Genomic DNA, 72,089 nt, shown 5'->3' with positions numbered 1-72,089 from the left:
GTGTCAAAGCATACTCATCTGCCAACACTGCTGCCTGGGCCAATGTCACCACTTTCTGTTCATTTAAATGAACTACAATTCTATCAGGGAGGTTGCTTTTAAAATCCTCCAACAGCATCAACTCCCGAATATCAGAAAAGGTGTTAGCTTTGCTGGCTGAACACCATCGATTAAACAGAGACTCTTTGTCCCTAGCAAACTCAACAAAAGTACAGTGAGAGGGTTTCTTGTGGTTCCTGAAGCGCTGTCTATAAGCTTCAGGCACCAACTCATAAGCCCGCAACACGGTAGTTTTAACTGTTTCGTAATGTAAACTGTCTTCCATGGAGAGAGCAGCTACTACTTCCTGGGCTTTCCCAGACAATTTACATTGTAACAGGAGCGGCCAAACCTCAAGTGGCCAATGTAGCGCAGCGGCCACACGCTCAAACGCAGAGAAATAGGCATCAACTTCCGACTCTCGGAATGGAGGGACTAAAGCGATATTTTTACTCACATCAAAGTGGGCTTGATGATGAGCAGCTTTTGGAGTCGCACTGGAGCCAGCATCTAGCTCCAGTTGTCGAATCCTCACCTCCTTGTCGATTTCCATTTTCCTAAGTTCAAGTTCAAAATGCATCTGTCTCTCCTTATCTTTTTGCTGCATTTCTAACCGGGCCAGCCTCACCTTCAGCCTTGCGGTACCGTCTGAACGACCTGAAGCAGAAGATAAAGGATCGAATCGAGGCAATGTAAAGGGGGTACGAGCAACCCCTTCCTCCGCCCTGTCCTCCGACTTGGCATCAGAAGGTCTACCCGTCTCCTCTCCTTGCAATGAGAGAATTCTTTCTCTCACTAAACCCTCCCTGACTAGCACCAAAAGCTCAGCCTTTAGGGCTTTCTCAGGGATAACAAATCCATAATGGTCAGCTATAGCTAAAAGATCTACTTTTCGAAACTTCACCAAACAATCAATAGAGGGCGCTTCAATGAACTTGGAGATGGCTGAGGCAGCCATCTTGTACACAACAATCTACTGAATACACAAACTAAACAAGTCATCCAAACTCACAACCTACCATCACACCTCAATCACTAACCACAGAGAGCTCAGTGCAGCAGGGTCCGGTGGGTTTAATGGAATCCCGGATGAGCCCCCATTATGTTACGCACGCCTCTGCGAAGAGGGAACGCAACTCCCTGCTATAACTCAACTCTCTGAAGTGCAAGAGGTATGGACTGTAGGTGCGAGCAAGGATGACACAAAAGCAGATTTTACCGTTTACTTGGATTTATTTTCTTACACGGTAATATGGGGAAAAGGGGCTGGACGGAACCAAAGCAAAGAAAGTAAATATCAAAGTTCCCCCTCTCCTATCTAACCTGCCTACCCACTTAACTTACCTAACTTAGCACCGTCTGGTGCCCTAACCAAAATACAGGGGGTGGTCCGCCCAGGTCTTACCTAGTGTGCCTAGACAGTAAATATACTACGGGTATATGTATGCCCTCGGGCCTCTTGCCTAAGCACTCCCAAAGTGCCTTCTCCTTCCCCCCTGGGAACAAATGAAACAGAGTAAATATTAATGATTTCACAAACACTCACAAACACAGGACATAGAAAAACTGCTACCAACAACAACAGTACATGCCACACTTTCTGATACACAACCCACACTATATCACAATCTAAATTTTCTCTCTCTCAATCTCCAAATCTCTACTCCTTATCTCATCTCTCTCCTCTCCCCTCCCTCAATCTCTAATTTCTCTTGATCTCTCCAAAATATTCAATTCTATCTTTTATCTCCAAATCTCTACTCTCATCTCTCCTCTCTCTCTTGGGCAGAACACTGGCTTTTATCTTCAGGTGGCAATGTTAATTAGTCAGCTGCTTCTTGACGAGGGGGCGGGGTCAGCTCCAATCACCAATTAGCCTGGGGTCGACCAATCAGCTGGTTGGGGAGTATTTCAGGAAGCCATCTCCTGAAACACACACTCAAATACAAAACAGAACACAGAAACTGGGGAACGTAACAGGGGTATAGAGGAAGAGAGAGTAAGAGGGGTATAGAGGAAGAGAGAGTGACGTAGATGGAAAACAACACGAGAGACAGAGAGGGGTATAGAGGAAGAGAGAGTGAGTTGGAGGGTAAGAGTTGGCAGAGTCTTCATTTTGAAAACACTTAGTACTGAAGTCATTTGGCTGTGATCCAAAAGCTTTTTCTGCCAGCCAGACCGTTTCAGTTACATCTCACACAGTGTCCTAATCCCCCCCCCCCCCGACCACTTACTCAATACACCGCTGCCCGAGTGCTCGACGTTACACAGTAAAACAGAGACAACACTGTGTTCATCATTAGGACACACAGCACATTACACACCAACCACAATATAGAGACAGGAAGTGGAAGGAGACACATTAACCTACTGTATCACTCTTCATTTAAACACTTAGGTATTTTTTTTAAATTAACCTTTATTTAACTAGGCAAGTCAGTTAAGAACACATTCTTATTTACAATGACGGCCAAACCCAGACGACGCTGGGCCAACTGTGTGCCGCCCTATGGGACTCCCAATCACAGCCAGTTGTGATACAGCCTGGATTCAAACCAGGGTCTGTAGTGACACCTCTAGCACTGAGATGCAGTGCCTTAGACCGCTGTGCCACTCGGGAGCCTAAATGGTGTTTGAAGTTAACAGCACTGAAATCATCGAACACACAGTCTGAACGACTCCAATAATTGATATAAGTTAGAGAGAATGAACAGCAGTGATGTGGACTGTATTCCCCTGAGGAAGGAGATGGAACAGCAGCGATGTGGACTGTAGTCCCCTGAGGAAGGAGATGGAACAGCAGCGATGTGGACTGTAGTCCCCTGAGGAAGGAGATGGAACAGCAGCGATGTGGACTGTAGTCCCCTGAGGAAGGAGATGGAACAGCAGTGATGTGGACTGTAGTCCCCTGAGGAAGGAGATGGAACAGCAGCGATGTGGACTGTAGTCCCCTGAGGAAGGAGATGGAACAGCAGCGATGTGGATTGTAGTCCCCTGAGGAAGGACATGGAACAGCAGCGATGTGGATTGTAGTCCCCTGAGGAAGGAGATGGAACAGCAGCGATGTGGACTGTAGTCCCCTGAGGAAGGAGATGGAACAGCAGCGATGTGGACTGTAGTCCCCTGAGGAAGGAGATGGAACAGCAGCGATGTGGACTGTAGTCCCCTGAGGAAGGAGATGGAACAGCAGCGATGTGGACTGTAGTCCCCTGAGGAAGGAGATGGAACAGCAGCGATGTGGACTGTAGTCCCCTGAGGAAGGAGATGGAACAGCAGCGATGTGGACTGTAGTCCCCTGAGGAAGGAGATGGAACAGCAGCGATGTGGACTGTAGTCCCCTGAGGAAGGAGATGGAACAGCAGCGATGTGTACTGCAGTCCCCTGAGGAAGGAGATGGAACAGCAGAGCTCAGGGGAACATTGAAGAATGTGTTCCCTCTGAACTCGCGTCCAAAAACAACTGGATGAAACCTTGTGGAAACTGCATTGGCTCTGAGACAAAAGCTATGAAACTCACACACACACACACACACACACACACACACACACACACACACACACACACACACACACACACACACACACACACACACACACACACACACACACACACACACACTCACACACTCACACACACACACACTATTACCCACGTAGATATGTAAATCCCTGTGCCTGCATTACACTGGCTCAAATTAATTTAAGAGGATGCAATAGGATTAGCCGTATGCGATCGATTAGCCAGGCCATGTAATAATTAAAGGAAGTCTGAGCCACTGTGTGTGTGTGTGTGTGTGTGTGTGTGTGTGTGTGTGTGTGTGTGTGTGTGTGTGTGTGTGTGTGTGTGTGTGTGTGTGTGTGTGTGTGTGTGTGTGTGTGTGTGTGTGTGTGTGTGTGTGTGTGTGTGACGAATGCCAAGGTCCCCAAACTCAATCCCGCTCAGCACAATCACAACTACATCTCATTATCAGCTCTAGAAGCCTGTGATCGGACTGTCAAGCAAGGTAGAGTTTGTGTGGACGTGTGACAGCGCGTATGTCAAAATCAAATCAAATAGTCATATGCGCTGAATACAACAGGTGTAGACCTTACAGTGAAATGCTGAATACAACAGGTGTAGACCTTACAGTGAAATGCTGAATACAACAGGTGTAGACCTTACAGTGAAATGCTGAATACAACAGGTGTAGACCTTACAGTGAAATGCTTACTTACTTAATCAATAGTGCAAAAAAGGTATTAGGTGAACAACGGTAAGTAAAGAAATAAAACAACAGTGAAAAGACAGGCTATATACAGCAGCGAGGCTATAAAAGTAGCGAGGCTACATACAGACACCGGTTAGTCAGGCTGATTGAGGTAGTATGTACATGTAGATATGGTTAAAGTGACTATGCATATATGATGAACAGAGAGTAGCAGTAGCGTAAAAGAGGGGTTGGCGGGTGGTGGGACACAATGCAGATAGCCCGGTTAGCCAATGTGCGGGAGCACTGGTTGGTCGGCACAATTGAGGTAGTATGTACATGAATGTATAGGTAAAGTGACTATGCATATATGATAAACAGAGAGTAGCAGCAGCGTAAAAGAGGGGTTGTGACAGCGTGTATGTGAATTTCTGTGTGTGCACGTGTGACAGCGTGTATGTGAGTGTGTGTGTGTGAGTGCATTTGGTCCTCTCTTTCTCCTCAGTGTAATCTCTTGATTTTGCAGGATTGACCCCACTTAATTCAATGGAACAGAATCGCTGTGACAGCAACACTGAATGGAATTGCAATGGACTGCACCTGCTCTAATCAGTTTAGGGATAACCTCCTTCCCACTGGAGAGAGGAGAGAGACGGGGGGTGTGATGCAATGTGCAGATAAAATGTATGTGTACAATGTAAGGACAAAGCACACATGCTCTCTCTCTCTCTCTTTCTCTCTCGCTCTCTCTCTCTTTGTCTCTCTTTCTCTCCCTCTGTGAAGCTGAGACCAGTAGCTGTCTCTATAAATGGATGCTTGCTGTTGTGTTCCAGACCAGTAGCTGTCTCTATAAATGGATGCTTGCTGTTGTGTTCCAGACCAGTAGCTGTCTCTATAAATGGATGCTTGCTGTTGTGTTCCAGACCAGTAGCTGTCTCTATAAATGGTTGCTTGCTGTTGTGTTCCAGACCAGTAGCTGTCTCTATAAATGGTTGCTTGCTGTTGTGTTCCAGACCAGTAGCTGTCTCTATAAATGGTTGCTTGCTGTTGTGTTCCAGACCAGTAGCTGTCTCTATAAATGGTTGCTTGCTGTTGTGTTCCAGACCAGTAGCTGTCTCTATAAATGGTTGCTTGCTGTTGTGTTCCAGACCAGTAGCTGTCTCTATAAATGGTTGCTTGCTGTTGTGTTCCAGACCAGTAGCTGTCTCTATAAATGGTTGCTTGCTGTTGTGTTCCAGACCAGTAGCTGTCTCTATAAATGGTTGCTTGCTGTTGTGTTCCAGACCAGTAGCTGTCTCTATAAATGGCTGCTTGCTGTTGTGTTCCAGACCAGTAGCTGTCTCTATAAATGGTTGCTTGCTGTTGTGTTCCAGACCAGTAGCTGTCTCTATAAATGGTTGCTTGCTGTTGTGTTCCAGACCAGTAGCTGTCTCTATAAATGGTTGCTTGCTGTTGTGTTCCAGACCAGTAGCTGTCTCTATAAATGGATGCTTGCTGTTGTGTTCCAGACCAGTAGCTGTCTCTATAAATGGTTGCTTGCTGTTGTGTTCCAGACCAGTAGCTGTCTCTATAAATGGCTGCTTGCTGTTGTGTTCCAGACCAGTAGCTGTCTCTATAAATGGATGCTTGCTGTTGTGTTCCAGACCAGTAGCTGTCTCTATAAATGGTTGCTTGCTGTTGTGTTCCAGACCAGTAGCTGTCTCTATAAATGGTTGCTTGCTGTTGTGTTCCAGACCAGTAGCTGTCTCTATAAATGGTTGCTTGCTGTTGTGTTCCAGACCAGTAGCTGTCTCTATAAATGGTTGCTTGCTGTTGTGTTCCAGACCAGTAGCTGTCTCTATAAATGGATGCTTGCTGTTGTGTTCCAGACCAGTAGCTGTCTCTATAAATGGCTGCTTGCTGTTGTGTTCCAGACCAGTAGCTGTCTCTATAAATGGATGCTTGCTGTTGTGTTCCAGACCAGTAGCTGTCTCTATAAATGGATGCTTGCTGTTGTGTTCCAGACCAGTAGCTGTCTCTATAAATGGATGCTTGCTGTTGTGTTCCAGACCAGTAGCTGTCTCTATAAATGGTTGCTTGCTGTTGTGTTCCAGATCAGTAGCTGTCTCTATAAATGGTTGCTTGCTGTTGTGTTCCAGACCAGTAGCTGTCTCTATAAATGGTTGCTTGCTGTTGTGTTCCAGACCAGTAGCTGTCTCTATAAATGGTTGCTTGCTGTTGTGTTCCAGACCAGTAGCTGTCTCTATAAATGGTTGCTTGCTGTTGTGTTCCAGACCAGTAGCTGTCTCTATAAATGGATGCTTGCTGTTGTGTTCCAGACCAGTAGCTGTCTCTATAAATGGCTGCTTGCTGTTGTGTTCCAGACCAGTAGCTGTCTCTATAAATGGTTGCTTGCTGTTGTGTTCCAGACCAGTAGCTGTCTCTATAAATGGATGCTTGCTGTTGTGTTCCAGACCAGTAGCTGTCTCTATAAATGGTTGCTTGCTGTTGTGTTCCAGACCAGTAGCTGTCTCTATAAATGGATGCTTGCTGTTGTGTTCCAGACCAGTAGCTGTCTCTATAAATGGTTGCTTGCTGTTGTGTTCAAGACCAGTAGCTGTCTCTATAAATGGTTGCTTGCTGTTGTGTTCCAGACCAGTAGCTGTCTCTATAAATGGTTGCTTGCTGTTGTGTTCCAGACCAGTAGCTGTCTCTATAAATGGATGCTTGCTGTTGTGTTCCAGACCAGTAGCTGTCTCTATAAATGGATGCTTGCTGTTGTGTTCCAGACCAGTAGCTGTCTCTATAAATGGTTGCTTGCTGTTGTGTTCCAGACCAGTAGCTGTCTCTATAAATGGTTGCTTGCTGTTGTGTTCCAGACCAGTAGCTGTCTCTATAAATGGTTGCTTGCTGTTGTGTTCCAGACCAGTAGCTGTCTCTATAAATGGTTGCTTGCTGTTGTGTTCCAGACCAGTAGCTGTCTCTATAAATGGCTGCTTGCTGTTGTGTTCCAGACCAGTAGCTGTCTCTATAAATGGTTGCTTGCTGTTGTGTTCCAGACCAGTAGCTGTCTCTATAAATGGATGCTTGCTGTTGTGTTCCAGACCAGTAGCTGTCTCTATAAATGGTTGCTTGCTGTTGTGTTCCAGACCAGTAGCTGTCTCTATAAATGGTTGCTTGCTGTTGTGTTCCAGACCAGTAGCTGTCTCTATAAATGGTTGCTTGCTGTTGTGTTCCAGACCAGTAGCTGTCTCTATAAATGGCTGCTTGCTGTTGTGTTCCAGACCAGTAGCTGTCTCTATAAATGGTTGCTTGCTGTTGTGTTCCAGACCAGTAGCTGTCTCTATAAATGGTTGCTTGCTGTTGTGTTCCAGACCAGTAGCTGTCTCTATAAATGGATGCTTGCTGTTGTGTTCCAGACCAGTAGCTGTCTCTATAAATGGCTGCTTGCTGTTGTGTTCCAGACCAGTAGCTGTCTCTATAAATGGTTGCTTGCTGTTGTGTTCCAGACCAGTAGCTGTCTCTATAAATGGATGCTTGCTGTTGTGTTCCAGACCAGTAGCTGTCTCTATAAATGGATGCTTGCTGTTGTGTTCCAGTCCAGTAGCTGTCTCTATAAATGGATGCTTGCTGTTGTGTTCCAGACCAGTAGCTGTCTCTATAAATGGTTGCTTGCTGTTGTGTTCCAGACCAGTAGCTGTCTCTATAAATGGATGCTTGCTGTTGTGTTCCAGACCAGTAGCTGTCTCTATAAATGGATGCTTGCTGTTGTGTTCCAGACCAGTAGCTGTCTCTATAAATGGTTGCTTGCTGTTGTGTTCCAGACCAGTAGCTGTCTCTATAAATGGTTGCTTGCTGTTGTGTTCCAGACCAGTAGCTGTCTCTATAAATGGTTGCTTGCTGTTGTGTTCCAAACCAGTAGCTGTCTCTATAAATGGTTGCTTGCTGTTGTGTTCCAGACCAGTAGCTGTCTCTATAAATGGTTGCTTGCTGTTGTGTTCCAGACCAGTAGCTGTCTCTATAAATGGTTGCTTGCTGTTGTGCTCCAGACCAGTAGCTGTCTCTATAAATGGATGCTTGCTGTTGTGTTCCAGACCAGTAGCTGTCTCTATAAATGGTTGCTTGCTGTTGTGTTCCAGACCAGTAGCTGTCTCTATAAATGGTTGCTTGCTGTTGTGTTCCAGACCAGTAGCTGTCTCTATAAATGGATGCTTGCTGTTGTGTTCCAGACCAGTAGCTGTCTCTATAAATGGTTGCTTGCTGTTGTGTTCCAGACCAGTAGCTGTCTCTATAAATGGTTGCTTGCTGTTGTGTTCCAGACCAGTAGCTGTCTCTATAAATGGATGCTTGCTGTTGTGTTCCAGACCAGTAGCTGTCTCTATAAATGGATGCTTGCTGTTGTGTTCCAGACCAGTAGCTGTCTCTATAAATGGATGCTTGCTGTTGTGTTCCAGACCAGTAGCTGTCTCTATAAATGGTTGCTTGCTGTTGTGTTCCAGACCAGTAGCTGTCTCTATAAATGGTTGCTTGCTGTTGTGTTCCAGACCAGTAGCTGTCTCTATAAATGGTTGCTTGCTGTTGTGTTCCAGACCAGTAGCTGTCTCTATAAATGGTTGCTTGCTGTTGTGTTCCAGACCAGTAGCTGTCTCTATAAATGGTTGCTTGCTGTTGTGTTCCAGACCAGTAGCTGTCTCTATAAATGGTTGCTTGCTGTTGTGCTCCAGACCAGTAGCTGTCTCTATAAATGGATGCTTGCTGTTGTGTTCCAGACCAGTAGCTGTCTCTATAAATGGTTGCTTGCTGTTGTGTTCCAGACCAGTAGCTGTCTCTATAAATGGTTGCTTGCTGTTGTGTTCCAGACCAGTAGCTGTCTCTATAAATGGATGCTTGCTGTTGTGTTCCAGACCAGTAGCTGTCTCTATAAATGGTTGCTTGCTGTTGTGTTCCAGACCAGTAGCTGTCTCTATAAATGGTTGCTTGCTGTTGTGTTCCAGACCAGTAGCTGTCTCTATAAATGGATGCTTGCTGTTGTGTTCCAGACCAGTAGCTGTCTCTATAAATGGATGCTTGCTGTTGTGTTCCAGACCAGTAGCTGTCTCTATAAATGGTTGCTTGCTGTTGTGTTCCAGACCAGTAGCTGTCTCTATAAATGGATGCTTGCTGTTGTGTTCCAGACCAGTAGCTGTCTCTATAAATGGCTGCTTGCTGTTGTGCTCCAGACCAGTAGCTGTCTCTATAAATGGATGCTTGCTGTTGTGTTCCAGACCAGTAGCTGTCTCTATAAATGGCTGCTTGCTGTTGTGTTCCAGACCAGTAGCTGTCTCTATAAATGGTTGCTTGCTGTTGTGTTCCAGACCAGTAGCTGTCTCTATAAATGGTTGCTTGCTGTTGTGTTCCAGACCAGTAGCTGTCTCTATAAATGGTTGCTTGCTGTTGTGTTCCAGACCAGTAGCTGTCTCTATAAATGGTTGCTTGCTGTTGTGTTCCAGACCAGTAGCTGTCTCTATAAATGGTTGCTTGCTGTTGTGTTCCAGACCAGTAGCTGTCTCTATAAATGGATGCTTGCTGTTGTGTTCCAGACCAGTAGCTGTCTCTATAAATGGATGCTTGCTGTTGTGTTCCAGACCAGTAGCTGTCTCTATAAATGGATGCTTGCTGTTGTGTTCCAGACCAGTAGCTGTCTCTATAAATGGATGCTTGCTGTTGTGTTCCAGACCAGTAGCTGTCTCTATAAATGGTTGCTTGCTGTTGTGTTCCAGACCAGTAGCTGTCTCTATAAATGGTTGCTTGCTGTTGTGTTCCAGACCAGTAGCTGTCTCTATAAATGGTTGCTTGCTGTTGTGTTCCAGACCAGTAGCTGTCTCTATAAATGGATGCTTGCTGTTGTGTTCCAGACCAGTAGCTGTCTCTATAAATGGATGCTTGCTGTTGTGTTCCAGACCAGTAGCTGTCTCTATAAATGGTTGCTTGCTGTTGTGTTCCAGACCAGTAGCTGTCTCTATAAATGGTTGCTTGCTGTTGTGTTCCAGACCAGTAGCTGTCTCTATAAATGGTTGCTTGCTGTTGTGTTCCAGACCAGTAGCTGTCTCTATAAATGGCTGCTTGCTGTTGTGTTCCAGACCAGTAGCTGTCTCTATAAATGGTTGCTTGCTGTTGTGTTCCAGACCAGTAGCTGTCTCTATAAATGGATGCTTGCTGTTGTGTTCCAGACCAGTAGCTGTCTCTATAAATGGATGCTTGCTGTTGTGTTCCAGACCAGTAGCTGTCTCTATAAATGGATGCTTGCTGTTGTGTTCCAGACCAGTAGCTGTCTCTATAAATGGTTGCTTGCTGTTGTGTTCCAGACCAGTAGCTGTCTCTATAAATGGATGCTTGCTGTTGTGTTCCAGACCAGTAGCTGTCTCTATAAATGGATGCTTGCTGTTGTGTTCCAGACCAGTAGCTGTCTCTATAAATGGTTGCTTGCTGTTGTGTTCCAGACCAGTAGCTGTCTCTATAAATGGTTGCTTGCTGTTGTGTTCCAGACCAGTAGCTGTCTCTATAAATGGTTGCTTGCTGTTGTGTTCCAGACCAGTAGCTGTCTCTATAAATGGTTGCTTGCTGTTGTGTTCCAGACCAGTAGCTGTCTCTATAAATGGTTGCTTGCTGTTGTGTTCCAGACCAGTAGCTGTCTCTATAAATGGTTGCTTGCTGTTGTGCTCCAGACCAGTAGCTGTCTCTATAAATGGATGCTTGCTGTTGTGTTCCAGACCAGTAGCTGTCTCTATAAATAGTTGCTTGCTGTTGTGTTCCAGACCAGTAGCTGTCTCTATAAATGGTTGCTTGCTGTTGTGTTCCAGACCAGTAGCTGTCTCTATAAATGGATGCTTGCTGTTGTGTTCCAGACCAGTAGCTGTCTCTATAAATGGTTGCTTGCTGTTGTGTTCCAGACCAGTAGCTGTCTCTATAAATGGTTGCTTGCTGTTGTGTTCCAGACCAGTAGCTGTCTCTATAAATGGTTGCTTGCTGTTGTGTTCCAGACCAGTAGCTGTCTCTATAAATGGTTGCTTGCTGTTGTGTTCCAGACCAGTAGCTGTCTCTATAAATGGATGCTTGCTGTTGTGTTCCAGACCAGTAGCTGTCTCTATAAATGGATGCTTGCTGTTGTGTTCCAGACCAGTAGCTGTCTCTATAAATGGTTGCTTGCTGTTGTGTTCCAGACCAGTAGCTGTCTCTATAAATGGTTGCTTGCTGTTGTGTTCCAGACCAGTAGCTGTCTCTATAAATGGTTGCTTGCTGTTGTGTTCCAGACCAGTAGCTGTCTCTATAAATGGTTGCTTGCTGTTGTGTTCCAGACCAGTAGCTGTCTCTATAAATGGTTGCTTGCTGTTGTGTTCCAGCCACCCCCCCAAACCACACACACACACACACACACACACACACACACACACACACACACACACACACACACACACACACACACACACACACACACACACACACACACACACACACACACACACACTGTATGATCAAGCTGAAGTTTAAACAGTATATTCATGTAAACTGAACTTCGTATCTTCATTGGATCTGCAGCATGACCTCAACTAATTTACCATTTTTTCAAATCTCCAGTTACTATTGCAGAACAAACAAATCTCTTCCCAAGATCAATGTCGAAGCAATACTTCCCCGAGTTAACGCTAAAGATGTGTGTTTTGCAATGATTCAAATAGCTTTGTAAACAGGCTACACACTGCATCATCCACTGCCTCCTCTGAGAACTGTTCTAATTGCAAAGTACAAAAAAAATCATTAAGTATTTTCAAGGGATCTCAACTAATCTCTCTGTGGAGTGGAACACTGCCAGACAGGCCGGATGCATCTAGTCTAGTGAACCCGATGGTGTAAAGGTGGAATTGCTGCAATGTAGTTTTTTTGTGGGGGGGGGGGGGGTTCACGGCCGCAGTGGACACTTCATCGTGGCCATGAAGATAATATGATGTGTCTGGTGACCGGTCTACAGGGAACCATCCAGTATGTTCTGTTGTTGAGACAAAATTCCCCAATTCAGGAACTAGACTGGATTTTGGTGCTGGTTCTAATAGAGTTGTACCAAAGATGGACCATCATTTGAACCAGAGAAATTCAGTGAGTGGGGTATCTCTCTTCCTCTTCAATCTCTGCTTCTAAGCTGTTTATACAGGCGGAATGTCTGACTTTCACCTTGACCTGGCCAAACCAAATGCCCATTTCGCACACTCTTTAAAGAAATGCACCTGACGCCCAAGGAGATGGGGCTAGGGAGGTGATTGGCCAGTACACAGAAGTAGAGATTGACTGGTTGACTTGTCGATAAACACCCTGGTCAGAGAAGGGAGCAGGACCTTCACTACAGTTGCCTCTATCTACTGTATTTGTAGGATATTTCTGATGGTTCTAATTCATTGTGTTCCCTTCTGTTGCTAGGATTTTTTATTATTTTTTTACTTCAAAAATATTTATTCATGTCAATGCCATCACATTTTAAATCATCATTGCTGTGAAGCAATAACTTGGTCTTGTAATTCCGGGCTCCCCCTGCTGTAATGTGTTCTTGACTCCCCCTGCTGTAATGTGTTCTTGACTCCCCCTGCTGTAATGTGTTCTTGACTCCCCCTGCTGTAATGTGTTCTTGACTCCCCCTGCTGTAATGTGTTCTTGACTCCCCCTGCTGTAATGTGTTCTTGACTCCCCCTGCTGTAATGTGTTCTTGACTCCCCCTGCTGTAATGTCTTCTTGACTCCCCCTGCTGTAATGTGTTATTGACTCCCCCTGCTGTAATGTGTTCTGGACTCCCCCTGCTGTAATGTGTTCTTGACTCCCCCTGCTGTAATGTGTTCTGGACTCCCCCTGCTGTAATGTGTTATTGACTCCCCCTGCTGTAATGTCTTCTTGACTCCCCCTGCTGTAATGTGTTCTTGACTCCCCCTGCTGTAATGTGTTCTTGACTCCCCCTGCTGTAATGTGTTCTTGACTCCCCCTGCTGTAATGTGTTCTGGACTCCCCCTGCTGTAATGTGTTCTTGACTCCCCCTGCTGTAATGTGTCATTGACTCCCCCTGCTGTAATGTGTTCTTGACTCCCCCTGCTGTAATGTGTTCTGGACTCCCCCTGCAGTAATGTGTTCTTGACTCCCCCTGCTGTAATGTCTTCTTGACTCCCCCTGCTGTAATGTGTCATTGACTCCACCTGCTGTTATGTGTCATTGACTCCCCCTGCTGTAATGTGTCATTGACTCCACCTGCTGTTATGTGTCATTGACTCCCCCTGCTGTAATGTGTCATTGACTCCCCCTGCTGTAATGTGTTCTTGACTCCCCCTGCAGTAATGTGTTATTGACTCCCCCTGCTGTAATGTGTTCTGGACTCCCCCTGCTGTAATGTGTTCTTGACTCCCCCTGCTGTAATGTGTTATTGACTCCCCCTGCTGTAATGTGTTCTTGACTCCCCCTGCTGTAATGTGTTCTGGACTCCCCCTGCTGTAATGTGTTCTTGACTCCCCCTGCTGTAATGTGTTCTTGACTCCCCCTGCTGGGAAAAAGCTTATTTAACAATCATTGGAATCCTCATTCATCAAATTCCCGGTTTAAACCTCCAAATAACATGCTAAACAAACAAGTAGGCATAAACACAGAAAGTTGGCCTGGTGGATCTGAAGAGATAAGCTAGAGGTCTTGGTTAATATGATGCTTGAGTGAGTGTTATTTGTCCAGCATTAGATCATCACTGTAAGCAATCCTTCACTTTGAACGCAGGGCCTTTTCCACACCAGGTAATGCATATGAAAGCCCAGGCCCTTATAAACAATGCCTTCATCGCTCCATTTCATTTTTACACCCCTGAAACAATAACCAAAGTGGTTGTCATCGTTCGCATAAATCCTAACCAAGAAAGGCCTGCTTAGGAAGCAACTGTTTTTATGGAAAGGTGTGCTTATGCGTGCCTGCGTCCCTACCTCCAGTGCATAGGCCTATTGTCCTCCAAGTCTTCAGACATTTGTGAGGTTGAGGACAGATCCTGAAGCCTATAGCTGGAAAAATCCAACTCATTAATTCTGCTGCTCAGAAAATCCTTAATTATAGCAGCAAACCTTTAGTAGTGCAGAGAATTGCCTTTCCTTTTAATACATTGATTTATTTTCTGTTCAGCTCGCACTTTCTTTTTGGCCAACCATCACAGCCCAGATAGTTAATACGTATCATCTGATCAGAATATCATAATGCAGCCATGATTAACGCTAACTGGACAGGGACTCCTGCTTTGATTAATGACTACACTATCCTGGTTCGCTATTATAAACCAGGAGCCCTATCACATTGCAAGACCTCAGCTAACTAGTGACGAGACATTAATCACATATAACCAGAGGCATTCTGCAAAACACAAAGCGATATGCCCGGGGACATTTTACACATTTTGTTACATTACAGCCTTATTCTAAAATTGATTAAATTGTCCCCCCCCCCCCCCCTCATCAATCTACACACAATAACCCATAATGACAAAGCAAAAACACATTGATATATTTTTGCAAATGCATAAAAAATTTGACACTGAAATATCACATTTACATTAGTATTCAGACACTTTACTCTGTACTTTGTTCAACCACCTTTGGCAGGGATTACAGGCCCGAGTCTTCTTGGGTATGATGCTACAAGCTTGGCGCACCTGTATTTGAGGAGTTTCACCCATTCTTCTCTGCAGATCCTCTCAAGCTCCGTCAGGTTGGATGGGGAGCGTCGCTGCACAGCTATTTTCAGGTCTCTCCAAAGATGTTCGATTGGGTTCAAGTCCGGGCTCTGGCTGTGCCACTCAAGGACATTCAGAGACTTGTCCCGAAGCCGCTCCTGCGTTGTCTTGGCTGTGTGCTTAGGGTCATTGTCCTGTTGGAAGGGGAACCTTCGCCCTCGGTCTGAGGTCCTGAGCGCTCTGGAGCAGGTTTTCATCAAGGACCTCTTTGTACTTTGCTCCATTCATCTTTTCCTTGATCCTGACTAGTCTCTTAGTCCCTGAAAACATCCCCACAGCATGATACTGCCACCACCATGCTTCACCGTAGGGATAGTGCCAGGTTTCCTCCAGACGTGACCCTTGGCATTCAGGCCAACGAGTTCAATCTTGGTTTCATCAGACTAGTGTATCTTTTTTCTCATTGTCTGAAAATCATTTATGTGCCTTTTGTCAAACTCCAAGAGGGCTGTCATGTTCCTTTTACAGAGGAGTGGCTTCTGTCTGACCACTCTACCATGACGGCCTGATTGGTGGAGTGCTACAGAGATGGTTGTCCTTCTGGAAGGTTCTCCCATCTCCGTAGAGGAACTCTAGAGCTCTGTCAGAGTGACCATCGGGTTCTTGGTCACCTCCCTGACCAAGGCCCTTCTCCCCAGAATGTTCAGTTTGACCGGGTGACCAGCTCTATGAAGAGTTTTGGTCATTCCAAACTTCTTCCATTTAAGAATGATGGAGGCCACTGTGTTCTTGGGGACCTTCAATGCTGCAGAAATGTTTGGTACCCTTCCCCAGATCTGTGCCTCGACACAATCCTGTATCGGAGCTCTACGGACAATTCCTTCGACCTCTTGGCTTGGTTTTTGCACTAACATGCACTGTCAACTGTGTGATCCTATACTGAGAGGTGTGTGTCTTTCCAAATCACGTCCAATCAATTGAGTTTACCACAGATGGACTCCAATCAAGTTGTAGAAACATCTCAAGGATGATCAATGGAAACAGGATGCATCTGAGCTATATTTCGAGTCTCATAGCAAAGGGTCTGAATACTTATGTAAATAAGGTATTTTTGTTTTGTATTTTTAACTGTGCAAAAAATTATAAAAACCTGTTTTCGCTTTGTCATTATGTGGTATTGTGATGTCATTATGGGGTATTGTGATGTCATTGTGTGGTATTGCGATGTCATTATGGGGTATTGTGATGTCATTATGGGATATTGTGTGTAGATTGATGAAGGAAAAAAACAATTTAATACCTTTTAGAATAAGGCTTTAACGTAACAAAATGTGGAAAAAGTCAAGGGGTCTGAATTCTTTCTGAAGGCACTGTGTATATATATATAAGTTATTCATACCCATTGACTTATTCCATATTTTGTTGTGTTACAGCCTGAATAAAAAAAATAAAAAATAACCTTTTTTTTTACCATCTACACACATTATCCCAAAGTGACAAAGTGAATACATGTTTTTAGAAATGTTCGCAAGTATATTGAAAATTATATACATTTTAATTGTCATTTGCAAATAAAGGCATATTCTATGTAAAACATCATTACAAACCTTAACCTTTGCGTCACTTGTATCATTATGCCGTTAACCCATTGAGGTGAGCTGATAACCAACTCCTTAAAAAAAGTTAAGGAGAGGAGAAGAAATCATCTGTTTGTAAATAGTTGAGTATTAAGACAGAAATCAAGCAAGATTCATATTTTAGATTTGTAGCTATAAAAAGGTAAAACACTTTTCCGGTGAGTTACCTTAAAAATGTTTTAAAAGTTTTGTAGATTGGTGACTTGAATGATTGTGGTTATTAATGGAATGACTGGATATTGTGTTACAGATCATGTAAGTGTTTGTCTCTGTAATGGGACCTTATTTGAGTATTTCTTTCCCCTACGGGAAGGGAAGCAGGAGGTGAACATGTATGTTTATGTACCATATTTAATTAAGAAGTTTTGCACCTATCAGTCTGTATTTATCTTTTTTAATTATGTACTGTCTTTAATTATGTGTGTCTTACCTTTGACCTGTTTTTATTTTTGTATTTAACCTTTATTTAACCAGGAAAAGCCCATTGAGACCCAGAGTCTCTTTTTCACGGGAGACCTGGCCAAGAAGACAACAACAATCAATACATTACAACATACAACAATACAACACAATACAACAACATGATCCAGCCTAAAAAAAAGCATGTACACTCTTCTGTGTAAATGTAGACTATTCCATGCCTCTGGTGCAGAACAAGAGAAGGCGGTCTTGCCTAATACTGTAAATGTCCTGGGGACTTCAGTAGCAACCACCTAGCAGACTGGGTATGGTGACTGCTGGTGATGAAGGAGACCAGACTACAGAGATAAAGAGGGAGTTTACCCAAAAGGGCTTTGTAGATGAACACATACAAATGTATCTTTCTGCGCATATAAAGTGAGGTCCAATGTGCAATGGTGGGTGAGTGACTTGGCATTTGTAATAAAGCGCAAGGATGCATGATAAACAGAGTCCAGTCTCTGTAAGACAGAGGAGGTTGCAACAATATACAACAAGTCGCCATAATCAATTACAGAGAGAATAGTGGCCTGAACAAGCTTCTTTCTGGCCATAAGCAGGAAACAAGCCCTATTACAAAAATAAAAACCCAATTTCAAGATTATCCATATGAACTTTAAAGGACAACTTGTCATCCAACCGTATACCTAGGTATTTGTAGGATGACACTTTTTCAATAGGTAAGCCACCAGATGTGACAATGCTAACCTTCTCTGGCTGAGTGCGAGCTCTGGTAAAGGTCATGAATTTTGTTTTTTTGTACATCCAAGACCAGTTTGAGACCATAAAGGGAGGCCTGCAGTGACTGAAAAGCAGTCTGGAGCTTTTCCACAGCCTGAACCAGAGAAGGAGCACATGAATATATAACTGTATCATCTGCATTTAGATGTAACTTTGCTGGTTGCATCCCATTTCCCAAATCATTAATACAACTTGAGAACAACACAGGAGCTAAAATGGAACCCTGAGGCACACCGCTATTAATCTCAAGAAAGCTAGACTTGTGATTGGCAACAAACATATTGTGTTTTGTCAGAAAGATAGTTCCGAAACCAATTTACTGCCCCTTCACTGAGACCAATGTTTCTGAGTCTGGCTAGCAACAATTCGTGGTCAACTGAATCAAAGGCCTTTGATAAATCCACAAACAGAGGAGCACAATGTTGCTTTTTATTAAGTGCATTAATGATGTTGTTTGCCACTGCCATAGCTGCAGTTGTGGTGCTGTGCCCCGCTCTAAAGCCAGACTGAACCCTGCTCAGTATGTTCTACTCAATGAAGACGTTTTTTAAACTGATGTTCCCTAGGGATTCATAGACTTTGTCCAGGATAGGGAGTTCACTAGGGATTCATAGACTTTGGCCAGGATAGGGAGTTCACTAGGGATTCATAGACTTTGGCCAGGATAGGGAGTTCACTAGGGATTCATAGACTTTGGCCAGGATAGGGAGTTCACTAGGGATTCGTAGACTTTGGCCAGGATAGGGAGTTCACTACAGATTCATAGACTTTGGCCAGGATAGGGAGTTTAGAGATAGGATGACAGTTATTAGCATCTGAGGGATCTTCACCCTTTAGCAGCAGGAGGACATAAGCTGATTTCCAAATGCTGGGTATGGAATTGGTCAAGAGACTCAGTTGAAAATGTGAGCCACAGGTTCAGTAATAATACCAGCTGCTATCTTTAAGAGGTAGGGATCCAGGTTGTCTGGACCTGCAGACTTTTTACTGTCTATTGCCTTTAGTGCTTTATAGACCTCAGCCCTAAGTCCACGGGCATACCTACAGGTATGTCCAGCATAAGAAACAGGCTCAAAGTTAAAATGGTCCACATGAGGGCCTATATCATAGTTGACTGTAACAGAGCTGACATTAGAGGCCTGGGCCTCACCATTATGAAAACTGAACCAGCAGATATGAAGTGCTTATTAAAAACCCCTATAATATCAGCTTTATCCTTCACTTCAATAGAATCCATCATTAAATGGTCAGGAAGGCCAGAGGATACATTAGAACCTGACACTGATTTGATTAGCTTCCAGAACTTGGTAGGGTTGTTTAGGTTCTCTGTGACTGCATTTAAATAGTCATCTGATTTGGACTTCCTGATCAATCCTGTGCATTTGTTTCTTAGTGCTCTGAAGGAGGCCCAGTCAACAGGAGCATTTATATGTCTCGCTTGAGCCCAACAGAAATGTCTCTTTCTAATTAATTCTACCAAGTTATCTGAAAACCAGGGATTGTCCCTTCCACTGATTCTAACTGGCAGGTTCACATGTCTTCCAGTGTTGAATGTTCTGGTTAAAGTTTGACGTCAGACTGGATTCGAGGACACACTGACAACGTATCTGTGACACGGTGTGATTCTGTAGCAGCTGATCTTGTGACTTCCTACAAGCCACTCTGGCTGTTGTTCCCAGAACATTTGGTGCTGTGTGATTATTATTGTGTATAAGGGCCTTTTCAGAGAAGGCATTTTACTTTGCTTCTGTTCTGGACGTGCCATCCCCGAATTCTTGTAAATGAACCGGATTGATCTTGATTGACTTTATCAACGACCACTCTCCTTTTTTTAATTCACCTGCAAATTTCCGTTACCATCTGTCACAGTATTTCTCACTAGTGGTCCTAAACTGTTTTACAGACTGCAGTAAACTGGAAGAGAGAATACCACGATGATGGCATCACTCTCTGGCACTCCCCTGGTCCACCTGTGCATGCTGGCCTGGTCTCACCTGGGTCTGTCAGAGGTCTCCAACTGCCGCCAGGGGACCATCCAGGAACCACCCAGGGGACCATCCAGGGGACCACCCAGGGGACCACCCAGGGGACCATCCAAGGGACAACCCAGAGGACCACCCAGGGGACCATCCAGGGGACAACCCAGAGGACCACCCAGGGGACCATCTAGGGGACAACCCAGGGGACCATCCAGGGGACCATCTAGGGGACAACCCAGAGGACCACCCAGGGGACCATCTAGGGGACAACCCAGGGGACCACCCAGGGGACCACCCAGAGACCAACCAGGGGACTACCCAGGGGACCACCCAGGGGACCACCCAGAGACCACTCAGGGGACCACCCAGAGACCACCCAGGGGACCACCCAGGGGACCACCCAGAGACCACCCAGAGACCACCCAGGGGACCACCCAGAGACCACCCAGAGACCACCCAGAGGACCACCCAGGGGACCACCCAGAGACCACCCAGAGACCAACCAGGGGACCACCCAGGGGACCACCCAGGGGACCACCCAGAGACCACCCAGAGACCACCCAGGGGACCACCCAGGGGACCACCCAGAGACCACCCAGAGACCACCCAGGGGACCACCCAGAGACCACCCAGAGACCACCCAGAGGACCACCCAGGGGACCACCCAGAGACCACCCAGAGGACCACCCAGGGGACCACCCAGAGACCACCCAGAGACCACCCAGAGACCACCCAGGGGACCACCCAGAGACCACCCAGTGACCACCCAGGGGACCACCCAGGGGACCACCCAGGGGACCACCCAGAGACCACCCAGAGACCACCCAGGGGACCACCCAGAGACCACCCAGAGACCACCCAGGGGACCACCCAGAGACCACCCAGAGGACCACCCAGGGGACCACCCAGAGACCACCCAGAGACCACCCAGAGACCACCCATAGGACCACCCAGGGGACCACCCAGAGACCACCCAGAGACCACCCAGAGACCACCCAAGGGACCATCCAGGGGTGCAACAACGCTGCCTTTATTCCTGGCCACAGCCTAGTGGTCCAGGGCTTCAACTAACTCACGCTGCGGCTCGAAGAGGCCTACGTGATCCACTCCCAGAGCTACTTGACCACCACATCCAACTACTGTACCCTGTGTGAGAACCAGCTGCAACAGGTTTCAGAAGATGCCCCTCTCTGTGTAGGAGTGGTTGGTCAACAGAATCTGCAGTCTGGAGCACTCCAGCTTTGCCTATACCTCTGTCAGCTCCTTAGTGGGGAGCGTCTCCTCTGTGATAAAGAATGACTGGAGGACGGACGACAGTGGGGCTGGCAGCCTTCAGCCGGAGGGAAGTAAGTCTTCAGTGTCCGGCCAGAGTGGACAAGTCCCTCTTCTCACTGTAACAGCTGCTCCTACTGCAGCAGGATCACATATAATAGTCTGTCACATGAGAGAATAGAGCTGGTGTGGATGTGAGAGCATCCAAGAGAGATACGTGTTTGTTATAAGAATTTGTGACAGAAGTTGATTTAACAGTAGGATTTGTTTTAAATGTGTTTAAAGCATGTTTACAGCATGTTTACAGCCTGTATAAAGCATGTTTACAGCATGTTTACAGCCTGTATAAAGCATGTTTACAGCATGTATAACACATGTTCACAGCATGTTTACAGCCTGTATAAAGCATGTTTACAGCCTGTATAAAGCATGTTTACAGCATGTTTACAGCCTGTATAAAGCATGTTCACAGCATGTTCACAGCATGTATAACACATGTTCACAGCATGTTTACAGCATGTTTACAGCCTGTATAAAGCATGTTTACAGCATGTTTACAGCCTGTATAAAGCATGTTTACAGCCTGTATAAAGCATGTTTACAGCATGTTTACAGCCTGTATAAAGCATGTTTACAGCATGTTTACAGCATGTATAAAGCATGTTCACAGCATGTTTACAGCATGTATAAAGCATGTTTACAGCATGTATAAAGCATGTTTACAGCATGTTTACAGCCTGTATAAAGCATGTTCACAGCATGTTCACAGCATGTATAAAGCATGTTTACAGCCTGTATAAAGCATGTTTACAGCATGTTTACAGCCTGTATAAAGCATGTTCACAGCATGTTCACAGCATGTATAACACATGTTCACAGCATGTTTACAGCATGTTTACAGCCTGTATAAAGCATGTTTACAGCATGTTTACAGCCTGTATAAAGCATGTTTACAGCATGTATAAAGCATGTTCACAGCATGTTTACAGCATGTATAAAGCATGTTTACAGCATGTATAAAGCATGTTAACAGCATGTTTACAGCATGTATAAAGCATGTTCACAGCATGTATAAAGCATGTTTAAAGTGTGTTTACAGCATGTTTAAAGTCATTGATTGTCACGCCTGGTCCCACTCTCCCTCCCTGGCGCTCGAGGGCGCCAGGCTGCTCTGCATTACGCACTCCTGCCACCATCATTACACACACCTGCTTCACTCACGCACATCAGCGATTAATTTCACTCACTTGGACTCAATCACCATGTTATTACCTCCCCTATATCTGTCTGTTCCCCAGCTCTGTTCCCCGCTACTGCATTAATTTTCGATTGTCGTTTTGTTACCCGGTTCTGACGCTGTTCCTGTCCTGTTCCATGTCTGTGCAAAATTAAATGTTCACTCTCCGTACCTGCTTCTCATTTCCAGCGTCAGTTCTTACATTGATCTCACTTTTTCAACCCCCAAAAATTCAGCGACTCTCTTCAGCAACCATCTACACCCTGACTTCCACCAGGGGGCGCTGTCCCTCCCCAGAGGCTCAACAGAACCACTCTAAACATGTACCAGCGTTTCATCCCCACAAAACGCTACAGCCCTCAGGTCGTCACTCCAAGTGAAATACTGGACCATGTTTGACTATGACTGCTTTTATTGTCTCAAAACAATTTGAGTTTTCCACAATATGTTTTTTAAATCTGTTTTTTGGATTGTAAACTATTGTATTATTGTTGAGAGACAATATATATATATTTACTCTTAACTTCTTTAGGCGACCCTGGGAGGAGGGCTGAAGAGTGTGACCTCTGTCCACACCTGCTTGGCCACCCTCAACAAGGTGTCTGTCTGTGAGGTGAGGAACTGTGTGCGTCACAGGAGACTGCTGAGGGGAGGACGGCTTATAATGATGGCCGTGTTGAGTAGCTGGTGCAAGACGTTCCTCAGTAATAGGGGCAGTGTGTCAAGACACTCCTGGGGATTCCTTAATCACATGACCGAGGTGACAGGGGGAAACGGTTGGCAGGGTCAGGTGTCCATGTTTAGAAATGATTCTGTGGGCTTCTTCGACCGGTTGAATAGCCTAGCATCTGGGTCAACCTAGACAATGGCACTTACTCTCTCCTCCCTCTGCACACACTGGTGGCTGACGTCAAGTGTAACCAATGCAGACCCTCTGTTAACTAAGGTGCAAGTCTCATATAGAAAATGAAAGACACACGTTTCTCTGTCTGCCTTAATTTAGCCACTTTCAATGTTTCCTCTTTCAACTCACTCTGGTACTGAATGGGATCATAAAATGATGTACACTTTTACACTGAGTGTACAAAACATTAAGAACACCTTCCTAATATTGAGTTGCCCCCATTTTGCCCTCAGAACGGCCTCAATTCGTCAGGGGTCATGGACTCTACAAGGTGTTGAAAGCGTTCCACAGGGATGCTGGTCCATGTTGACTCCAATGCTTCCACAAGTTGTGTCAAGTTGGCTGGATGTCCTTTGGGTGGTGGACCATTCTTGAAACGCATGGGAAATTGTTGAGTGTGAAAAACCCAGCTGTGTGCAGTTCTTGACACAAACCAGGGCGCCTGGCACCTACTACCATACCCCGTTCAAAGGCACTTAAATATTTTGTCTTGCCCATTCACCCTCTGAATGGTACACATTCACAATCCATGTCTCGATTGTCTCAAGACTTAAAAATCATTATTTAACCTGCCTCCTCCTCTTCCTCTACACTGATTGAAGTGGATTTAACTAATTATATCAATAAGGAATCATACCTTCCACCTGGATTCACCTGGTCAGTCTATGTCATGAACAGAGATGTTCATAATGTTTTGTACACTCAGTTTACTTAAATAAAAACAAAGCTAAATCAATCAGAAGAAGAATAATTTATTATGTAGCAAGTAGGTCCTATTCCCCATCACACGAGAACTACATGCTGCAACATCTGGTACAGCTAAAGGATAACTGAGGACAACATTTCCCTCTAGTGGTTAAAATGCTACATTACAGAAATGCTTTCAATCATTTTCATGAATCATTTTTCATGAATGTTCTCCTACATTGTTATCAGTGTTGTAAAGTACTTTAAGTAAAAAATAATTTTAAAGTACTACTCAAGTATGAGAATTGAATACTTTTTCCACCACTGATTGTTACATACATAAAATACGATGATCTAAAAGACTAAAGAAGAAAAAAACATCAAATGGTTCAAAGGTCAAATTGTATATATTATTATCCCACTGTAATCTGTCACTATTACTCTCTTGTGGACAGAGTACGTAACAATTCAAACAAGATTATACTTCTGGATTAACTGCGATTTGTCACTGATTCCCCCTCTAGTTTGGGGAGGGGTAGTATTGGTCACATTTATCACCAGTCAGGTGTTTGTCACAAGTTAATGTGTAAGAGAATGTGAAACTCCCATTACTGAGTGCACAGCTATGCCCGTGGCTTCCCTGCTCCAGGTTTACAGAACACCCCCCCTGGAGGTCATCGTCACGTTCCCCTGGGTCCTTATCCCACACCTGGAGCTCTAGAGAGGACTGGGTGTTTACATAGTCAAAGTTGAAATGTGTATGCCAAAGTGGATCATAGGTAGTGATCCAGCGGGTCTGCCTGTGCTGACCTGAACACCACAGTTTGACGTAACCCTCCGGTTCGGCCATCCCATCACCCCTAAGACTAAACCCACGGTCCACAAAGACTGTTAGTTTGCCTCTCCCTGCCAACAGGGGGCAGCAATCAGCAGAGAGGTTAGGTGAATCCCTGCATGCTTGATTCTCTGTCTTTTTTCTCTTAATCCCTTTGTCGATCACATACTGACTAATAGCTGTTTGTAAATCAACTCTCGTCTGATTGTCATCAACCAGTTGATATAGAGGCTGCAGGGAGAAGGATACCATTTCCGGAAACTCATTTAGGCTTTTCATCCATTTTAAGAAACTATCTATGTTAGCTTTTCTCATAGAAGCAACTCCATTTAAGGTTTTTCCACCGTTCACCTCCGTGTGGTGACTTAAGAAGCCCATGCTGTACCCTGTTGCACTGTCAGAGTTGGTAGCGACCTTTGAACATTGTCCACCCAAAAGATTTAGCCCTAAGTCCACGGGCAGTCCGACAGGTATGTCCAAATCCAACCCCATACTCAGACATGTTTCCACGTCGGACACAAAGACCTTGTTTAGGGCTGCTAGACAGGTGCGGATGGCAGTCACCCTCTTCATCATCCCTCCAAGGTCTCCGTCACTGATGTAGTGGGTTCCGTAGGTATCAATGATGTCCTTGTACGCCTCACTGTTGGATGTGTAATGGTGTGGCAGAGAAGCTATGCGTCGCTGGAAATCCAGGCTAAGTGGGGGTTTACTGGGCACACTGAAACTGAAAGAGGGTTAGAGTGGCTGTTAACTGGGCAGCTATAAGAAATGTACAGATCTCCTATATATCAGGGGGCACAATTCAGGCTCTACAGTTTCACAGTCCTGATGGTTTTCATTTCTCCCTGGTATGTAATTGATCAATTAATATTACTGATTGGCTGGAGAGCAAGTCTGATCCCTCCCTGGAAAGGATGTCTCTGCTTAATAAAAGGTAATGCTGAAAAATCTGCATGACTGTGACCCTCAGAGCTGTGAACGCCTGCTTAGAATTTGCCAAGTGAATACTAAAAAAGGACAACTTTCAAAAGTATATTGAACTTGTTGATGGGATAAATTAATCCAAGGAGGAACTATATATACATTATTGCTCTCTAGGAAACAGCAAATATACGTGACCTCACAGACATCATGATACATGGCCTGACCTGTAGACAGAGCAGGTCAATTGTTGAAATGAGAAGGAAGACTTGTCTGCATTTGAGTGTGCGGATGCAAAGCCGTGCACCTTGGACTTGCTGCCTGCTAACTGCAGGTCTACATTCTCCAGTTTTAGCCCGGCCTTCCAGTCATTCTCTATAAATAAGGCTATGTCATCCACAAGAGAGCTGACAGAGTAATAGTAGGAACTCAGAGTCGTCCTCTTGCAGTCACTTTCGGCCCTCCAGTTCTTCATATGCAAGGGGAGTTTCTGAAGCTCACCTCCCATAAGTGGGTTCACACATACCATGCAGGAGTTAGCCAAGTAACTATTGACATCAAACACAGAGGCCCGTTTTTGTCTCAGTGTTACAATATCATAGCCCATCCCAGCCAGTTTGTAGCCAGGCACAAAGGAACAATTGGCGCATTCTTCTGGGGTCCCTAGACGACAGGTAAACACTCCATCCAGGCGAGACAGAGCCAGGAAACCCAGGAACACCAGGTGAAACACGGGAGAGAGGACGACTGATGCTGTCATCGTTGTCACTCCTGATTGGTCAGTCTAGAAGAGAGGATTTCAATAACGAAGGTTGTCACTCTCCTTTTTTATTTTTTTATTCTACAAGTGAGAAAAAGGTTCTGCTGAGGAAGGTGATCGTTTTGATTCCACTGTCTTCTACGATACTTCCCACAACACAACTACTATTACTTTAGTCTTTTAGACCAAAACACTTAGTTTATTAAAATAAAAAAAAGTAGTTCATTTTAGACAGTATATTGTTTATAAAATACATTTAGCTCAAACGTTTAGATTTATGACACATCTATTATTAATATGATTTGATCTATGTTCCTTCTTTCCCCAGTTGTCCTATGGCTGTCAATACTTACAAACGCAAAATCCACAGCAGATCTCTCTGTTCTCTCATGTCCAAATGAAATGATCTCTGTACCCACCAGCTCTCAGAGTAAACAAAGACTGGCTCCTTATCGTGTTAAAAACTGCATGATGGGAAACGGGGTTTATGCATTGATTCTACATATCTGGCAAACCAGCAGGAAAAATACAATTAATAATGATTAACCGTAGTGTAGAGTAATGATGTGCATGACAGACATCATAAAGCAAAAAACTGCTATGTTTTCACCAACAAAACTATCAGCAGTCACATACAGAGCTGAATCAGTTTTTGTTGTTGTGTGTAAATCTCCTGTTGAAAATGCATGCTTTCTGTACTTGGCCCAAACTCTATCTACTTGTATCCGGTTTGATTTATTCCCACAGTGGTAAGATCTCATCAAATCTCTTCTTATTGATTCAACAGAGGGTACGATATTATCTGTTTTCATATTGTTTGTGATCTAGGGTCAATGATACACATCTGGTGCTTCAAAATACATATCCAGACGCCTGCTGTAAACAGTGGAATGTTTGTTCAAAATAAATATCCAGACGCCTGCTGTAAACAGTGGAATGTTTGTTCAAAATAAATTAATAATCACAAAAGTGGGACATAGACATTGATGTCTAATTTGCCCCCCCAAAAAAAGAAAGTGCGTTGACTCCCAAAGATGTGGTTATAACTTTAGAGACTTTACTGATCATTTTCTGGACCATCCTCATGTGCATTGTGTTTTTCATGGGCATGGCAAACGTGGTTTTTCAAGATAACATGTTTTTCATGGGCATAGCAAACGTGATTTTTCAAGATAACATGTTTTTCATGGGCATGGCAAACGTGGTTTTTCAACATAACATGTTTTTCATGGGCATGGCAAACGTGGTTTTTCAAGATAATATGTTTTTCATGGGCATGGCAAACGTGGTTTTTCAACATAACATGTTTTTCATGGGCATAGCAAACGTGGTTTTTCAACATAACATGTTTTTCATGGGCATAGCAAATGTGGTTTTTCAAGATAACATGTTTTTCATGGGCATAGCAAACGTGGTTTTTCAAGATAACATGTTTTTCATGGGCATAGCAAACGTGGTTTTTCAAGATAACATGTTTTTCATGGGCATGGCAAACGTGGTTTTTCAAGATAACATGTTTTTCATGGGCATAGCAAATGTGGTTTTTCAAGATAACATGTTTTTCATGGGCATGGCAAACGTGGTTTTTCAAGATAACATGTTTTTCATGGGCATGGCAAACGTAGTTTTTCAAGATAACATGTTTTTCATGGGCATGGCAAATGTGGTTTTTCAACATAACATGTTTTTCATGGGCATGGCAAATGTGGTTTTTCAACATAACATGTTTTTCATGGGCATGGCAAACGTGGTTTTTCAACATAACATGTTTTTCATGGGCATAGCAAACGTGGTTTTTCAAGATAACATGTTTTTCATGGGCATGGCAAATGTGGTTTTTCAACATAACATGTTTTTCATGGGCATAGCAAACGTGGTTTTTCAAGATAACATGTTTTTCATGGGCATGGCAAATGTGGTTTTTCAAGATAACATGTTTTTCATGGGCATGGCAAACGTGGTTTTTCAACATAACATGTTTTTCATGGGCATGGCAAACGTGGTTTTTCAACAGAACATGTTTTTCATGGGCATAGCAAACGTGGTTTTTCAACATAACATGTTTTTCATGGGCATGGCAAACGTGGTTTTTCAAGATAACATGTTTTTCATGGGCATAGCAAACGTGGTTTTTCAACATAACATGTTTTTCATGGGCATGGCAAACGTGGTTTTTCAACATAACATGTTTTTCATGGGCATGGCAAACGTGGTTTTTCAACAGAACATGTTTTTCATGGGCATAGCAAACGTGGTTTTTCAACATAACATGTTTTTCATGGGCATAGCAAACGTGGTTTTTCAAGATAACATGTTTTTCATGGGCATGGCAAACGTGGTTTTTCAAGATAACATGTTTTTCATGGGCATGGCAAACGTGGTTTTTCAACATAACATGTTTTTCATGGGCATAGCAAATGTGGTTTTCAAGATAACATGTTTTTCATGGGCATGGCAAACGTGGTTTTTCAACATAACATGTTTTTCATGGGCATAGCAAACGTGGTTTTTCAAGATAACATGTTTTTCATGGGCATGGCAAACGTGGTTTTTCAAGATAACATGTTTTTCATGGGCATAGCAAATGTGGTTTTCAAGATAACATGTTTTTCATGGGCATAGCAAATGTGGTTTTCAAGATAACATGTTTTTCATGGGCATGGCAAACGTGGTTTTTCAAGATAACATGTTTTTCATGGGCATAGCAAACGTGGTTTTTCAAGATAACATGTTTTTCATGGGCATGGCAAATGTGGTTTTTCAAGATAACATGTTTTTCATGGGCATGGCAAACGTGGTTTTTCAACATAACATGTTTTTCATGGGCATGGCAAATGTGGTTTTTCAACATAACATGTTTTTCATGGGCATGGCAAATGTGGTTTTTCAACATAACATGTTTTTCATGGGCATGGCAAACGTGGTTTTTCAACAGAACATGTTTTTCATGGGCATAGCAAACGTGGTTTTTCAACAGAACATGTTTTTCATGGGCATAGCAAACGTGGTTTTTCAAGATAACATGTTTTTCATGGGCATAGCAAACGTGTTTTTTCAAGATAACATGTTTTTCATGGGCATGGCAAACGTGGTTTTTCAAGATAACATGTTTTTCATGGGCATAGCAAATGTGGTTTTTCAAGATAACATGTTTTTCATGGGCATGGCAAACGTGGTTTTTCAAGATAACATGTTTTTCATGGGCATGGCAAACGTGGTTTTTCAAGATAACATCTTTTTCATGGGCATGGCAAACGTGGTTTTTCAAGATAACATGTTTTTCATGGGCATGGCAAACGTGGTTTTTCAACATAACATGTTTTTCATGGGCATAGCAAACGTGGTTTTTCAAGATAACATGTTTTTCATGGGCATGGCAAACGTGGTTTTTCAACATAACATGTTTTTCATGGGCATGGCAAACGTGGTTTTTCAACATAACATGTTTTTCATGGGCATAGCAAATGTGGTTTTCAAGATAACATGTTTTTCATGGGCATGGCAAACGTGGTTTTTCAAGATAACATGTTTTTCATGGGCATAGCAAACGTGGTTTTTCAACATAACATGTTTTTCATGGGCATAGCAAATGTGGTTTTTCAAGATAACATGTTTTTCATGGGCATGGCAAACGTGGTTTTTCAAGATAACATGTTTTTCATGGGCATGGCAAACGTGGTTTTTCAAGATAACATGTTTTTCATGGGCATGGCAAACGTGGTTTTTCAAGATAACATGTTTTTCATGGGCATGGCAAACGTGGTTTTTCAACATAACATGTTTTTCATGGGCATAGCAAACGTGGTTTTTCAAGATAACATGTTTTTCATGGGCATGGCAAACGTGGTTTTTCAACAGAACATGTTTTTCATGGGCATAGCAAATGTGGTTTTCAAGATAACATGTTTTTCATGGGCATAGCAAATGTGGTTTTCAAGATAACATGTTTTTCATGGGCATGGCAAACGTGGTTTTTCAAGATAACATGTTTTTCATGGGCATAGCAAACGTGGTTTTTCAACATAACATGTTTTTCATGGGCATGGCAAATGTGGTTTTTCAACATAACATGTTTTTCATGGCCATGGCAAATGTGGTTTTTCAACATAACATGTTTTTCATGGGCATGGCAAACGTGGTTTTTCAACATAACATGTTTTTCATGGGCATAGCAAACGTGGTTTTTCAAGATAACATGTTTTTCATGGGCATGGCAAATGTGGTTTTTCAACATAACATGTTTTTCATGGGCATAGCAAACGTGGTTTTTCAAGATAACATGTTTTTCATGGGCATGGCAAATGTGGTTTTTCAACATAACATGTTTTTCATGGGCATAGCAAACGTGGTTTTTCAAGATAACATGTTTTTCATGGGCATGGCAAACGTGGTTTTTCAACATAACATGTTTTTCATGGGCATGGCAAACGTGGTTTTTCAACATAACATGTTTTTCATGGGCATAGCAAATGTGGTTTTCAAGATAACATGTTTTTCATGGGCATGGCAAACGTGGTTTTTCAAGATAACATGTTTTTCATGGGCATAGCAAACGTGGTTTTTCAACATAACATGTTTTTCATGGGCATAGCAAATGTGGTTTTTCAAGATAACATGTTTTTCATGGGCATGGCAAACGTGGTTTTTCAAGATAACATGTTTTTCATGGGCATGGCAAACGTGGTTTTTCAAGATAACATGTTTTTCATGGGCATGGCAAACGTGGTTTTTCAAGATAACATGTTTTTCATGGGCATGGCAAACGTGGTTTTTCAACATAACATGTTTTTCATGGGCATAGCAAACGTGGTTTTTCAAGATAACATGTTTTTCATGGGCATGGCAAACGTGGTTTTTCAACAGAACATGTTTTTCATGGGCATAGCAAATGTGGTTTTCAAGATAACATGTTTTTCATGGGCATAGCAAATGTGGTTTTCAAGATAACATGTTTTTCATGGGCATGGCAAACGTGGTTTTTCAAGATAACATGTTTTTCATGGGCATAGCAAACGTGGTTTTTCAACATAACATGTTTTTCATGGGCATGGCAAATGTGGTTTTTCAACATAACATGTTTTTCATGGGCATGGCAAATGTGGTTTTTCAACATAACATGTTTTTCATGGGCATGGCAAACGTGGTTTTTCAACATAACATGTTTTTCATGGGCATAGCAAACGTGGTTTTTCAAGATAACATGTTTTTCATGGGCATGGCAAATGTGGTTTTTCAACATAACATGTTTTTCATGGGCATAGCAAACGTGGTTTTTCAAGATAACATGTTTTTCATGGGCATGGCAAATGTGGTTTTTCAAGATAACATGTTTTTCATGGGCATGGCAAACGTGGTTTTTCAACATAACATGTTTTTCATGGGCATGGCAAACGTGGTTTTTCAACAGAACATGTTTTTCATGGGCATAGCAAACGTGGTTTTTCAACATAACATGTTTTTCATGGGCATGGCAAACGTGGTTTTTCAAGATAACATGTTTTTCATGGGCATAGCAAACGTGGTTTTTCAACATAACATGTTTTTCATGGGCATGGCAAACGTGGTTTTTCAACATAACATGTTTTTCATGGGCATGGCAAACGTGGTTTTTCAACAGAACATGTTTTTCATGGGCATAGCAAACGTGGTTTTTCAACATAACATGTTTTTCATGGGCATAGCAAACGTGGTTTTTCAAGATAACATGTTTTTCATGGGCATGGCAAACGTGGTTTTTCAAGATAACATGTTTTTCATGGGCATGGCAAACGTGGTTTTTCAAGATAACATGTTTTTCATGGGCATAGCAAATGTGGTTTTCAAGATAACATGTTTTTCATGGGCATGGCAAACGTGGTTTTTCAACATAACATGTTTTTCATGGGCATAGCAAACGTGGTTTTTCAAGATAACATGTTTTTCATGGGCATGGCAAACGTGGTTTTTCAAGATAACATGTTTTTCATGGGCATAGCAAATGTGGTTTTCAAGATAACATGTTTTTCATGGGCATAGCAAATGTGGTTTTCAAGATAACATGTTTTTCATGGGCATGGCAAACGTGGTTTTTCAAGATAACATGTTTTTCATGGGCATAGCAAACGTGGTTTTTCAAGATAACATGTTTTTCATGGGCATGGCAAATGTGGTTTTTCAAGATAACATGTTTTTCATGGGCATGGCAAACGTGGTTTTTCAACATAACATGTTTTTCATGGGCATGGCAAATGTGGTTTTTCAACATAACATGTTTTTCATGGGCATGGCAAATATGGTTTTTCAACATAACATGTTTTTCATGGGCATGGCAAACGTGGTTTTTCAACAGAACATGTTTTTCATGGGCATAGCAAACGTGGTTTTTCAACAGAACATGTTTTTCATGGGCATAGCAAACGTGGTTTTTCAAGATAACATGTTTTTCATGGGCATGGCAAACGTGGTTTTTCAAGATAACATGTTTTTCATGGGCATAGCAAATGTGGTTTTTCAAGATAACATGTTTTTCATGGGCATGGCAAACGTGGTTTTTCAAGATAACATGTTTTTCATGGGCATGGCAAACGTGGTTTTTCAAGATAACATGTTTTTCATGGGCATAGCAAATGTGGTTTTCAAGATAACATGTTTTTCATGGGCATGGCAAACGTGGTTTTTCAACATAACATGTTTTTCATGGGCATAGCAAATGTGGTTTTCAAGATAACATGTTTTTCATGGGCATGGCAAACGTGGTTTTTCAACATAACATGTTTTTCATGGGCATAGCAAACGTGGTTTTTCAAGATAACATGTTTTTCATGGGCATGGCAAATGTGGTTTTTCAAGATAACATGTTTTTCATGGGCATGGCAAATGTGGTTTTTCAACATAACATGTTTTTCATGGGCATGGCAAATGTGGTTTTTCAACATAACATGTTTTTCATGGGCATGGCAAACGTGGTTTTTCAACATAACATGTTTTTCATGGGCATAGCAAACGTGGTTTTTCAAGATAACATGTTTTTCATGGGCATGGCAAATGTGGTTTTTCAACATAACATGTTTTTCATGGGCATAGCAAACGTGGTTTTTCAAGATAACATGTTTTTCATGGGCATGGCAAATGTGGTTTTTCAAGATAACATGTTTTTCATGGGCATGGCAAACGTGGTTTTTCAACATAACATGTTTTTCATGGGCATGGCAAACGTGGTTTTTCAACAGAACATGTTTTTCATGGGCATAGCAAACGTGGTTTTTCAACATAACATGTTTTTCATGGGCATGGCAAACGTGGTTTTTCAAGATAACATGTTTTTCATGGGCATAGCAAACGTGGTTTTTCAACATAACATGTTTTTCATGGGCATGGCAAACGTGGTTTTTCAACATAACATGTTTTTCATGGGCATGGCAAACGTGGTTTTTCAACAGAACATGTTTTTCATGGGCATAGCAAACGTGGTTTTTCAACATAACATGTTTTTCATGGGCATAGCAAACGTGGTTTTTCAAGATAACATGTTTTTCATGGGCATGGCAAACGTGGTTTTTCAAGATAACATGTTTTTCATGGGCATAGCAAATGTGGTTTTTCAAGATAACATGTTTTTCATGGGCATGGCAAACGTGGTTTTTCAAGATAACATGTTTTTCATGGGCATGGCAAACGTGGTTTTTCAAGATAACATGTTTTTCATGGGCATAGCAAATGTGGTTTTCAAGATAACATGTTTTTCATGGGCATGGCAAACGTGGTTTTTCAACATAACATGTTTTTCATGGGCATAGCAAATGTGGTTTTTCAAGATAACATGTTTTTCATGGGCATGGCAAACGTGGTTTTTCAACATAACATGTTTTTCATGGGCATAGCAAATGTGGTTTTTCAAGATAACATGTTTTTCATGGGCATGGCAAATGTGGTTTTTCAAGATAACATGAACCAGTATTCAGAATGACTGCCAGGGAAGATTGTTTACTGACCACAGGAGGCTACTGAGGGGAGGACGGCTCATAATAAATGGCTGGAATGGAGTGAATGAAATGGTATTGAAAACATTGAAACGTGTTCGATGCCGTTCCACTTATGCCGCTCCAGCCATTACTATGAGCCCGTCCTCCCCAATTAAGGTGCCACCAGCCGTCTGTGTTATTGAGACTAGATAATTGATATAGACTGGAACAGCCATCTCAGTAACGGGTGCAATACGTCCATCTACTAACAGACTAGATTTGTTTTGATAAAGGTCGCTATTTATTGTGTAGCATGATTAATCAACCAATCAAAGTAGATGCAAAAACACAGGTATTGAAACAAACAATTCTGAAAATCAACCTGCTGGTAAGTAGGACAATGAAAAGGCTGTTTTGAACAAATAGGAATATTTTACTGAACAAACTTGTTGAAATTCAACTGACTTTGAGTTTGTTGAGTAAACACACATTAGCTCAGTGTTTGTCCTTTTGGAATCCACTCAACTCAGAATAATGCTGACTAAGCAATTGCTGTGTGTGTGTGTGTGTGTGTGTGTGTGTGTGTGTGTGTGTGTGTGTGTGTGTGTGTGTGTGTGTGTGTGTGTGTGTGTGTGTGTGTGTGTGTGTGTGTGTGTGTGTGTGTGTGTGTGTGTGTGTGTGTGTGTGTTCCGTGCGTGCGCGTACATGTGTGCGTGCCTTTGGCAAACAAGGTGGAAACTACAGACATGATGAGATATTTCATCTTATATTAGATCTGACACAAAGACGTTACAGGACAGGAGAAAGATATATAGATTTTAACAAAAGGCAGGGAAATCCTGAACAGATCAATAGATATTTTATATATAATGTAAGATTATAAAAAAGTTAAAAGGCATGGACTACATACTAGCGGTTAAAATTGACAATTGTGTCAAGTTCATTCATAAAAATGTTAAACAGAATGCAGACTCCTGTACGTTGTGAAGAATCTAATGGAACCTTTAATGAGGAAATGTCTGAGAATACACTTTTGGAAATATGACTCATAACTGAGATTAGGTTCCTCCTCAAAGGATAAAATAACAATGATTGCCAGGTCACCGTAATCCGCCTCTTGATTGACTCCCCTCTAGTTTGGGATGGAGACACAGCGGTCACACTTAGGAGCAGTCAGGTGTTTGTCACAAGTTAATGTGAGGGAGAATGAGAAAGTACCGTGGTTCAGTCCACAGTGATGATAATGGTTCCCATGCTGTATGTTTATATATCACCGACCTGGGGGTTCTGTTTATATAGGGGTTTATAGCACACCTGGAGCTCTAGAGTGGACTGGGTGTTTACACTGCCAAAGTCAAAATGTCAATGTCAAAATGGATCACAGGTGTTTTTAACAACGTGGGTTTCCCGGTACTGACCTGCACACAACACTTTCCATCTGATGTTCCCCTCAGACCATACCCATGGTGCACTCATTACCCCTCAGACCATACCCATGGTGCACTCATTACCCCTCAGATCATACCCATGGTGCACTCATTACCCCTCAGATCATACCCATGGTGCACTCATATCCTGCAGTTACGGACGGTGAAATTGCCGTACCAGGCGGTGATACAGCCTTATGCTCTCAGTCGTACATCTGTAAAAGTTTGTGTGGGTCTTAGGGGCCAAGCCGAATTTATTCCGCCTCCTGTGGTTAAAGAGGTGCTGTTGTGTCTTCTTCACCATGCTGTCTGTGTGTGGTGGACCATTTCAGATCGTCAGTGATGTGTACGCCGAGGAACTTAAAGATGTTCACCTTCTCCACTGCGGCTCCGTTGATGTGGATAGGGGCGTGCTCCCTCTGATGTCTCCTGAAGTCGATGATCAGCTCCTTCATTTTGTTGACATTGAGGGAGAGGTTATTTTCCTGGCACCACTCTGCCAGGGTCCTCACCTCCTCTCTGTAGGCCGTCTCGTCATTGTTGCTAATCAGGCCTACCACTGTTGTGTCAACTGCAAACTTCATAATTGAGTTGGAGGCGTGCATGGCCACGCATTCACGGTTGAACAGGGAGTACAGGAGGGGGCTGAGCACGCACCTTTGTGAGGCCCCAGTGTTGAGGATCATTGTAGTGGAGGTGTTGTTGCCTACCTTCACCACCTGGGGGCAGTCCATCAGGAAGTCCAGGGTGGGGTTCAGACCCAGGTCCCCGAGCTTAATGAAGGGCTTGGAGGGTACTATGGTGTTGAACGCTGAACTGTAGTCAATGAACAGAGTTCTTACATAGGTATTCCTCTTGTCCAGATGGGATAGGGCAGTGTGCAGTGTGATGGCTGATTGCATCATCCATGGATCTATTGGCACAGTATGCAAATTGCAGTGGGTCAGGACCTCCCCACCTGCCACCTCAGTGCTGTGGCTCAGGAAACCCTTGTCATAACCTGTAATACTGTCTTCATTATAAAGACCTTTGAACCCTGCCCACTCAACACATTTAACAACCCCATGCCATCAGACAACCCCATACTAAGACATGTCTGCACCTGGGACACAGAGACCTGGTTCAGGGTGGCCAAGCAGGTGCGGATTCCAGTCACCCTCTTCATTCTCCCCCCAAGGTCCACCAGGTGAATGTAGTGGGTTCCATAAGTGTCAATGAACTGCTGGTACGGCTCACTGCTGTTGGACGTGTACTCCGTTGGGAGAGAAGCTATGTACCGCTGGTGGGTCTACTGGAATCTAGGAGATGGAAAAGAGCAAGGGTACTGTGAGGGTGGATGGTGTTGACATGGTACTGTGAGGGTGGGTATTGTTGACAGGGTACTGTGAGGGTGGATGGTGTTGACAGGGTACTGTGAGGGTAGGTGGTGTTGAAATGGTACTGTGAGGGTAGGTGGTGTTGAAATGGTACTGTGAGGGTAGGTGGTGTTGAAATGGTACTGTGAGGGTAGGTATTGTTGACGGGGTACTGTGAGGGTGGATGGTGTTGAAATGGTACTGTGAGGTTGGGTGGTGTTGACAGGGAACTGTGAGGTTGGGTGTTGTAGACAGGGTACTGTGAGCGTGGGTGGTGTTGACAGGGTACTGTGAGGGTGGGTGGTGTTGACAGGGTACTGTGAGGGTGGGTGGTGTTGACAGGGTACTGTGAGGTTGGGTGTTGTTGACAGGGTACTGTGAGGGTGGGTGTTGTTGACAGGGTACTGTGAGGGTGGGTGGTGTTGACAGGGTACTGTGAGGGTGGGTGTTGTTGACAGGGTACTGTGAGGGTGGGTGGTGTTGACAGGGTACTGTGAGGGTGGATGGTGTTGACAGGGTACTGTGAGGGTAGGTGGTGTTGAAATGGTACTGTGAGGGTAGGTATGGTTGACAGGGTACTGTGAGGGTGGATGGTGTTGAAATGGTACTGTGAGGGAGGGTGTTGTTGACAGGGAACTGTGAGGTTGGGTGTTGTAGACAGGGTACTGTGAGGGTGGGTGTTGTTGACTGGGTACTGTGAGCGTGGGTGTTGTTGACAGGGTACTGTGAGGGTGGGTGGTGTTGACAGGGTACTGTGAGGGTGGGTGTTGTTGACAGGGTACTGTGAGGGTGGGTGGTGTTGACAGGGTACTGTGAGGGTGGGTGGTGTTGACAGGGTACTGTGAGGGTGGGTGTTGTTGACAGGGTACTGTGCGGGTGGGTCGTGTTGACAGGGTACTGTGAGGGTGGGTGGTGTTGACAGGGTACTGTGAGGGTGGGTGTTGTTGACAGGGTACTGTGAGGGTGGGTGTTGACAGGGTACTGTGATGGTGGGTGGTGTTGACAGGGTACTGTGAGGGTGGGTGGTGTTGACAGGGTACTGTGAGGGTGGGTGTTGTTGACAGGGTACTGTGAGGGTGGGTGGTGTTGACAGGGTACTGTGAGGGTGGGTGTTGTTGACAGGGTACTGTGATGGTGGGTGTTGTTGACAGGGTACTGTGAGGGTAGGTGGTGTTGACAGGGTACTGTGATGGTGGGTGTTGTTGACAGGGTACTGTGAGGGTGGGTGTTGTTGACAGGGTACTGTGAGGGTGGGTGTTGTTGACAGGGTACTGTGAGGGTGGGTGGTGTAGACAGTGTTTGTTGTTATTGTTTGCTATGAAGAAATGACAATGTCTCAATGTAATAAATTGCATCAGTTACCAAATTAGTCACCCTAGAATATCTCTGTTCTCTTTTCTATCCACACACAGTGATCTCTGTGTCCTCCTCCCCTCTTTTTATAGGAAAGGAACAAAAGCACTAAACTTAGTGTTATCCTCCTTCTCAAGATAGCAAATGTTTGAGCTTTAATTTTATCTCAATGTTTAGCTGCACAATCCAATGTGCAGATGAGAATGACAGTGTTGTTTTATTCTTTTCAGATTATTAATAGGATGGTGTGTAAGGACCGACGCCGGACAGGAGAAGCAGGTACGGGGAGGCAAACATTTAATAGGGAACAGACATAGAACACGACAGGAACAGCGTCAGCACACGGGTAAACGAGGACATATGACAAACATCAGTAATAGAGTTCAGCTGAGTCCAATGAGCGCAGATGCGCGTGACGGGGAAAGGCAGGTGTGCGTACTGCTGGTGGCTTGATCGCGTAATCCTGGAGAGCCTGGCGCCCTCGAGCGCCAGCGGCAGGAAGAGCTGGAACAGGCGTGACAGTATCCCCCCCCCCCCCCCCCTCCTAGGGGCGCCACCTGGCATCCCGCCTGGGCGAGCCGGCCGAGACATGGGCGCTGGGCAAGCAGGCTGGGAGAGGGGGAAGAAGAGCGGGAAGAAGAGCGGGAGGAAGAGCGGGAGGAAGAGCGGAAGCACACGTGACATAGTGTGTCAGTGTTTACAGAATGCCACAGTGAGAAGGGTTTATCATATCGTAGAGCATGTTTTTTCTTTGTCATTATGGAGTATTGTGTGTAGATTGATGAGCGGGGGGGACGGGACGATTTAATCAATTTTAGAATAAGGCTGTAAAGTTTCAAAACATGGAAAACGTCCACCAGAGCTGTTTCCAGAGAATTGAATGTTCATTTGTCTACCATAAGCCGAGAATTTGTCAGTATGTTCAACCGGCCTCACAACTGCAGACCACGCGTAACCACACCAGCCCATAACCTCCACATCCGTCTTCTTCACCTGCGGGATCATCTGTGACCAGCCACCCGGACAGCTGATGAAACTGTGGGTTTGCACAAATGAAGAATTTCTGAACAAACTGTCAGGGAAGCTCATCTGCGTGCTTGTCGTCCTCACCAGGGTCTTGACCTGACTGCTGTTCCGCGTCGGAACCAACTGCGGAACCAACTTCAGTGGGCAAATGCTCACTTTTGATGGCCACTGGCAAGCTGGAGAAGTGTGCTCATCACGGCTGAATCCCGGTTTCAACTGTACCGTGCGAGCGGTTTGCTGATGTCAACGTTGTGAACAGAGTGCCCCATGGTGGCGGTGGGGTTTATGGTATGGGGCAGGCATAAGCTACGGACAACTAACACAACTGCATTTTATCAATGGCAATTTGAATGCACAGAGATACTCTGATGAGATCCTGAGGCCCATTGTTGTGCTATTCATCCGTTGCCAACACCTCATGTTTCAGCATGATAATTCACAGCCCCATGTCGCAAACATCTGTACACATTTCCTGGAAGCTGAAAAAGTCCCAATTCTTCCATGGCCTGCATACTCACCAGACATGTAACCCATTGAGCATGTTTAGGATGCTCTGGATTGACGTGTACGACAGTGTGTTCCAGTTCCTGACAATATCCAGCAACTTCACACAGCCATTGAGGAGGAGTGGGACAACATTCCACAGGCCACAATCAACAGCCTGATCAACTCTATGTGAGGGAGATATGTCACACTGTATGAGGCAAATAGTAGTCACACCAAATACTGACTGGTTTTCTGATCCATGCCCCTACTTTTTTTTTTTAAAGGTATCTGTGACCAACAAATACATATCTGTATTCCCAGTCGTGTAAAATCCATAGATTAGGGCCTAATGAATACTTAAATTGACTGATTTCCTATGATCTGTAACTCAGTAAACTCTGTTGTATGTTGCATTTATATTTTGTTCAGTGTATGTTACAGAGACATTTAACATTGTTGGAGACATGAATGTGGGTTGTACTCAACTCGTTACACAATGAACTGTGGGTAACATTACACTCTTTGTGGTTACAATGTATAATTACAAAAGTATATTCATTCATTTTCATGAATCGTAGGATGTTCTTAAAGGCGAAATGAAGAAAAGAAGAAAAGAAAACAAACATGAAATGGTTCAGTAATATTGTGGCTCCCCTGCTCCAGGTTTACAGAACACCCCCCCTGGAGAACACCACAGCTATGCCCGTGGCTCCCCTGCTCCAGGTTTACAGAACACCCCCCCTGGAGAACACCACAGCTATGCCCGTGGCTCCCCTGCTCCAGGTTTACAGAACACCCACCCTGGAGAACACCACAGCTATGCCCGTGGCTCCCCTGCTCCAGGTTTACAGAACACCCACCCTGGAGAACACCACAGCTATGCCCGTGGCTCCCCTGCTCCAGGTTTACAGAACACCCCCCCTGGAGAACACCACAGCTATGCCCGTGGCTCCCCTGCTCCAGGTTTACAGAACACCCCCCCTGGAGAACACCACAGCTATGCCCGTGGCTCCCCTGCTCCAGGTTTACAGAACACCCCCCCTGGAGAACACCACAGCTATGCCCGTGGCTCCCCTGCTCCAGGTTTACAGAACACCCCCCCTGGAGAACACCACAGCTATGCCCGTGGCTCCCCTGCTCCAGGTTTACAGAACACCCACCCTGGAGAACACCACAGCTATGCCCGTGGCTCCCCTGCTCCAGGTTTACAGAACACCCCCCCTGGAGAACACCACAGCTATGCCCGTGGCTCCCCTGCTCCAGGTTTACAGAACACCCCCCCTGGAGAACACCACAGCTATGCCCGTGGCTCCCCTGCTCCAGGTTTACAGAACACCCCCCCTGGAGAACACCACAGCTATGCCCGTGGCTCCCCTGCTCCAGGTTTACAGAACACCCCCCCTGGAGAACACCACAGCTATGCCCGCGGCTCCCCTGCTCCAGGTTTACAGAACACCCCCCCTGGAGGTCATTGTCATGTTCCCCTGGGTCCTTATCCCACACCTGGAGCTCTAGAGAGGACTGGGTGTTTACATAGTCAAAGTTGAAATGTGTATGCCAAAGTGGATCATAGGTAGTGATCCAGCGGGTCTGCCTGTGCTGACCTGAACACCACAGTTTGACGTAACCCTCCGGTTCGGCCATCCAATCACCCCTCAGACTAAGTCCATGGTCCACATACAGTCGACTGTTAGTTGCCTCTTCCTGTCTGCAGGGGGCAGCAATCACCACACAGGTTGGGTGAACTCACCACACAGGTTGGGTGAACTCACCACACAGAGTGTGTGTTCTATTTTGTTTTTCTCAATCCCACTGTCTATCACATATTGACTAAATAGCGGCTCTGTGATTATCACTTACCTTATTGTCATTAACCGACCCATACAGTGGATACAGCGAGAAGGACATGATGTCTGGAAACCTTTTGAAGACTGTTCCGACTTTTAATTTGCATTTTTTTTTTTAATATTAGGCTGTTTAAAAATGGGGTATGCTTTATGCAGTGTATTACCGTTTAGCAAAATGTGAAAAAGAACATTTATAGTAAAACATTTTTATATACAGTATATATATTACATTTGTTCTTCCTCTCCCCATCGTTAAATTACTTTTAATACTCACAGATCTTCAATATCTCGGTGCTCTCTCATTTCTCACCACAAAATGATCTGTGCTCTTTGTCTCTCTCATAAAGAGTGCAAAGACTCTAAACAACTGTAGGTAGTTATCTATCTTATCAGGATATAAGCTACATGAGTCCAAAGGTTACATAATCACATATTTAACTACAGTATACCTCAAGATCAAAAGCACAAATGTACATGATGAAAAGATACAATGTTTAACCCAGTGCATGTAGCCTAATGGTGGTGGGACTGTTGATGGTATAGATCTACAGAATGCCACTTCAAGGAGGACAAAGGGCTGTCCTGAGTAGTCTGTATAGTGAGAGGATAGAAGCTGTTATCAGTAATAGTAGTCTGTATGGTGAGAGGATAGAAGCTGGTATCAGTAATAGTAGTAGTAGTCTGTATAGTGAGAGGATAGAAGCTGTTATCAGTAATAGTAGTCTGTATAGTGAGAGGATAGAAGCTGTTATCAGTAATACTAGTCTGTATGGTGAGAGGATAGAAGCTGTTATCAGTAATAGTAGTAGTAGTCTGTATAGTGAGAGGATAGAAGCTGTTATCAGTAATAGTAGTCTGTATAGTGAGAGGATAGAAGCTGTTATCAGTAATACTAGTCTGTATGGTGAGAGGATAGAAGCTGTTATCAGTAATAGTAGTCTGTATAGTGAGAGGATAGAAGCTGATATCAATAATAGTAGTCTGTATAGTGAGAGGATAGAAGCTGTTATCAGTAATAGTAGTAGTAGTCTGTATGGTGAGAGGATAGAAGCTGTTATCAGTAATACTAGTCTGTATGGTGAGAGGATAGAAGCTGTTATCAGTAATAGTAATAGTAGTCTGTATGGTGAGAGGATAGAAGCTGTTATCAGTAATAGTAATAGTAGTCTGTATGGTGAGAGGATAGAAGCTGTTATCAGTAATAGTAGTAGTAGTCTGTATAGTGAGAGGATAGAAGCTGTTATCAGTAGTAGTAGTCTGTATAGTGAGAGGATAGAAGCTGTTATCAGTAGTAGTAGTCTGTATAGTGAGAGGATAGAAGCTGTTATCAGTAATAGTAGTAGTAGTCTGTATGGTGAGAGGATAGAAGCTGTTATCAGTAATACTAGTCTGTATGGTGAGAGGATAGAAGCTGTTATCAGTAATAGTAGTAGTAGTCTGTATGGTGAGAGGATAGAAGCTGGTATCAATAATAGTAGTAGTGGTTTTCTTGGTGAGAGGATAGAAGCTGTTATCAATAATAGTAGTAGTGGTTTTCTTGGTGAGAGGATAGAAGCTGGTATCAATAATAGTAGTAGTAGTCTGTATAGTGAGAGGATAGAAGCTGTTATCAGTAATAGTAGTAGTAGTCTGTATGGTGAGAGGATAGAAGCTGTTATCAGTAATACTAGTCTGTATGGTGAGAGGATAGAAGCTGTTATCAGTAATACTAGTCTGTATGGTGAGAGGATAGAAGCTGTTATCAGTAATAGTAGTCTGTATGGTGAGAGGATAGAAGCTGGTATCAGTAATAGTAGTAGTAGTCTGTATAGTGAGAGGATAGAAGCTGTTATCAGTAGTAGTAGTCTGTATAGTGAGAGGATAGAAGCTGTTATCAGTAATAGTAGTAGTAGTCTGTATGGTGAGAGGATAGAAGCTGTTATCAGTAATAGTAGTAGTAGTCTGTATGGTGAGAGGATACAAGCTGTTATCAGTAATAGTAGTCTGTATGGTGAGAGGATAGAAGCTGTTATCAGTAATAGTAGTCTGTATGGTGAGAGGATAGAAGCTGTTATCAGTAATAGTAGTCTGTATGGTGAGAGGATAGAAGCTGGTATCAATAATAGTAGTCTGTATGGTGAGAGGATAGAAGCTGGTAGCAATAATAGTAGTCTGTATGGTGAGAGGATAGAAGCTGGTAGCAATAATAGTAGTAGTAGTCTGTATGGTGAGATGATATTTGATTTGGTTTAGATTTGATTAAGATTGCTTTTAGTCCACCAAAGGTGGACTCCCCAAAAAATAAAAATAAATTTAAAAAAGCTAAGTGAAAACACAAACAGAGATCCACGTTCCCAAAACGTTTACATATTACGAGTTAATGGTGAAGGATAGTTGCTGGTTTCTAACAGACAATTCATGTATGTGTCCAGTCATAAGTTATTAAAGGGGAATATCAGAACAATCTTTTGGTATTTCAGTGATGATGTGGCTGGAGACATGTTGCTTCTTGAAAGTCCAATATCTTGACAACTTGACTGCTGACATGCAACACATTTTGAGACTATGTTAACAGTGTCCAACCGGCCTACTGGAACTAGCTCACAGTAAATCAAATTGGCTTAAAGGCACATAACACCAGTAATGCAAAATCAGGGTAAAATAATAGACCATTTTATTTGTCAAGTTCTCTGCACACAAGCTATATTAAATGTGTGAAGGTGAGGAAGATGATAAACGTTATGAAAAGCCTCACCCTAATCCTAAAATAGAAATTGTTCATTATAAAAACAAAAGTCAACAAGTAAGAAATAATTTGATATATGTACAAAATGCATATTTACAAGATAGTAAAGCGTTAAACCCACAAAACATACACTGTTTATATCACAGGGTTGTGGTGATGTAAAATCTCAATAACTCAAATCTGAATCCTAATCATAACATCTGCCCCCTAGTGTCAATCAGTAATTCCCTTAATGCGGTTTTGAAAAGTTAAAGGATTACAAGTAAATGTACAGGTGGCTTGTCAAATAAAATGTGAGACACTATGATGTGTGTTTAACTAAAGCATTTACAGAGCATGTCAAAACTCCCTTTGATTCTGATCAATTTCGTGTGTCAAAATTACGTGTAGATTGTTCTACTTTGATGTGACTGGAACTATGATAAGCAGATCAATACCAGCAGACTGTCAGGGGGTCTATGATACGCAGATCAATACCAGCAGACTGTCAGGGGATCTATGATAAGCAGATCAATACCAGCAGACTGTCAGGGGGTCTATGATACGCAGATCAATACCAGCAGACTGTCGGGGGGTCTATGATAAGCAGATCAATACCAGCAGACTGTCAGGGGGTCTATGACAAGCAGATCAATACCAGCAGACTGTCAGGGGGTCTATGATACGCAGATCAATACCAGCAGACTGTCAGGGGATCTATGATAAGCAGATCAATACCAGCAGACTGTCAGTGGAAACTATGATACGCAGATCAATACCAGCAGACTGTCAGTGGGAACTATGATAAGCAGATCAATACCAGCAGACTGTCAGGGGGTCTATGATAAGCAGATCAATACCAGCAGACTGTCAGTGGGAACTATGATAAGCAGATCAATACCAGCAGACTGTCAGGGGCTCTATGATAAGCAGATCAATACCAGCAGACTGTCAGTGGGAACTATGATACGCAGATCAATACCAGCAGACTGTCAGGGGGTCAGAATCTACTCCATCACATTCACCAATGTTAAAATAGGCTGACACGTCTTTCCAATTACAGACTAGAGTATAGATAAGCGACATGTCATCTGCATTGTAGAAAGAGAGTTCCGTGGTAGCACAATTTAGGTATAGCGCTATCTTTCGAGGTGTATCACTAAAAGGGATTTGTTTTTCGGTAACCGTACCGTGAATAGTATATTTTTGATTTCTGTACCTGAGACGCATTGTTTTTGAACCAAAAAGTTCAAACCAAAACCCCCCCTGAACATTTTTAACTCCCAGTTCCCAGAAAGCCCCACTTCCCACTTCTATTTCCCAGCAGTGTTGTCCAGTGCTGAATTTACTGTTACTCACTGCTTCTGATTGTTGTGATTGATGTCGAGCTGAATGAACTAAAAAAGCTGACTCTGCATTTCTGGGAGTACAAAACACACTGCGTCTGTCATTGGAGATCGTCAGTTTCTGACTCACTGTTTGTAGTGTGAGTCTCTCTGGTAGAGGGTTGATTACCTGCAGCATCTCCTTCCACACAAAGAACTGCAGGTGAGACTCATAGGGCCCCAGAGAGAAGGAGACCGGTGTCACCTTGAGGTCATCTACCCTGGACTTGTATGGATGCTCCTTGGTGGCGTCCTCAGTCGTGTCCTCCCCATGACGTTCTGGTGGTGGCATGTCCCTGTCCTTCAGTGCCTCAGATAAGCCCATGTCATTCCACCACTGAAGGAAACCCTCACTGTCTGGGATGTGTTGAGCAGATTTCATCATCACCTCCTTCTCTTTCCTCTCTGACAGTATCAACTCCATACTCTCTAAATTCCCTCTCATCTTCTTCAAGGTCTTCTCTTCTTTCTCCTGTAACTCATTCTTTATCTGTTCTTCCCTCTTCTTCAGAAACTGGCGCATCTCTTCAAACTGGCTGCTGATTTGAGTCCTCAGCCGACAGGACTTAGTCTTGGTTTTTGTCATCTCTTCTTCCTGTTGTTTGGCCAGGTGCTCCACGGAGCTGTTGTCACGAGTGAGGAACTGAATGGCCTCATCTAGTTCCCGCCTCCTAGCTAAGGCTGCCTCTTTGATAGGTTTAAACTTATGCCCGTCATGCTTCTCCCCGTCCCGGCATATGACGCAAACCAACTGTTGGTCTTCCTCACAGAATAGTTTCAGTTTCTCATCATGGTCATGACACAACCAGTCAGTCCCCTTTGAAAAATAAGCGTAATGAATTATAATGATATTATTTTCTCCATAACATCCCGAATAAAGCATACAAAACACAGGTAGTGAATGAAATGTACAAAAATGCTGACTTGTAATATATTTTCCGTAAAGGTTGCTGGTTCGAATCCTCGAGCCGACTAGGTGAAAAATATGTCCATGTGCCCATGAGCAAGGCATTTAACCCTAATTTTCTCCTGTAAGTTTCTCTGGATAAAAGCATTTGCTAAAATGTGAAATGTAAAAAACTCACCCCTGTCTTCTCATCGCGTACTGCTTCCTCTTTAGCTTTGTCGGCCAAGCTCTTCAGAATGTGGTTTGTTGAGAGGTTTCCCTCAGCTGTTGAGATTCTAGCCCGGCAATGAGGACACATGTTCTCTGTTCTCCGAAAGTTTGTAAAACATTGTCGACAAAATGAGTGACCGCAGGAGAGGCTAACTGGATCAGTGAAGAGAGAGAGACACACAGAACAGGTTAGTTCCTCTATGTACGTAGTAGACGCCATCTCTCACACCAGATCCTTACCTGAGCCTGTGTTAAAATGAGGAAACAGCTTTCAGTTTCACATCTATCCATCGTGGTTGTGAAACACTTTAACCACACCCTCTCTACGTGTACATTCAGCTCAACAGACACAGAGACGGACTAATCTACAAATCACCTTGCATCATAAATAACTACTCAATATTATTTGTAGATCATTCAGTCGGTCACAATTTACCCATGGTACATCACAGCTGTGACGCACAACCAGAAATTCTCCAGGTATCTGAAAGTAGCAACGAAGTAAAGAAGTCCAACATCACACCCTACTGGTTAATCAGTGCAGAGATATGAGATAGGCTTCAGACCTTGGTGTTAATGTCTAGTCTTCAGACCTTGGTGTTAATGTCTAGGCTTCAGGCCTTGGTGTTAATGTCTAGGCTTCAGACCTTGGTGTTAATGTCTAGTCTTCAGGCCTTGGTGTTAATGTCTAGTCTTCAGACCTTGGTGTTAATGTCTAGGCTTCAGACCATGGTGTTAATGTCTAGTCTTCAGACCTTGGTGTTAATGTCTAGGCTTCAGACCTTGGTGTTAATGTCTAGGCTTCAGACCTTGGTGTTAATGTCTAGTCTTCAGACCTTGGTGTTAATGTCTAGGCTTCAGACCTTGGTGTTAATGTCTACGCTTCAGGCCTTGGTGTTAATGTCTAGTCTTCAGGCCTTGGTGTTAATGTCTAGGCTTCAGACCTTGGTGTTAATGTCTAGGCTTCAGACCTTGGTGTTAATGTCTAGGCTTCAGGCCTTGGTGTTAATGTCTAGTCTTCAGACCTTGGTGTTAATGTCTAGGCTTCAGACCATGGTGTTAATGTCTAGGCTTCAGACCTTGGTGTTAATGTCTAGGCTTCAGACTTAGGTGTTAATGTCTAGTCTTCAGACCTTGGTGTTAATGTCTAGTCTTCAGACCTTGGTGTTAATGTCTAGTCTTCAGACCTTGGTGTTAATGTCTAGGCTTCAGGCCTTGGTGTTAATGTCTAGTCTTCAGACCTTGGTGTTAATGTCTAGGCTTCAGGCCTTGGTGTTAATGTCTAGGCTTCAGACTTAGGTGTTAATGTCTAGTCTTCAGACCTTGGTGTTAATGTCTAGGCTTCAGACCTTGGTGTTAATGTCTAGGCTTCAGACCTTGGTGTTAATGTCTAGTCTTCAGACCTTGGTGTTAATGTCTAGGCTTCAGACCTTGGTGTTAATGTCTAGGCTTCAGACCTTGGTGTTAATGTCTAGGCTTCAGACTTAGGTGTTAATGTCTAGTCTTCAGACCTTGGTGTTAATGTCTAGGCTTCAGGCCTTGGTGTTAATGTCTAGTCTTCAGACCTTGGTGTTAATGTATAGGCTTCAGGCCTTGGTGTTAATGTCTAGGCTTCAGCCAGAGGCTGTGTTACACAGCAAACATACAGGAGGACGAGCTAAGACATTGTTTTGGCCCCAAAATCCCTTTTACCAGTGTGTTCCTTTCATGTGTAAACCTACCTAACTAACAGGACAGTGATAAGGGTGAGATAATTAACATGACAGTGATAAAGGGAGAGATAATTAACATGACCGTGATAAAGGGAGAGATCATTAACATGACAGTGATAAGGGAGAGATAATTAACATGCCAGTGATAAGGGAGAGATAATTAACATGACAGTGATAAAGGGAGAGATCATTAACATGACAGTGATAAAGGGAGAGATAATTAACATGACAGTGATAAGGGAGAGATAATTAACATGACAGTGATAAGGGTGAGACGCTCGTTGATGCGCGAGCAGTGTGGGTGCAATAATTGAATAACATGTATTTCTAAATTTATTTTGCGAGCGGTGTAGTCAGGGTATGAGACTGGGATGCACTTGCTCTGCCTCTGACACGCACCCTACAGTGCGTGTCAGAGGAGAGCCTAACACCTAAGGAGAGCCTAACATCCGGGGGAACATCACTTCCTGCAGAAGGTGCTACTGCAGACTGCAACCCTCAGATGGCCTCAACATAACAACCCAACGTGACATGGATTTAATTACACCCAGACAGGGTTGCAGACTAGCCTACTTGTTAGCCACAACACAACAGCAGTGAAAGAAAAATGTAAACTTGTAAATATGGAAAACCATAAACATATTGGTTGGCTAAAGTAGAAGCTCCTCCAAAATCATTCTCATTCTTCTAGTCTACACGTTCTCCCATTTAACATTGCATCATGTACACTGTTGAAATGAACGACATCTCCATGTAGCCTAGACTCAAAATGCGACATAATATTGTAAAAAAATAAAAGTCGCGGTGAAGCCACAACTCACTCATATCGACACCTCTCATTCGCGAGATCCTGCATCACGCCAATTGGTCCAGACGCGATAGCGCCATAGGGGGCCGAATATCATTGGGCGACATCAGCCTCTTTGAATTTACGGATCAAGCAGCGTTTAGCGGCCACACGAAGCTGCCGCCATAGACCTAGAATAACTGCGAGGACCAACAAACAACGAAGGACGTTCCGAATCAATGTAGCAATTTGAATCATGATTTCATCCACCTGAAGGCATCAAGGTCGAGAGACAACGGTTGGGTACCTAAAAGAACATTAACATGTAAGTATCTTACATTTTGTATCTGACACATCAGTGTTTACAGTTCCGTTTATGGATGCTCTCAAGGGGTTCTGTATCCGGATGGCCAGCATCATCAGCATGCTCGCGGTCTATGGCTGTCACTACTGTAGCCTAATGGCAATGTGGATGGCGTGGCGTTACCAAGTCGAGCACATGTTTTACGCCTACACATGAATGAAATATTCACTCTCAGCTCTACACAGCTTACATCGTTATCACGAATGATAAACTCCTTAAATCACTGTTGTTAATCAGTCGCATCTGGCTCAATGACGGTTGATAAATAGACAAAAGGCTCGTTGCACTGCATCAACATCTGTCTGTCGTCTATTTAATCCCTTACAAGCCTGCTCTCTTTAATCCATCGGCTGCAATACAAAAGCATTCTGTGTACAGTTAGTTATTACAGCAGGGTTCCCCAATTACATACAACCTTGGGACGATTTCTCCTTGAAAGGATGGTCGGGGGACTGGAACATAGTTAAACAACAGAATCATTTCGAACCTTGATTACATGGGGATAAGATCACATACTTTACGTCTCTCTATGCGAGGGAATACTTGGGAACAGATTTCCTAAATTAAAATCACTATGAGTTGAATTCCTGGTGATTTTATGTCAATAGTCCTAATAAGAATTATTAAAAAATGGTTTGATCATTATTATTATTATTATTATTGACCGTTATACCATTAGATGGATCTGGCCAGCTGGGTGTTCAACCAGTCTTTGCTGGGAACACTGACATGTAACACTGCTACTATTTATGAGAGGATTTACGCTCATGATGTCTTGGTTATTAACGCATGGATTTGCCCATCGTGAGGGTGTGTTGAGGCGTCACACTGAGGAATACAATGGAGGAAAACGAAACGGAAATGTATATAGGACGACACTAAACAAACTGATGTCTTAATTTCTCTAGCTCGTTTTACAAACGAACGTGTAGGTTATTATTAGTCCGTTATAATAGTGCCACTGCCGCGGGGATTATTTGGTCTCACTGTCATAGTTTATAATAGGCTACATATCTGCTCTTTGAGCGCGCAATATGTAGGCTATTTATATATATATATATATATATATATATATATATATATATATAGGGCTAGACGTTTTTGAATCATAGGCTACTGGATTTTCGATTCCGTTCGCCTCATTTGTCTACGCATTCGCGCAAAGAACCTATTTCCCGCGCGCAACATAGTTTCATGCATGTTATTGCATTAACTCCGGTTAAACACGGTGAAACAGTGACTGACACCTGCGTCTCTTGTGTGGCTTCATGTTATGTAGATCAACATGAAAGTATTACAACAATACATGCATGCAGTCGCAAAACGCTACTGTGTGTGTGGAGGCACTGTGCACCTGTTCTAAACTATTCCAAAAACACGTGATATAGGCCTAAATAGACAATGAGTCATAATACCTATAAGTACCCATAAGGAAATGTTTTTCCAATCGTTTTTCCACCATTCATTTTTCCCATAGGGGATTTTAGAAACACTTCCAATAAGGGCTGTGTTTCGTGTAGGTTTACCCTGGTGTGACGTTTTGATAACCATGTACATCTCTCTAGGACAAGGTGACTTTTATCAATATATTCCCCCGTATTTACATAGTGGGAAAATGATTGCAACCATTTCCCAGTTTGACCAATAGGTTTTATGGGTATTATGACACCTTCACCATGGGGCTCTATAGGGCGGGCCCAATGAATACATAGCCTATATACCAACCCTCGTAAAATATCAAACTCATACTTACTCGTGGTAGGTGAGTCATACACCATGCACCACTATCTAACTCAACACATATCTGTGATACAAAGTTGTATCCTATGGTCTGTAGCCTATGGTCTGTAGCCTAGGGTCTGTATCCTATGGTCTGTATCCTATGGTCTGTATCCTATGGTCTGTATCCTAGGGTCTGTAGCCTAGGGTCTGTATCCTAGGGTCTGTATCCTATGGTCTGTATCCTAGGGTCTGTATCCTAGGGTCTGTATCCTAGGGTCTGTATCCTATGGTCTGTATCCTAGGGTCTGTAGCCTAGGGTCTGTATCCTATGGTCTGTATCCTAGGGTCTGTATCCTAGGGTCTGTATCCTATGGTCTGTAGCCTATGGTCTGTAGCCTATGGTCTGTATCCTATGGTCTGTATCCTAGGGTCTGTAGCCTAGGGTCTGTATCCTATGGTCTGTATCCTAGGGTCTGTATCCTATGGTCTGTATCCTAGGGTCTGTAGCCTAGGGTCTGTATCCTAGGGTCTGTATCCTATGGTCTGTAGCCTAGGGTCTGTAGCCTAGGGTCTGTATCCTATGGTCTGTAGCCTATGGTCTGTATCCTATGGTCTGTAGCCTATGGTTCCCATCATTTGTATATTTAAGCAATAAGGCACATTGGGGGGTTGTGGTATATTGCCAATATACCATGGCTAATGGCTGTTCTTAACCACGACTCAACGCAGAGTGTCTGGACACAGCCCTTAGCCGTGGTATATTACCCTTAGCCGTGGCAATATACCACAAACCCCCAAGGTGTCTTATTGCTATTATGAACTGGTTACCAATGTAATTAGAACAGTAAAAATACATGTTTTGCCATACCTGTGGTATACGGTCTGATATACCGGCTGCCAGCCAATCAGCATGCAGGCCTCGAACCACCCAGTGTATAATAGCCTATATAGCATACTGAAATAAACTAAAATGTCCCTATACCTTGAACGTATACCTGGGGATATATTGTCACATATTACACTATAACTGCCAGACCTGGTTTGACACAGCTGTTTTAAGAGTGATTCCCAGCAACACTTGATCCCTTGTCCCTTATACATAGACCTAATTGACAGGGGTCTCCCATGTGAGCTTGTCCGCTGTTAAGTTCCCATTGACCGTGGTTTTAAACCCCCCCCCATCCCACAGGAGACCACTACTCACTGTAAAAACCACATGAATCATTAATCGTGTTGACCGAATGACTGCATGGCTTGTAAGCATAGTGTGTTTTGTAGTAGTCAAACCAATCACACCCCCCCCCAGGACCTCCCGTGTCACTCATACTAGGTTTGGTTTTCTCCCAGCAGAACTCTGATTGGCCGAAGTGAGCGTCTGTGCCTGGGATACTGTTATGAGAATTTTGTTATCAATGTTCATAAACTTCAATTAATCTACTCAGTCTGCAACCCAGAGTTTGTAAGATTCTGGTTTAAATGAAACAGACAGATTTCTCAGCTTTACAATAGTCAACATGTTTATTCACGAGGACGTCCTAGTCCGTTGTACAAAAACCTCAATTTTATACTGGCTCCTTACGCACATACCTCCACATACGCACATAATCTTAAGCTACGCCTTGCTCAGACAGTCTGTGTTTTTCCACTACACAGATACATTGTTTAATCTGCAACATGTTTCATACTTTTCTGCAAGCCTAACAGTTTCTCCCCTCCACGGGTGAAGACAGAATGTCCTGTAAGGAACACAGTAGTACAACTTGTCTGTCGATAGCTCCTCTTATCATTTGTTTCACACTTGCACCCTGCTTACATACTAAAAAGGAACAAAAGGTCATTGTTCTAATTCTGACTAAAACTACACACATCAGATTATAGTTTTATGATTCTAATACATTTCATACAATTATATGGTTTCCGAGTGGAATTATTTAATCATTATCTTTAGACATATAAATTATTTTATCAGATATTGACTTAATAGACATTTGCTTGAAAAACAAAAAAAAGCTGCAAATTTGACTGTTTGTCCCTCTCGAGACGCCGTGGGAAAAAATACACTTCCTCAAAATAGTCTGAATTAATCTTAAATAAATCAAGAAATCTATAATTAATTTAGACATTTTTGCAGAGGATGTCTTTGTCCCACAAGTTAACACCTAACTAAGATATTTGGTGCAGTATTTCTCAAGTGAAAACATGTGCACGCAAACTAGTCGTCTGTCATCTAATTAAAGAAGCCCTACTGTTGACCAATCACCGACGAAGGGGCGTAGACTTCGGCTACCGAACATCGACAAGCCTCAAGAAGAAAAACAAACACTGCTGAACACCAAAACAAACTAAACTGTCACAAAATGTTGGCATAATATACTGGGAAGCATACGGTAAGCTTTGCTGTATGCCACTGTGTGGATGGAGAGGGTACCCTCTGTGTGTCAGGGTGTAATGGAGAGGGTATCCTCTGTGTGTCAGGGTGTTATGGAGAGGGTATCCTCTGTGTGTCAGGGTGTAATGGAGAGGGTATCCTCTGTGTGTCATGATGTATTGGAGAGAGTATCCTCTGTGTGTCAGGGTGTAATGGAGAGGGTATCCTCTGTGTGTCAGGATGTATTGGAGAGGGTATCCTCTGTGTGTCAGGGTGTATTGGAGAGAGTATCCTCTGTGTGTCTTGGTGTAATGGAGAGGGTATCCTCTGTGTGTCAGGGTGTATTGGAGAGGGTATCCTCTGTGTGTCAGGGTGTAATGGAGAGGGTATCCTCTGTGTGTCAGGGTGTAATGGAGAGAGTATCCTCTGTGTGTCAGGGTGTAATGGAGAGGGTATCCTCTGTGTGTCAGGGTGTATTGGAGAGGGTATCCTCTGTGTGTCAGGGTGTTATGGAGAGGGTATCCTCTGTGTGTCAGGGTGTAATGGAGAGGGTATCCTCTGTGTGTCAGGATGTATTGGAGAGGGTATCCTCTGTGTGTCAGGGTGTATTGGAGAGAGTATCCTCTGTGTGTCAGGGTGTAATGGAGAGGGTATCCTCTGTGTGTCAGGGTATAATGGAGAGGGTATCCTCTGTGTGTCAGGGTGTAATGGAGAGGGTATCCTCTGTGTGTCAGGGTGTAATGGAGAGGGTATCCTCTGTGTGTCAGGGTATAATGGAGAGGGTATCCTCTGTGTGTCAGGGTATAATGGAGAGGGTATCCTCTGTGTGTCAGGGTGTTATGGAGAGGGTATCCTCTGTGTGTCAGGGTGTTATGGAGAGGGTATCCTCTGTGTGTCAGGGTGTTATGGAGAGGGTATCCTATGTGTGTCAGGGTGTTATGGAGAGGGTATCCTCTGTGTGTCAGGGTGTAATGGAGAGGGTATCCTCTGTATGTCAGGGTGTATTGGAGAGGGTATCCTCTGTGTGTCAGGGTGTAATGGAGAGGGTATCCTCTGTGTGTCAGGATGTATTGGAGAGGGTATCCTCTGTGTGTCAGGGTGTTATGGAGAGGGTATCCTCTGTGTGTCAGGGTGTTATGGAGAGGGTATCCTCTGTGTGTCAGGGTGTTATGGAGAGGGTATCCTCTGTGTGTCAGGGTGTAATGGAGAGGGTATCCTCTGTGTGTCAGGATGTTATGGAGAGGGTATCCTCTGTGTGTCAGGGTGTTATGGAGAGGGTATCCTCTGTGTGTCAGGGTGTAATGGAGAGGGTATCCTCTGTGTGTCAGGATGTATTGGAGAGGGTATCCTCTGTGTGTCAGGGTGTAATGGAGAGGGTATCCTCTGTGTGTCAGGATGTAATGGAGAGGGTATCCTCTGTGTGTCAGGGTGTTATGGAGAGGGTATCCTCTGTGTGTCAGGGTGTAATGGAGAGGGTATCCTCTGTGTGTCAGGGTGTATTGGAGAGGGTATCCTCTGTATGTCAGGGTGTAATGGAGAGGGTATCCTCTGTGTGTCAGGATGTATTGGAGAGGGTATCCTCTGTGTGTCAGGATGTATTGGAGAGGGTATCCTCTGTGTGTCAGGATGTATTGGAGAGGGTATCCCCTGTGTGTCAGGATGTATTGGAGAGGGTATCCTCTGTGTGTCAGGATGTAATGGAGAGGGTATCCTCTGTGTGTCAGGATGTATTGGAGAGGGTATCCTCTGTGTGTCAGGATGTATTGAAGAGGGTATCCTCTGTGTGTCAGGATGTATTGGAGAGGGTATCCTCTGTGTGTCAGGGTGTAATGGAGAGGGTATCCTCTGTGTGTCAGGATGTATTGGAGAGGGTATCCTCTGTGTGTCAGGATGTATTGGAGAGGGTATCCTCTGTGTGTCAGGATGTAATGGAGAGGGTATCCTCTGTGTGTCAGGATGTAATGGAGAGGGTATCCTCTGTGTGTCAGGGTATAATGGAGAGGGTATCCTCTGTGTGTCAGGGTGTAATGGAGAGGGTATCCTCTGTGTGTCAGGGTATAATGGAGAGGGTATCCTCTGTGTGTCAGGGTGTTATGGAGAGGGTATCCTCTGTGTGTCAGGGTATAATGGAGAGGGTATCCTCTGTGTGTCAGGGTGTAATGGAGAGGGTATCCTCTGTGTGTCAGGGTGTTATGGAGAGGGTATCCTCTGTGTGTCAGGGTATAATGGAGAGGGTATCCTCTGTGTGTCAGGGTGTAATGGAGAGGGTATCCTCTGTGTGTCAGGGTGTTATGGAGAGGGTATCCTCTGTGTGTCAGGGTGTTATGGAGAGGGTATCCTCTGTGTGTCAGGGTGTAATGGAGAGGGTATCCTCTGTGTGTCAGGATGTATTGGAGAGGGTATCCTCTGTGTGTCAGGATGTATTGGAGAGGGTATCCTCTGTGTGTCAGGATGTATTGGAGAGGGTATCCTCTGTGTGTCAGGATGTATTGGAGAGGGTATCCTCTGTGTGTCAGGGTGTTATGGAGAGGGTATCCTCTGTGTGTCAGGATGTATTGGAGAGGGTATCCTCTGTCTGTCAGGGTGTAATGGAGAGGGTATCCTCTGTGTGTCAGGGTGTAATGGAGAGGGTATCCTCTGTGTGTCAGGGTGTAATGGAGAGGGTATCTGTGTGTCCGGGTGTAATGGAGAGGGTATCCTCTGTGTGTCAGGGTGTAATGGAGAGGGTATCCTCTGTGTGTCAGGGTGTAATGGAGAGGGTATACTCTGTGTGTCAGGGTGTAATGGAGAGGGTATCATATGTGTGTCATGGTGTAATGGAGAGGGTATCCTCTGTGTGTCAGGGTGTAATGGAGAGGGTATCCTCTGTGTGTCAGGGTGTTATGTAGAGGGTATCCTCTGTGTGTCAGGGTGTTATGGAGAGGGTATCCTCTGTGTGTCAGGGTGTAATGGAGAGAGTATCATCTGTGTGTCAGGGTGTATTGGAGAGGGTATCCTCTGTGTGTCAGGGTGTATCGGAGAGGGTATCCTCTGTGTGTCAGGGTTTTATGGAGAGGGTGTCCTCTGTGTGTCAGGGTCTTATGGAGAGGGTATCCTCTGTGTGTCAGGGTGTAATGGAGAGGGTGTTATGGAGAGGGTTTCCTCTGTGTGTCAGGGTGTAATGGAGAGGGTATCCTCTGTGTGTCAGGGTGTTATGGAGAGGGTATCCTCTGTGTGTCAGGGTGTAATGGAGAGGGTATCCTCTGTGTGTCATGGTGTATTGGAGAGGGTATCCTCTGTGTGTCATGGTTTATTGGAGAGGGTATCCTCTGTGTGTCAGGGTGTTATGGAGAGGGTATCCTCTGTGTGTCAGGGTGTTATGGAGAGGGTGTCCTCTGTGTGTCAGGGTCTTATGGAGAGGGTATCCTCTGTGTGTCAGGGTGTAATGGAGAGGGTGTTATGGAGAGGGTTTCCTCTGTGTGTCAGGGTGTAATGGAGAGGGTATCCTCTGTGTGTCAGGGTGTAATGGAGAGGGTATCCTCTGTGTGTCAGGGTGTTATGGAGAGGGTATCCTCTGTGTGTCAGGGTGTAATGGAGAGAGTATCCTCTGTGTGTCAGGGTGTAATGGAGAGGGTATCCTCTGTGTGTCAGGATGTAATGGAGAGGGTATCCTCTGTGTGTCAGGGTGTAATGGAGAGGGTACCCTCTGTGTGTCAGGATGTAATGGAGAGGGTATCCTCTGTGTGTCAGGGTGTTATGGAGAGGGTATCCTCTGTGTGTCAGGGTGTTATGGAGAGGGTATCCTCTGTGTGTCAGGATGTAATGGAGAGTGTATCCTCTGTGTGTCAGGGTGTTATGGAGAGGGTATCCTCTGTGTGTCAGGGTCTTATGGAGAGGGTATCCTCTGTGTGTCAGGGTGTAATGGAGAGGGTGTTATGGAGAGGGTTTCCTCTGTGTGTCAGGGTGTAATGGAGAGGGTATCCTCTGTGTGTCAGGGTGTTATGGAGAGGGTATCCTCTGTGTGTCAGGGTGTAATGGAGAGGGTATCCTCTGTGTGTCATGGTGTATTGGAGAGGGTATCCTCTGTGTGTCATGGTTTATTGGAGAGGGTATCCTCTGTGTGTCAGGGTGTTATGGAGAGGGTATCCTCTGTGTGTCAGGGTGTTATGGAGAGGGTGTCCTCTGTGTGTCAGGGTCTTATGGAGAGGGTATCCTCTGTGTGTCAGGGTGTAATGGAGAGGGTGTTATGGAGAGGGTTTCCTCTGTGTGTCAGGGTGTAATGGAGAGGGTATCCTCTGTGTGTCAGGGTGTAATGGAGAGGGTATCCTCTGTGTGTCAGGGTGTTATGGAGAGGGTATCCTCTGTGTGTCAGGGTGTAATGGAGAGAGTATCCTCTGTGTGTCAGGGTGTAATGGAGAGGGTATCCTCTGTGTGTCAGGATGTAATGGAGAGGGTATCCTCTGTGTGTCAGGGTGTAATGGAGAGGGTACCCTCTGTGTGTCAGGATGTAATGGAGAGGGTATCCTCTGTGTGTCAGGGTGTTATGGAGAGGGTATCCTCTGTGTGTCAGGGTGTTATGGAGAGGGTATCCTCTGTGTGTCAGGATGTAATGGAGAGTGTATCCTCTGTGTGTCAGGGTGTTATGGAGAGGGTATCCTCTGTGTGTCAGGGTGTTATGGAGAGGGTATCCTCTGTGTGTCAGGGTGTTATGGAGAGGGTATCCTCTGTGTGTCAGGGTGTAATGGAGAGGGTATCCTCTGTGTGTCAGGGTGTAATGGATAGGGTATCCTCTGTGTGTCAGGGTGTTATGGAGAGGGTATCCTCTGTGTGCCAGGGTGTAATGGAGAGGGTATCCTCTGTGTGTCAGGGTGTAATGGAGAGGGTATCCTCTGTGTGTCAGGGTGTAATGGAGAGGGTATCTGTGTGTCAGGGTGTAATGGAGAGGGTATCCTCTGTGTGTCAGGGTGTAATGGAAAGGGTATCCTCTGTGTGTCAGGGTGTAATGGAGAGGGTATCTGTGTGTCAGGGTGTAATGGAGAGGGTATCCTCTGTGTGTCAGGGTGTAATGGAGAGGGTATCCTCTGTGTGTCAGGGTGTTATGGAGAGGGTATCCTCTGTGTGTCAGGATGTAATGGAGAGGGTATCCTCTGTGTGTCAGGGTGTTATGGAGAGGTTATCCTCTGTGTGTCAGGGTGTAATGGAGAGGGTATCCTCTGTGTGTCAGGGTGTTATGGAGAGGGTATCCTCTGTGTGTCAGGATGTAATGGAGAGGGTATCCTCTGTGTGTCAGGGTGTAATTGAGAGGGTATCCTCTGTGTGTCAGGGTGTTATGGAGAGGGTATCCTCTGTGTGTCAGGATGTAATGGAGATGGTATCCTCTGTGTGTCAGGGTGTTATGGAGAGGGTATCCTCTGTGTGTCAGGGTGTATCGGAGAGGGTATCCTCTGTGTGTCAGGATGTAATGGAGTGGGTATCCTCTGTGTGTCAGGGTGTTATGGAGAGGGTATCCTCTGTGTGTCAGTGTGTAATGGAGAGGGTATCCTCTGTGTGTCAGGGTGTTATGGAGAGGGTATCCTCTGTGTGTCAGGATGTAATGGAGAGGGTATCCTCTGTGTGTCAGGATGTAATGGAGAGGGTATCCTCTGTGTGTCAGGGTGTTATGGAGAGGGTATCCTCTGTGTGTCAGGGTGTAATGGAGAGGGTATCCTCTGTGTGTCAGGGTGTTATGGAGAGGGTATCCTCTGTGTGTCAGGGTGTAATGAAGAGGGTATCCTCTGTGTGTCAGGGTGTTATGGAGAGGGTATCCTCTGTGTGTCAGGATGTAATGGAGAGGGTATCCTCTGTGAGTCAGGGTGTAATGGAGAGGGTATCCTCTGTGTGTCAGGGTGTTATGGAGAGGGTATCCTCTGTGTGTCAGGGTGTTATGGAGCGGGTATCCTCTGTGTGTCAGGGTGTAATGGAGCGGGTATCCTCTGTGTGTCAGGGTGTAATGGAGAGGGTATCCTCTGTGTGTCAGGGTGTAATGGAGAGGGTATCCTCTGTGTCAGGATGTAATGAAGATGGTATCCTCTGTGTGTCAGGGTGTTATGGAGAGGGTATCCTCTGTGTGTCAGGGTGTATCGGAGAGGGTATCCTCTGTGTGTCAGGGTGTAATGGAGAGGGTATCCTCTGTGTGTCAGGGTGTAATGGAGAGGGTATCCTCTGTCTGTCAGGGTGTTATGGAGAGGGTATCCTCTGTGTGTCAGGGTGTTATGGAGAGGGTATCCTCTGTGTGTCAGGGTGTAATGGAGAGGGTATCCTCTGTGTGTCTGGGTGTAATGGAGAGGGTATCCTCTGTGTGTCAGGGTGTTATGGAGAGGGTATCCTCTGTGTGTCAGGGTGTAATGGAGAGGGTATCCTCTGTGTGTCAGGGTGTTATGGAGAGGGTATCCTCTGTGTGTCAGGGTGTAATGGAGAGGGTATCCTCTGTGTGTCAGGGTGTAATGGAGAGGGTATCCTCTGTGTGTCAGGGTGTAATGGAGAGGGTATCCTCTGTGTGTCAGGGTGTTATGGAGAGGGTATCCTCTGTGTGTCAGGGTGTAATGGAGAGGGTATCCTCTGTGTGTCAGGATGTAATGGAGAGGGTATCCTCTGTGTGTCAGGGTGTAATGGAGAGGGTCTCCTCTGTGTGTCAGGGTGTAATGGAGAGGGTATCCTCTGTGTGTCAGGGTGTAATGGAGAGGGTATCCTCTGTCTGTCAGGGTGTAATGGAGAGGGTATCCTCTGTGTGTCAGGGTGTAATGGAGAGGGTATCCTCTGTGTGTCAGGGTGTTATGGAGAGGGTATCCTCTGTGTGTCAGGGTGTAATGGAGAGGGTATCCTCTGTGTGTCAGGATGTAATGGAGAGGGTATCCTCTGTGTGTCAGGGTGTTATGGAGAGGGTATCCTCTCTGTGTCAGGGTGTAATGGAGAGGGTATCCTCTGTGTGTCAGGGTGTAATGGAGATGGTATCCTCTGTGTGTCAGGGTGTTATGGAGAGGGTGTTATGGAGAGGGTTTCCTCTGTGTGTCAGGGTGTAATGGAGAGGGTATCCTCTGTGTGTCAGGGTGTAATGGAGAGGGTATCCTCTGTGTGTCAGGGTGTATTGGAGAGGGTATCCTCTGTGTGTCAGGGTGTAATGGAGAGAGTATCCTCTGTGTGTCAGGGTGTATTGGAGAGGGTATCCTCTGTGTGTCAGGGTGTTATGGAGAGGGTATCCTCTGTGTGTCAGGGTGTTATGGAGAGGGTATCCTCTGTGTGTCAGGGTGTAATGGAGAGGGTATCCTCTGTGTGTCAGGGTGTTATGGAGAGGGTATCCTCTGTGTGTCAGGGTGTTATGGAGAGGGTATCCTCTGTGTGTCAGGGTGTAATGGAGAGGGTATCCTCTGTGTGTCAGGGTGTAATGGAGAGGGTATCCTCTGTGTGTCAGGGTGTAATGGAGAGGGTATCCTCTGTGTGTCAGGTTGTTATGGAGAGGGTATCCTCTGTGTGTCAGGGTGTAATGGAGAGGGTATCCTCTGTGTGTCAGGGTGTAATGGAGAGGGTATCCTCTGTGTGTCAGGGTGTTATGGAGAGGGTATCCTCTGTGTGTCAGGTTGTTATGGAGAGGGTATCCTCTGTGTGTCAGGGTGTAATGGAGAGGGTATCCTCTGTGTGTCAGGGTGTTATGGAGAGGGTATCCTCTGTGTGTCAGGGTGTTATGGAGAGGGTACCCTCTGTGTGTCAGGGTGTTATGGAGAGGGTATCCTCTGTGTGTCAGGGTGTAATGGAGAGGGTATCCTCTGTGTGTCAGGGTGTTATGGAGAGGGTATCCTCTGTGTGTCAGGGTGTTATGGAGAGGGTATCCTCTGTGTGTCAGGGTGTATTGGAGAGGGTTTCCTCTGTGTGTCAGGGTGTAATAGAGAGGGTACCCTCTGTGTGTCAGGGTGTTATGGAGAGGGTATCCTCTGTGTGTCAGGGTGTTATGGAGAGGGTATCCTCTGTGTGTCAGGGTGTAATGGAGAGGGTATCCTCTGTGTGTCAGGGTGTTATGGAGAGGGTATCCTCTGTGTGTCAGGGTGTTATGGAGAGGGTGTTATGGAGAGGGTATCCTCTGTGTGTCAGGGTGTAATGGAGAGGGTATCTGTGTGTCAGGGGGTAATGTCAGGGGGTTATGTCGGGGGGTTATGTCGGGGGGTTATGTCGGGGGGTTATGTCGGGGGGTTATGTCAGGGTGTTATGTCAGGGTGTTATGGCAGGGTGTTATGGCAGGGGGTAATGTCAGAGGGTAATGTCAGGGGGTAATGTCAGAGGGTTATGTCAGGGGGTTATGTCAGGGGGTTATGTCAGGGTGTTATGTCAGGGTGTTATGTCTGGGTGTTATGTCTGGGTGTTATGTCAGGGGGTTATGTCAGGGGGTTATGTCAGGGGGTTATGTCAGGGGGTTATGTCAGGGTGTGGTTGCAGTAAATGAGATAGATGTTAATCATATTACGCTATGATCCAAAGATCATCTATTTTAGAGAAGTTGTGGGTATCAACAGTCATACAGCGTAACGTTTTATTTAATATGTGCGTGTTTGTGTGTGTGCGCATATGCTACGATTGTGTTTGGTGTGTGTGTGTGTGTGTGCTTTATCCCTTCTGCGCAAGGTCTCCAGAAGGCCTGGTTGGGGAATTCACAGGAAAGGATAATGCCTCCAGTCTGCAGGTCCCTGCCATAATCCCATGCAATAGAAACGGCAGCCATCTACTCTCTGGTTTTGGTTAGGAACTTTCAGTCTCCTCTCTCTCCCTGCCACCTGCTCCCTATTTGGGCCTGGCAAGCGGATATTGCAGAATGTTTTGAGCAGAATTTTTTCACAATAAGGAGAAGTAGCCACCAAAACAGACCACTTATCAGTCATATGCTGTGTGTGTGGAGCGCAGGTCAGCTGTTTGTTCACCCACATCCGCTGGCAATTGTTAATAATCCATCAGCAACTGCCTGACTATATGTGATAAAGTGAAAACTTCAATTGTGCTGCTTTCGTGTGTCCCGTTAACAGCGTGCAGCAGATAGAACGTGTACAGACACAGGTGCCAAAGGTCCTAGTTATGCTACTAAAATTTTGCCGTCTGGCTTCATTTTTTTTTTTTTTTAGTTTTTAATAACCAAAAAACAAAAGCTGCAACAAAATAGAAACATGTGGACCAATTACAGCACCATTTGAGCTGAAGCCTAAGTTGGCGACTCAACTACAACAGCTACATTTTGAGTGCACCATACAGCAATGCACCATTCAACCGTGAAAACATGGTTTAAGTTGACATGCTAATGAAAAGGGAACCATCGCTCCCAGAAGCTTGGCTGGTGTGTAAAACCCGCGAATTCAGACAAACAAAAAAGTTGCAACGTTACAACAACCTATAGCTCTGTGTTTTTGTTATTCGTAGTTATTAAATACTTTTTGATTAGGGTGGTCGCAGCATATTATGCACATCTGCAAGCATAGCAGCAAAGGACAAATATTATTTATCGCTTCTGTTTTAATATGTTAAAATGCTAATATGTTAAAATGCAAATTCATTGTTTTTTTCGATATGGTTCGTGCGCTGATTGAGTTTGACACCACTAGGCTAGCGTATCTATTTATGTAGCTAGCTAATTATTTAGTAGGTGAGTGATCGACTTTTTCCCCTCGTTTCGGTTTTCAGTTTTGTGGCTTTTGGTGCGGGGGGGGCTGCCTTAATCGACATCCATATCATCGGTGCCCGGGGAACAGTGGGTTAACTGCCTTGTTCAGGGGAACAGTGGGTTAACTGCCTTGTTCAGGGGAACAGTGGGTTAACTGCCTTGTTCAGGGGAACAGTGGGTTAACTGCCTTGTTCAGGGGAACAGTGGATTAACTGCCTTGTTCAGGGGAACAGTGGGTTAACTGCCTTGTTCAGGGGAACAGTGGGTTAACTGCCTTGTTCAGGGGAACAGTGGATTAACTGCCTTGTTCAGGGGAACAGTGGGTTAACTGCCTTGCTCAGGGGAACAGTGGGTTAACTGCCTTGCTCAGGGGAACAGTGGGTTAACTGCCTTGCTCAGGGGAACAGTGGGTTAACTGCCTTGTTCAGGGGAACAGTGGGTTAACTGCCTGGTTCAGGGGAACAGTGGGTTAACTGCCTTGTTCAGGGGAACAGTGGGTTAACTGCCTTGTTCAGGGGAACAGTGGGTTAACTGCCTTGCTCAGGGGAACAGTGGGTTAACTGCCTTGTTCAGGGGAACAGTGGGTTAACTGCCTTGCTCAGGGGAACAGTGGGTTAACTGCCTTGTTCAGGGGAACAGTGGGTTAACTGCCTTGTTCAGGGGAACAGTGGGTTAACTGCCTTGCTCAGGAGCAGAAGGACATATTGGTAGCTTGTGGGTTGTATATGAACACATTTTAATGTGATTTCATGTTGCTAAAACTCTGTCAGTCCCCATTTTAATAATAAGGCTCTGTGAGAGGTTATGGAGCTACAGTCAGTGTCCAGTCCCCATTTTAATAATAAGGCTCTGTGAGAGGTTATGGAGCTACAGTCAGTGTCCAGACCCCATTTTAATAATAAGGCTATGTGAGAGGTTATGGAGCTACAGTCAGTGTCCAGTCCCCATTTTAATAATAAGGCTATGTGAGAGGTTATGGAGCTACAGTCAGTGTCCAGTCCCCATTTTAATAATAAGGCTATGTGAGAGGTTATGGAGCTACAGTCAGTGTCCAGTCCCCATTTTAATATTAAGGCTATGTGAGAGGTTATGGAGCTACAGTCAGTGTCCAGTCCCCATTTTAATAATAAGGCTATGTGAGAGGTTATGGAGCTACAGTCAGTGTCCAGTCCCCATTTTAATAATAAGGCTATGTGAGAGGTTATGGAGCTACAGTCAGTGTCCAGTCCCCATTTTAATATTAAGGCTATGTGAGAGGTTATGGAGCTACAGTCAGTGTCCAGTCCCCATTTTAATAATAAGGCTATGTGAGAGGTTATGGAGCTACAGTCAGTGTCCAGTCCCCATTTTAATATTAAGGCTATGTGAGAGGTTATGGAGCTACAGTCAGTGTCCAGACTTCAGTTTCCATTTAACCCATCTGAACAGTAGGCTACAGTTTTCTTGTCGTGCCATAGGCCTATTTGAAGTTCCTGTCTTGTTACTGTCAAATGTGTATATTGCCTCACAATCATCACACATAACAACATACCACTGCTATCATCCTCTTTTAACCACGTCACCAAATCTTTCCCAAACATGACCTTACTGGCCCTCCCTTGTCTTTTATTTTTAACTCTCCATTTCACAGCTTTCCTCTTGTTGAATTAAACTCCTTTTTTCCCTCTGTGGTTCAACCTCAACTTCCTCTGCCCGTTTCCCCAAAGCATTTGGCGACTTGGTGTGTTTGGCGTGCGTACAGTTAGGCCCTGAAGCTTCGGCTTACTGACTAATACCATAGAGCCTCAAATAATGAAAGAAAAGCTCAATGTAGCTCATAGATAGAAAGTGCACAAGAGAGATACATTGCTAGACTATTTAAAGGCATTGTTTTCTCTTGATTCAATCCACCCACCAAGAACCCGCCCTTCATCCACACAATATTTCATTATCCTAAACCCGCCAGCCCCGCGGATATAACCACGAGGACTGTAGTTATGAGTCAACCCGGACATCATAAATGTGTGCGTGTGTGCGAGAGAGAAAGAGAGAGTTATGTGTGTAATATGTACATCAAATCTAAACTAAAATATATGTATATGACTGGGTGAATTATATGTCTGGGTGAATTATATGACTGGGTGAATTATATGTCTGGGTGAACTTTATGACTGGGTGAACGTTATGACTGGGTGAACTATATGACTGGGTGAATTATATGTCTGGGTGAATTATATGACTGGGTGAATTATATGACTGGGTGAACTATATGACTGGGTGAACTATATGACTGGATGAACTCTACCTGACTGGGTGAATTATATGTCTGGGTGAATTATATGACTGGGTGAACGTTATGACTGGGTGAACTATATGACTGGGTGAACTATATGATTGGATGAACTCTACCTGACTGGGTGAATTATATGTCTGGGTGAATTATATGACTGGGTGAACGTTATGACTGGGTGAACTATATGACTGGATGAACTACATGACTGGGTGAACTTTATGACTGGGTGAACTACATGACTGGGTGAACTTTATGACTGGGTGAACTACATGACTGGGTGAACTCCACATGACTGGGTGAACTATATGACTGGATGAACTTTACCTGACTGGGTGAACTCTACCTGACTTGGTGAACTACATGACTGGGTGAACTTTACCTGACTGGGTGAACTATATGACTGGGTGAACTACATGACTGGGTGAACTTTACCTGACTGGGTGAACTTTACCTGACTGGGTGAACTTTACCTGACTGGGTGAACTTTACCTGACTGGGTGAACTATATGACTGGATGAACTACATGACTGGGTGAACTTTACCTGACTGGGTGAACTATATGACTGGGTGAACTATATGACTGGGTGAACTTTACCTGACTGGGTGAACTTTACCTGACTGGGTGAACGTGAATTTCTTTTAACTAAATATGCAGGTTTAAAAAAATATATACTTCTGTGTATTGATTTTAAGAAAGGCATTGATGTTTATGGTTAGGTACATTCGTGCAACGATTGTGCTTTTTTCGCAAATGCGCTTTTGTTAAATAATCCCCCGTATGGCGAAGTTGGCTGTCTTTGTTAGGAAGAAATAGTCTTCACACAGTTCGCAACGAGCCAGGCGGCCCAAACTGCTGCATATACCCTGACTCTGTTGCACAGAACGCAAGAGAAGTGACACAATTTCCCTAGTTAAAAGAAATTCATGTTAGCAGGCAATATTAACTAAATATGCAGGTTTAAAAATATATACTTGTGTGTTTATTTTAATTACGGCGTTGATGTTTATGGTTAGGTACACATTGGTGCAACGACAGTGCTTTTTTCGCGAATGCGCTTGTTAAATCACCCGTTTGATAAAGTAGGCTGTGATTCAATGATACAGGCACCGCATCGATTCTATGCAACGCAGGACAAGCTAGATAAACTAGTAATATCATCAACCATGTGTAGTTAACTAGTGATTATGTTAAGATTGATTGTTTTTTATAAGATAAGTTTAATGCTAGCTAGCACCTTACCTTGGCTCCTTGCTGCACTCGCCTAACAGGTAGTCAGCCTGCCACGCAGTCTCCTCGTGGAGTGCAATGTAATCGGCCATGATCGGTGTCCAAAAATGCCGATTGTTATGAAAACTGGAAATCGGCCCTAATTAATCGGCCATTCCGATTAATTGGTTGACCTCTACACTGCACAATTCATTCAGAAGAATTTTCTGAAGAAAGGCCCACATAACTTGACCAAGTGGGTGTATGTGAGGCCAGGTGGAAAAACTTGGCAATGGCCTTCGTTTGAGAACTCACAATGTCCCACTGTTTGCTACTTGACTTTGTTCAATGCCATTTTCACTGGACCATTCCTGTCCTTTCACATAACTACAGCAGGAAAATCAGTCTGGTTGTTGAGTGGCCCCATACAAGTGGCCCCATACAAGTGGCCCCATACAAGCGCAACTAAAATGTTTTTTCATTACGTTAGATTCATTTTACAGTACTTAGCTGAGGTGAGACTTGTTAGCACTTTAAGATGTGTATTTGTTTGATAGGAACAACAAGATGAACACATTAGGACATGTGACAACAAGATGAACACATTAGGACATGTGACAACAAGATGAACACATTAGGACACGTGAAAATAAGATGAACACATTAGGACACGTGACAACAAGATGAACACATTAGGACACGTGACAACAAGATGAACACATTAAGACACGTGACACATTAGGACATGAGACACATTAGGACACGTAACAACAAGATGAACACATTAGGACATGTGACAACAAGATGAACACATTAGGACATGTGACACATTAGGACATGTGACAACAAGATGAACACATTAGGACACGTCACAAAACAAGATGAACACATTAGGACAACAAGATGAACACATTAGGACATGTGACACATTAGGATACGTAACAACAAGATGAACACATTAGGACATGTGACACATTAGGACACGTAACAACAAGATGAACACATTAGGACACGTAGCAACAAGATGAACACATTAGGACACGTAACAACAAGATGAACACATTAGGACACGTAACAACAAGATGAACACATTAGGACATGTGACAACAAGATGAACACATTAGGACACGTAACAACAAGATGAACACAGTAGGACACGTAACAACAAGATGAACACATTAGGACACGTGACAACAAGATGAACACATTAGGACACGTAACAACAAGATGAACACATTAGAACACGTAACAACAAGATGAACACATTAGGACACGTGACAATAAGATGAAAACATTAGGACACGTGACAATAAGATGAACACATTAGGACACGTGACAACAAGATGAACACATTAGGACACGTGACAACAAGATGAACACATTAGAACACGTGCCAATAAGATGAACACATTAGGACACGTGACAACAAGATGAACACATTAGGACACGTGACAACAAGATGAAAACATTAGGACACGTGACAATAAGATGAACACATTAGGACACGTGACAACAAGATGAACACATTAGGACACGTGACAACAAGATGAACAGATTAGAACACGTGCCAATAAGATGAACACATTAGGACATGTGACAACAAGATGAACACATTAGGACACGTCACAACAAGATGAACACATTAGGACACGTAAAAACAAGATGAACACATTAGGACATGTTACAACAAGATGAACACATTAGGACACGTTACAACAAGATGAACACATTAGGACATGTTACAACAAGATGAACACATTAGGACACGTTACAACAAGATGAACACATTAGGACAAGTAACAACAAGATGAACACTTTAGGACAACAAGATGAACACATTAGGACACGTTACAACAAGATGAACACATTAGGACATGTGACAACAAGATGAACACATTAGGACACGTAACAACAAGATGAACACATTAGGACACGTAACAACAAGATGAACACATTAGGACATGTAACAACAAGATGAACACATTAGGACACGTAACAACAAGATGAACACATTAGGACATGTAACAACAAGATGAACACATTAGGACACGTAACAACAAGATGAACACATTAGGACACGTAACAACAAGATGAACACATTAGGACACGTACCAACAAGATGAACACATTAGGACATGTGACAACAATATGAACACATTAGGACATGTGACAACAATATGAACACATTAGGACATGTAACAACAAGATGAACACATTAGGACATGTGACAACAAGATGAACACATTAGGACACGTGACAATAAGATGAACACATTAGGACACGTAACAACAAGATGAACACATTAGGACACGTGACAACAATATGAACACATTAGGACACGTGCCAATAAGATGAACACATTAGGACATGTGACAACAAGATGAACACATTAGGACACGTGACAACAAGATGAACACATTAGGACACGTAACAACAAGATGAACACATTAGGACACGTTACAACAAGATTAACACATTAGGACACGTGACAATAAGATGAACACATTAGGACACGTGACAACAAGATGAACACATTAGGACACGTGACAATAAGATGAACACATTAGGACACGTGACAACAAGATGAACACATTAGGACACGTGACAACAAGATGAACACATTAGGACACGTGACAATAAGATGAACACATTAGGACACGTGACAACAAGATGAACACATTAGGACACGTAACAACAAGATGAACACATTAGGACACGTTACAACAAGATGAACACATTAGGACACGTGACAATAAGATGAACACATTAGGACACGTGACAACAAGATGAACACATTAGGACATGTGACAACAAGATGAACACATTAGGACATGTGACAATAAGATGAACACATTAGGACACGTGACAACAAGATGAACACATTAGGACATGTGACAACAAGATGAACACATTAGGACACGTGACAATAAGATGAACACATTAGGACACGTGACAACAAGATGAACACATTAGGACACGTGACAACAAGATGAACACATTAGGACACGTGACAACAATATGAACACATTAGGACATTTGACAACAAGATGAACACATTAGGACGTGACAACAAGATGAACACATTAGGACACGTGACAATAAGATGGACACATTTGGACACGTGACAACAAGATGGACACATTTGGACACGTGACAACAAGATGAACACATTAGGACACGTGACAACAAGATGAACACATTAGGACATTTGACAACAAGATGAACACATTAGGACGTGACAACAAGATGAACACATTAGGACACGTGACAATAAGATGAACACATTAGGACACGTGACAACAAGATGAACACATTAGAACACGTGCCAATAAGATGAACACATTAGGACATGTGACAACAAGATTAACACATTAGGACACGTGACAACAAGATGAAAACATTAGGACACGTGACAATAAGATGAACACATTAGGACACGTGCCAATAAGATGAACACATTAGGACATGTGACAACAAGATGAACACATTAGGACACTTCACAACAAGATGAACACATTAGGACACGTAAAAACAAGATGAACACATTAGGACATGTTACAACAAGATGAACACATTAGGACACGTTACAACAAGATGAACACATTAGGACATGTTACAACAAGATGAACACATTAGGACACGTTACAACAAGATGAACACATTAGGACAAGTAACAACAAGATGAACACTTTAGGACAACAAGATGAACACATTAGGACACGTTACAACAAGATGAACACATTAGGACACGTGACAACAAGATGAACACATTAGGACACGTAACAACAAGACGAACACATTAGGACACGTAACAACAAGATGAACACATTAGGACATGTAACAACAAGATGAACACATTAGGACACGTAACAACAAGATGAACACATTAGGACATGTAACAACAAGATGAACACATTAGGACACGTGACAACAAGATGAACACATTAGAACACGTGCCAATAAGATGAACACATTAGGACATGTGACAACAAGATTAACACATTAGGACACGTGACAACAAGATGAAAACATTAGGACACGTGACAATAAGATGAACACATTAGGACACGTGCCAATAAGATGAACACATTAGGACATGTGACAACAAGATGAACACATTAGGACACGTGACAATAAGATGAACACATTAGGACACGTGACAACAAGATGAACACATTAGGACACGTGACAACAAGATGAACACATTAGAACACGTGACAACAATATGAACACATTAGGACATTTGACAACAAGATGAACACATTAGGACGTGACAACAAGATGAACACATTAGGACACGTAGCAACAAGATGAACACATTAGGACACGTGACAACAAGATGAACACATTAGGACATGTGACAACAAGATGAACACATTAGGACGTGTAACAACAAGATGAACACATTAGGACACGTGACAACAAGATGAACACATTAGGACGTGACAACAAGATGAACACATTAGGACACGTAACAACAAGATGAACACATTAGGACACGTAACAACAAGATGAACACATTAGGACACGTAACAACAAGATGAACACATTAGGACATGTGACAACAAGATGAACACATTAGGACACGTAACAACAAGATGAACACAGTAGGACACGTAACAACAAGATGAACACATTAGGACACGTGACAACAAGATGAACACATTAGGACACGTAACAACAAGATGAACACATTAGAACACGTAACAACAAGATGAACACATTAGGACACGTGACAATAAGATGAAAACATTAGGACACGTGACAATAAGATGAACACATTAGGACACGTGACAACAAGATGAACACATTAGGACACGTGACAACAAGATGAACACATTAGAACACGTGCCAATAAGATGAACACATTAGGACATGTGACAACAAGATGAACACATTAGGACACGTGACAACAAGATGAAAACATTAGGACACGTGACAATAAGATGAACACATTAGGACACGTGACAACAAGATGAACACATTAGGACACGTGACAACAAGATGAACAGATT

General features: G+C 43.9%; 3 protein-coding genes across 3 annotated transcripts; 1 reads left to right on the top strand and 2 right to left on the bottom strand.

Moving 5' to 3' along the window:
- Positions 1 to 23,876: 23,876 nt before the first annotated feature.
- LOC120061482 (perforin-1-like) lies at positions 23,877 to 26,802 on the bottom strand. Its single transcript, XM_039011327.1, has 3 exons — positions 26,704 to 26,802; positions 25,818 to 26,374; positions 23,877 to 25,393 (listed from the first exon to the last, which is right to left on the bottom strand). Exons 2-3 carry the CDS (start codon positions 26,348 to 26,350, stop codon positions 24,352 to 24,354), a joined length of 1,575 nt encoding a protein of 524 aa, XP_038867255.1. The 5' UTR covers positions 26,351 to 26,374; positions 26,704 to 26,802; the 3' UTR covers positions 23,877 to 24,351.
- Positions 26,803 to 38,659: 11,857 nt separating this feature from the next.
- Positions 38,660 to 41,808, top strand: LOC120061486 (proline-rich protein 36-like). The gene is made up of 2 exons (XM_039011333.1): positions 38,660 to 38,704; positions 40,601 to 41,808. Exon 2 carries the CDS (start codon positions 40,637 to 40,639, stop codon positions 41,450 to 41,452), a length of 816 nt encoding a protein of 271 aa, XP_038867261.1. The 5' UTR covers positions 38,660 to 38,704; positions 40,601 to 40,636; the 3' UTR covers positions 41,453 to 41,808.
- Positions 41,809 to 44,414: 2,606 nt separating this feature from the next.
- LOC120061483 (nuclear factor 7, brain-like) lies at positions 44,415 to 47,331 on the bottom strand. Its single transcript, XM_039011328.1, has 2 exons — positions 46,959 to 47,331; positions 44,415 to 46,690 (listed from the first exon to the last, which is right to left on the bottom strand). Exons 1-2 carry the CDS (start codon positions 47,208 to 47,210, stop codon positions 45,464 to 45,466), a joined length of 1,479 nt encoding a protein of 492 aa, XP_038867256.1. The 5' UTR covers positions 47,211 to 47,331; the 3' UTR covers positions 44,415 to 45,463.
- Between the last annotated feature and the right edge of the window lie 24,758 nt (positions 47,332 to 72,089).

This window comes from Salvelinus namaycush, chromosome 16, assembly GCF_016432855.1.
Source record: "Salvelinus namaycush isolate Seneca chromosome 16, SaNama_1.0, whole genome shotgun sequence".
Taxonomy (NCBI): domain Eukaryota; kingdom Metazoa; phylum Chordata; class Actinopteri; order Salmoniformes; family Salmonidae; genus Salvelinus; species Salvelinus namaycush.
Note: the sequence above shows the minus strand (reverse complement) of the source record. Positions and strands in the feature narration are given on the sequence as shown.

Bases quoted from the DNA above. Each gene is read 5' to 3' on its own strand.
- LOC120061482 (XM_039011327.1), bottom strand. From the start codon at position 26,350: ATGACAGCATCAGTCGTCCTCTCTCCCGTGTTTCACCTGGTGTTCCTG. The intron at 25,394-25,817 runs GTCAGGCCATGT...ACCCTCTTTCAG, and splicing joins TTGACCTGCTCTGTCTACAG to TTTCAGTGTGCCCAGTAAAC.
- LOC120061486 (XM_039011333.1), top strand. From the start codon at position 40,637: ATGCCCGTGGCTCCCCTGCTCCAGGTTTACAGAACACCCCCCCTGGAG.
- LOC120061483 (XM_039011328.1), bottom strand. From the start codon at position 47,210: ATGGCGTCTACTACGTACATAGAGGAACTAACCTGTTCTGTGTGTCTC. The intron at 46,691-46,958 runs GTGAGTTTTTTA...TATTTTTCAAAG, and splicing joins TACGCGATGAGAAGACAGGG to GGGACTGACTGGTTGTGTCA.